General features: G+C 40.4%; 2 protein-coding genes, 1 non-coding gene and 2 pseudogenes across 3 annotated transcripts; 1 reads left to right on the top strand and 4 right to left on the bottom strand.

Moving 5' to 3' along the window:
• Positions 1-6150: 6150 nt before the first annotated feature.
• LOC139009858 (olfactory receptor 7A10-like) lies at positions 6151-7074 on the bottom strand. The gene has a single exon (XM_070413973.1). The coding sequence runs from the start codon at positions 7072-7074 to the stop codon at positions 6151-6153; it is 924 nt and encodes a 307-aa protein (XP_070270074.1).
• Positions 7075-9853: 2779 nt separating this feature from the next.
• On the bottom strand, positions 9854-9960 carry LOC139011851 (U6 spliceosomal RNA). Its single transcript, XR_011471678.1, has one exon. It is a non-coding gene; the product is annotated as a U6 spliceosomal RNA (small nuclear RNA).
• An 11815-nt stretch (positions 9961-21775) lies between these two features.
• On the bottom strand, positions 21776-22698 carry LOC139011475 (olfactory receptor 7A5-like; annotated as a pseudogene).
• A 14396-nt stretch (positions 22699-37094) lies between these two features.
• Positions 37095-38726, bottom strand: LOC139009857 (olfactory receptor 7A5-like). The gene is made up of 2 exons (XM_070413972.1): positions 38671-38726; positions 37095-38046 (listed from the first exon to the last, which is right to left on the bottom strand). The coding sequence occupies exon 2, from the start codon at positions 38031-38033 to the stop codon at positions 37095-37097; it is 939 nt and encodes a 312-aa protein (XP_070270073.1). The 5' UTR covers positions 38034-38046; positions 38671-38726.
• A 12634-nt stretch (positions 38727-51360) lies between these two features.
• On the top strand, positions 51361-63787 carry LOC139011474 (olfactory receptor 7A10-like; annotated as a pseudogene).
• The last annotated feature ends 6251 nt before the right edge of the window (positions 63788-70038 follow it).

The raw sequence follows: 70038 nt of genomic DNA, 5'->3' as shown, positions 1-70038 counted from the left end.
GAAAAAGGTAGATATTCCATTTAAAGCACTAGAAGGAGGCACATTTGTAGGGATCACAAATTGAAAATTTTCAAACAGAAACAGGAAAATAACTCAGAAAAAAACAAACATAAAACAATTCACACTATTCGTCACTCAAATAAATAAGGATCCTTACACATGAACCTCATATTTTATACTTTAGTTTTTAATTGATGTTTTAAAGAGAAAGAAATGAAGAAAGAGAAAGAGAGAATGGGAAAGAGAGAGAGAGAAAAAAACATCAACGTGAACGAAAAACATTGATTGATTGCCTCCAGTATGCACCATGCCTGGGGATGTAACCTGCAACCTAGATATATGCCCTACAGCATTTTTGGTGCATGGTTAGACACCCCAACCAAGGAAGCCACTGGGTAAAGACCATATTGCACAGTTTAGAATTGATGTCTAGCATTTTTGTATAGTAATAAATTATATGGCTATTTTTGTTTCCTTATATTTAAAGTCATCTCTAACTCTAACCATATAAGACCAGTCTATTTATTAAAATATATATTTCCATGTAGATTCTTCTTGGACAAATGTATTCGATAGTCAGTTTTTTACAGTGGATATGGTAGGCATGTGGTCACATAGCTAAACAAAAGAATGAAGAATATAAAACCAGGAGACCAGCTGTAAAACATACTATCATGTTGAAGTCTATATCATCAAGAAGAGCAGTAAAGGTATTGCTATAGAAACTAATGATGAGCATGTAAGTGAAAACTGTGGTCTCAGATTTTCCCCTACAATAAAATTATGCAAATGACCTAAGTAGCCAAGAGTAGTTTTTCCATAGGGGTAATATAATTCATGACCATATTTTCAGGGAAACAATAGAAAAATTACTATGAATCCTATCTAATAAAAGAGAAACATGGTAATTAGCCATAACTTCGCTACCCTTCCCATTGGCTAATCAGGGCTATATGCAAATTAACTGCCAACCAAGATGATGGTTAACTGCCAACAAAGATGGCGGTTAATTTGCATACATAGGCTCAATCGTGGGAGGCTAAAGGGATCGGAAACCCAGGCTGCAGGCAAGAGGTGGGGGGTGGGCAAAGGCGGCTGGTGATCAGTAATTGCATTGTGGATTGGAGGGAGAGAGAGCCCGGGCACAGGCCAGCTGGCACCCCCAGACCCTCGGGGCCGGGGGTGCCGGCTGGCCTGCTTCCCCAGTATTGCCATGGCACCCCCAGTACCTCAGCACCTGAGATGCAAAAGTTGGGGATGAAATGACTTTTCCCAACCACATCTGCAAATATCCTGGGGAAGGCATCACGAAGAGTTCACAACAACTGTCTTACTTGGCAAGGAAGAAAACAGTTGGCAACGGAAACAATCCCTTACATCAAAGTTAAGGTCCCTCTGAGTGAAAAAGAATATTTCCAAAGTAAAGGAGGGAGCAGGCAAAAATAATAGGTTCTCATGACTTCCACTGAAGTTTGAGCATATGACAGAGTCAAAACGAACATACAAATGAAAACAGACAGTGGACATTCAAATGACCCGAATCAACTGTCACTGTTGGTTCCAATAGCAGCAATGCTTATGTGATAATATAGTTTAACAAACATACAAAACAAGTCACATGATAAGAGAGGTTCGGCTTCTAGAGTAAATTGAATATGTTCTTTAAAAATTCTCATGTCCTCCCCTCTGACTATAATTCTTAATTTTCCAATCAGAAAATTACCCCAGGTGATCCAGTAACATGTAGAACTTCAGTAACCTAACTTATTTAAAAAAAACAAACATCCCAACCATTTTTAAAATATTTAAATTGATATTTTAGGTTTTAAATTATAGAAGATATTTAGATATAAATATATTTTCTGAATAGAAAATATTTGTTTTTGATTTAAAAAAAATAAACATAAAAAATATATAAGTGACACATTTTCCCAAGGAACTCTGAATTAGTACCTTTCCCTCTAACTTTCTTCAAATTAAGAGAATCTATGGAGTTCCCTATACTGCACAAGTTTTAATGAAAGAAAATAAGACTTTCTAAGAGCATCAAATACATGTTTTGTTTACAAACATATAAACTCCTCTCTCTCTTTCTCTCTCTTCCTCTCTCTCTCTCTCTCTCTCCCTAAAATATATTCTTACTGATTCAGAGGGGAAGGGAGAGAGAGAGATAGAACATCAATGATGACCCCTGGCCGGTTTGGCTCAGTGGATGGAGCGTTGGCCTGTGGACTGAAGGGTCCCAGGTTCGATTCTGGTCAAGGGCATGTACCTGGGTTGCCGGCACATCCCCAGTAGGAGGCGTGCAGGAGGCAGCTGATCAATGTTTCTCTCTCATCGATGTTTCTAACTCTCTATCCCTCTCCCTTCCTCTCTGTAAAAAAACAATAAAATATATTTTAAAAAAAAAGAAAGAAACATCAATGATGAGAGAGAATCATTGATCAGCTGCCTCCTACACGCCCCATACTGGGGATCAAGCCCACAATCCAGGCATGTGGCCTGACCTGGAATCAAACTGTGACTTCCTGGTTCATAGGTCAATGCTAAACCACTCAGTCACACTGGCCGGGCTCAATTCTAATTTATAAATTCATTCCAAGGACATATACAGCTTGAAAAGCTTTGGAAGTAGTTTCAAAAAAAACCTAGCTTTTAAGTAACAAGAAAAAAGTTATAGAAGAAAGTTTAAATTAAAGAAACAATTGTTTTGATTTATTCAGGAGTGGAAACATCCTCTATGAAAATGTGTACCTTGACTGTGGATGGCTGGGAGGCCTTCTCACACCTTAGGAATTCAAATCCTTTTTACAATGAAAAGAAAGAGTTTCATCTCATTTCTCTACCAGGGTAGATGTCTGTCAATAGAAGGTGGACATCAATAAAGGAGGGGCTTGCACAAGCAATCCAGAATGTCAGCAATCTATGAATAATCCAGAACCGAGTATTTATCTCCTCTGCCACACACCCTCCCTCCCAGCCAGTGAGCAAGATAATTACTCTCAAGTCAAGCTAAGTGCCCCCCAGTCACAGTGGCTCAATGCTGACATACAAAGCATACAAATAATTCTCACTCTGGCATAAAAGTGACAACTTTCTTGGAAGAAAAGCAGATACTGTAAATTTCTCAAAGTCTTCCTGAAACATTTTTTAAAGTAATTTTTACTTCTTTAGAAAAAATGCCATGGGAAACCATCTGTAATAAAATGCCCATTCTATAAAATAATTCATCTATACTAATAAAAGGGTAATATGCTAATTAGACTGGGAGACCTTCCAGATGTTTTTCTGGACAAAGCCATGGTGGCGGGGCCGAGGTAGAGGCAGTTAGATGCCAAGAGGGGAGGGCAGTTGTGGGTGATCAGGCTGGTGGGGAGCAGGGCTGTTGGGGGTAAGCAGGCCAGCAGGGGGCCAGTTTAGGGTGATCAGGCTGGCGGGGGGGCATTTGGGGGCAAGCAGACCAGCAGCGGGGGTGGAGGGCAGTTGGGAGCAAGCAGACCTGCAGGCAGACCCTGTAAACTGGCAGTAGGACATCCTTCGAGGGGGCCCAAATTGAAAAGGATGCAGGCCAGGCTGAGGAACATACCCTCCCCCATGCACGAATTTCGTGCACCGGGCCACTAGTCCTATATAATAAGAGAGGAATATGCTAATTAGCTGGGACGCCCTCACGGGTAATGTCAGGCAGGAGCGGGTGGGCGTGGCTGCCAGCCCCACGAGGCTGGGCATGTGAGGCTTCGTCAAATAAAATAAAATGCATTCACATGTCTGAAGATGACTGTGTTCAAGGAGGAAGGGCTCCAGTTTTGTTTTCTCACACCCAGTTAGGAGGACTCCCTGGGCGGTTCTCCCCTCCGAGCCCTGAGCAGGATGGGCGCTCTGCTCTGCCCGGGAGCCCGGAAGGGAGGTGGAGTGAAGTACTTTCCCTCTGGGACCCCGCTCTCCCTGGGAACCCGGAAATCCACCTCCCGGGGTGACTGTGCAGCAGCCAGGCCTGGCGAGCCACAGACACGGCAATCTACCCAGAGGACACATGGCTGCCATAGTTGAAGTCGTCCTCGGTGAAGGAGCGGGGTTAGTGGGGATTGGAGTGGCCATGTCAGCAATGGAAACCCAGCTCCCCACCAAATGACTAGAGCTCACGGACCTCAATCGTCCTTGGTCACTTCCTGAGCAGCAGTCAGCCCCCACCGGGGATCAAACCCGAAACCTAAGTAGGCGCCCTGACAGAATGGAACCCAAACCTTTGCTGTGGCAGAGGAGCTCCAACCCACGGCAGGGGCCAGGGCAAGCCAGAGGGGTTTTATTGAGGGACCCTGACAGGCAGCGCGCAGTACAGTGGGTTAGAACCTCCTCCTGATACAGCAAGGTTGCGGGTTGGATCCCTGGTCAGGGAACAGACAAGAAGCAACAAAAGAGAGCATAATAAGTGGAACAGCACACAGATGTTTCTCTCGCTCCCTTCCTCTCTCTAAAATAATCAATCAATAAAAATTAAAATAAAAAATAAAACCTCTGGCCCTAACCAGTTTGGCTCAGTGGATAGAGCGTTGGCCTGTGGACTGAGGGGTCCCGGATTAGATTTGGGTCAAGGGCATGTACTTTGGTTGCGGGCACATCCCCAGTGGGGGATGTGCAGGAGTTTGCTGATAGATGTTTCTAACTCTCTATTCCTTTCCCTTTCTTTCTGTAAAAAAAACAATAAAATATATTTTAAAAAAATAAAAATAAAACTTCTGGCTTGCAAAGTTGCTAAAACAGTTAGAAAGCAAAGTCCCATCCCTTCCCGTTCATTCAACAAATACTTCATATGCTCCTTCAATAATCACACTGGGGATGGGTGTTTGTTTGTTTTGGTTAATCCTCACGTGAGGACATTTTTGCTTTTTTTTTTTTTTTTTACAGAGAGTAGAAGGGAAGGAGAAAGACAGAAACTAATGTGAGAGATATCAATTGGTTGCCTCCTGCTGACTTCCCAACCAGGGCCCTGGATTAAGCCTGCAACCCAGGTACTTGCCCTTGATCAGAATCCAACCCTGTACCCTTCAGTCTGCCTGCAGAAGCACTATCTACTGAACCAAACCAGCATTTTTTTTTTCTTTTTAAGTCCTCCTCTGAGGATATGTTCTTTTCATTGATTCTAGAGAGAGAGGAAGGGAGAGGGAAAGAGCAAGAGAAACATTGATCAGTTGCCCAAGCAATCCGACAAGGATGGAACCCATAACATGTGTATGTGCCTTCACCTGGAATCGAACCCATGACCCTTTGGTGTGTGGGAGAACACTCTAACTACTGATCCACACCAACCAGGGCCTGGAGGTATATTAAATTTTTTTTTTTTTAGATCTGCCCTGGCCAGGTGGCTCAATGGTTGGAGTCACAACCTGTACATCAAAGGATTTCCTGTTGGATTCTAAGTTAGGGCACATACTTAGGTTTAGGTTAGATCCCACTGGGTCAGCAGGTGCAGAGACAGCCTACTGGTATTTCTCTGTCACATGGATGTTTCTCTCTCTAAATATCAATTTTAAAAACATTCTCAGGTGAGAATTAAAAAAATATATATATTAAAAATTTTCAGATCTAAAATTTTATTTGGTTATTTTTTAAATTTTATTTTTCATTTATAGTTCACATTCAATATCCTATCCTATAGAATAAAACCCTAATATGCAAATAGACCAAACAGTGGAATGACTGGTCACTATGAACTGACCACCAGGGGGCAGATGCTCAACGTAGGAGCTGCTCACTGGTGGTCAGTGTACTCCCACAGGGGGAGCACTGCTCAGCCAAAAGCGGGGCTCATGGCTGGCGAAGACGGTGGAGGTGGCGGGAACCTCTGTGGCAGCACTAAGGAGCAGTGAGCTGAGCGGTAAGGAGTGAGGGGTCCTGGACTGTGAGAGGGCACAGGCCAGGCTGAGGAACCCCTCCCCCCACCATCTGAATTTTATGCACCGGGTCTCTAGTATGTCATAAGAGAATAAATTATGCTAAAGTAATTCATGTTAACCCATGAGATAAATGAGAATTTCAAATTAAATATGGTCCAAAGATTGGATTAATTTTTTTCAGACTTCAGGCTCTGAGGCTTTGAACCCTGCATTCCTGGGCAATTCTTCAGCTCAGTACAGTTGGCACTTGAAAAGTTTACCTGTCAAGGAACCTTTGCAGGGCCCTCTTTATGTCCTTGTTTCTCAGACTGTAGATGAAGGGGTTCAGCATGGGTGTGACCACAGTGTACATCACTGAGGCTGTTGCACTTGACTGTGCATTGTGGGTAGCACCTGAGCTGAGGTAAACTCCAAGGCTAGTACCATAAAACAAGGAGACAACTGAGAGGTGAGACACACAAGTAGAAAATGCTTTATACTTCCCCTGAGCTGATGGGATTCCACATATGGAGGAAAGTATCTTAGAGTAAGAGTAAAGGATCCCAGCAAGAGGACCACCACCTAGCAGTCCCGCTGAAAAATACATTATCATGTTGTTAAGAAAGGTGTCAGAACAGGCAAGTTGGATCACCTGATTGAGTTCACAGAAAAACTGTGGGATTTCCAAGTCTGAGCAGAAGGGCAGACCCAGCACCATTAAGCTTTCTAACAAGGAATTCAGGACACTCATGATCCAGGACACCAGAACCAGCAGTCCACAGAGCCGGGGGTTCATGATGACCGTGTAGCGCAAAGGTTGGCAGATGGCCACATACCTGTCATAGGCCATCACAGTCAGGATGAAGTCATCCAACCCAGCAAAAAGTATAAAAAAATACATCTGTGTGATGCAGCCTTGATAGGTGATGACTTTGCTCTGTGTCTGGATGTTCCACAGTGTCTTGGGGACAGTGGTAGAGGTGAAACAGATATCTACCAAAGACAGGTTGGAGAGGAAGAAGTACATGGGTGTGTGGAGATGGGAGTCTGAGCTGACAGCCAAAATGATGAGCAGGTTTCCCAACACAGTGACCAGGTACATGGAGAGGAAAAGCCCAAATATGAGGGACTGTAGTTCCAGTGCTTGTGAAAGTCCCAGAAGAAGAAATTCTGAAATTTGTGTACCATTGCTTGGTTCCATGTGTCAGAGGTGACTACTAAAGAAAAAAAAAGAGAAATAAAGAAAAAATGAATAACCAATTTTCACATTAACAAGCATTAGTAGGTGAGAATAAATGACACATTCATGTTTTATAATCAGGAAACAATTATCATATTTGGTGTGTGATCCGGTTCCCATTATGGTATCTCTGTTAGAATTTCCTTTTCTACCATCAACCTGCTCTTCAAGCATAATATATATGACTGTGTTATTGAGGATATCTTTCATGCATTTGAGGAATATATATTGACTATAGATCATGTTCCAGGCACTGCTTCAGTATGGATCCTTAAAAACAAATGTCTACAAACTAATGATGGAGCAATAATAAAATCAAATGAAAAAATAATATAACATATCCAATGGTGCAGCTGATATAAAGAAAAGCAAATCACATTAAATGGAAAGAGTAGATAGAGAGTGTTATTTTTTTACTAGAGGCCCGGTGCATGAGATTACTGCACTTGGTTGGGGGGACTCTCAGCCTGGCCTGAGCCCTCTCATAGTCCAGGACTCCTCTGGGTATGTCCAGCTGCTGGCTTAGGCCCGATCCCAGAAAGAATTGGGCCTAAGGTGGCAGTCAGACATCCCTCTCACAGTCCAGGGCTCTCATAGTCCAGGACCCCTCCCTCCTTATCACCTGCCTGCAGTGGAGGCCATAGAGGTTCCCACCACCACTGCTGTGCTCACCAGCCATGAGCCCAGCTTCTGGCTGAGCAGTGCTCCCCTTGTGGGAGTGCACTGACCACCAGGGGGCAGGTACTGTGTTGAGCGTCTGCTCCCTGTTGGTCAGTGCATGTCATAGCAGCCCGTTGTTCCTTTCGGTTGATTTGTATATTAGGCTTTTATTATATAGGATGGTGTTTAGCCAAGACTTGCCACAGGTGAGTCTTTAACAGACACTTCAAAGAAGACTAAACTGGAAACTGAGGGGGAAGTGTTTGCTAGGCAGAAGGATCAGCCTGTGTAAGGGCCCTGAGAAATATGATTGCTTCAGAAAACCAATACTCAACATGAATCAGTGTGTCAAGGGGAATGAGCAAGTCAGAGCAGGATGAGAGATGGTGTCAGAGAATATTAAGAAACAAAGTAGCCGTGTGTTGCTGTTGAAACTTCAAATCACGGAGAGTGCCTTTTGCACACTATGTAAATCTTGCACTAAGTAATCTGGTTGCAAAAGCATCCTGTGAATTGCAAAGGATCTCCTCCTTTTTTTTTCTCTTAAATATATTTTATTGATTTTTTACAGAGAGGAAGGGAGAGGGATAGAGAGCCAGAAACATCGATCAGCTGCCTCTTGCACACCCCCCACTGGGGATGAGCCCGCAACCAAGGTACATGTCCTTGACCGGAATCAAACCCGGGACCCTTGAGTCTGCAGGCCGACACTCTATCCACTGAGCCAAACCAGTTCTGGCGATCTCCTCCTTCTTGATATTGTAAGTTACCTTGGAATATATCAGTCCAGGCACCCCTGTTCTGAGGGCTGCTCATGTGTGTTATTTCCATGTCCTTTTCACTCCCTCCCACAATATGTAGGCAATGAGTAAATATAAGTCAAACTGTCCATATCAAGGATCCTTTTCAAAAAGAGCTTAGAAAAGTACCCAGATATACCTAATCATAAGCCTCCCATGGACACATAAGCTTGGGGTTTCATATTGCTATGTCCATTTTTCTGCCCTGTATTTAAAGAAACATAAAAAGTAGTTTAAATAAACATTATAAGTGAGAGAACAATAAAATGTACAAGAGGAAGAAAATAGATCCAATTAGCTCAGTTGGTCCCTGAGAGACAATGAGGAAGAAAAATCTTCTTTGGATTCTGGCTGCTTTCCAAGTATACCCCCTTGAGGCTAAGCAAAATGAACAGAGAAGAAGAAATAAAATTGTCCACGAAACGAAGGCAGTTGTAAATATATGATGTGAAACACCTTACAGATTGACTATCCCAAGTGAAAACTGACTAAAAAATAAACCAATAACTCACAAAAGGAAATATACAAAAACAACACAGGTTGAGTATTTTTAACATCAAGCAGTAGAAGACCATTCTTTTCCTGTGCCTCTTCCATATATTTTTGACCAGTTGGTTTTTATATGGTTGATGAAAGATGAGACAAGCCCCTTTTCTCACTTTTCTTATGTAGCATCTTTGTTTTTCTTTGACTTTAAGTTTTGATCTCCTTTTGACAAATCAATTGGCTCAGTCTAATTCTGGTTCTGGTCTTCATCTGATGTGCAAAGGCCTCCAGGACATGATCAATAAATGCTGAACACAACAGCCCATCCTTCTACACTGAGTGACTTTTGTCATATGATTTAAGCCTGAGAACATTGTCATGCAAACATTTATTTCATTGTACTCTGTCTTCACCATCACAGTGCCAGATCCAGACAAGCAGGGCTTCACCTGTTTTGTTTACCTTTGTACTTTCAAAAAAATGAATATATGTGCACTTATATAGGAACAGATTTATGTAAATGTGAAGTTATGAAATGAAAGGAATGACAGGGAGAATAAAACTTGGTCAAACAGAAGTGATTTCCAAACAAATGAATTCAATAAAAAACGAATAGAAGGCCACCTCTGCAGGACTGACTGCGGAGGCTGCAGTTGGGGTGGAGGTTGGGGAGGCAGCAGGCCAAACTAGATGCTCCAATTCACTTCCTTGCAGCTGTCTTCATAGGAAAAATCACTAGCACTATGCTCTTGCCACAAAGCCAAACACTGATTTTTAAAAACTAGTTTATTTTAAAAACTATGGAGTGCTTTGCAAGTTTGCATGTCCTCCTCGCATGGGGGCCATGCCAATCCTCCCTGTGTCCTTCCAACTGTAGTATATGTGCCACCAAAGTGAGCACTCTTGATTTTTTTTAATCTTGAAATTTCTTCGTTTCCTTTCCTTAGGTTCTTAAGTCATTGCCTGAATCAGAACCTGGCTTTTATTTATTTTTAATATTAAATATGCAGACATGCTTTAAGTACCTTTCTGGCTGAATAGCTCTATAGTGGGAGAAAAATGGAAATCTTTCCATTGAGGTTAAGTCCCTATTTTAAAAATATTGCATTCTCTGTTCGGTTTTTTGTTTAATATCCTCATTTCCTCCTTTCTGCCTTTGTCTTCTATAATGAGTATAGAAAACTTTTGGAATGAAGCAGAAAAGTATCTCAAAACACACTTTCTTCCTGGTTTTTGAATCTAATTTCTAAAGAATGCTATTTTAAATATTTATATACATTCTTTGAACACCAGGTAGCCAAACCAATAAGGAAAGTTAATTCTCTGTTTATGGCTTTTGCATCTTTAGTGTTACTCCCACCGTCTCCTCTGATTCCAAGGATCAACACCTTTATGTAGACATGTCATTATCCCATGGCCAACCCTATGAATTTAAACATGTAAATTACAGCTTATTTATTGGCCATGCCTTATCTTGTTCTAAATAAATTTACAGGATAGGGCAGCAGTTCTGAACTCTAGACTTGAGACCACTGAAGCAACCATTTGATGAAGTGTACTATGATCAAACACCGGAAAATTCAGGGAGTCGTCTTTGGTTTCTTATTCAAGTGAATATAGTCATAAGAAAGTATCTGCTACATAAGAAGACCAGTGTTAAGCAAATACTCACCACCACTCTTAATTAAAGGGGGGGGGGGGGGAGGATTTTTAAAAAAATCAGCATTGCCATACAGTACAATCCTTAATGAAATGTATTGTGAAACAACCTGGAAACTTCAAGTGTTTTTCCCTATATAAGAATACCTTTCCTGACTTGGGGGTTGTGGTCTTCAGGAAAATAATTGCCTAGAACATTATGACTCCTCATCAGTGTCATATAATACACTGAATAATGAAATGCATTAAGAATATTCACAATGTTAATGCTTCTGAATATAAGAACTACAGGCTTAAGCCTTAAACATATACATACATCAGGTTTAACATGCTTGAGATTCAGACTCAGTTGAAAATTTGATCGGGATCCTTTGCTAAAATAAAAGTTGCAGTTCCCGGTGTGTTCTCTCCCACATATAATACAACACCCCATGACTCTTTAAGACTTACCCCTAAATGCTCCCTGCTTATAGACAAAGAACTATGGAGGAGTTTGAGTTCTCAGCCATTATCTGCACTTAAATAAGTCTTTTAAAGAAAACAGTGGCATCTTAGCATTATACAGATATCAAATTGAGGCTGTTTCTCATTACTTAATTTATTGTCTTCGAAGGTTTGTATCCTTGCTAGAGTTAACATTTACTTGAGGAAAATTCCCAAAGACTCTCTTGAGTTGATACTGCTCCCCTCCCCCCATTTTTATATTCTTTTCTCATAGTTTTATCATTCAAATATAAACTCTTTCTTAGACTTAATGAAAGGCTGCTTGCAGCTTTCTCAAATCAAGTCAGGTAAGTTCATACCGAGTTAGATTTTTTTCATTTGAATGAAATATATAAGATGAACAGTTTAACAGCATGTGGCTTCATTGCCACATTTATTTGTGATTTGGTTCTTATTTTTAGCAAGCAGGGAGGGTGCCACATAAAACCTGGTGTCGTTCAGAGAAACCTTTGCACATCAGTTACATATACTTTTCCAGTCAGTCTACCATTTACATGAACTGTTCTGTATTAATGACTGAGCATGGGCATTACCACAGCTGTACCATCTTTTTTAAACTACATTTATAGGACCACATTTTCATTGCAGTGAGATGCTCCCTATAATTTGATGGTCCTTAGTGTACTAACTGAAGGCAAAATACTCTGAAGAGATGCTCGAGAAGTTTGAATTTTCTACTTCTTTAATATTTTTCAGGTTTGATATTGGCTGAGTGGGTATGTATATTTTGTTTAATTTTGCTTTCATTGGAAGTTTTAAATTTTTGAGAAGATCAGGCAGAAATAGAAATCCATTGCAGATATATATATCTCCCATCTTGTAGATTTTGGTTAGTGAAACACAGATGGGAGTGGGGTTTTATTGTAAGAAGAGGAAGAATGAAAGGAAACTAAAGTTAGAGAACCCTTTCTGTTTGAGCTACTGTTTAGAAGAGTCAGCTTTTATTACATTGCTGATCCACATGATGAACATTTTGATGCTGTTCCTGACTAAATGGGGAGTATTTAATGAAAAAGGGTTTATGTGACATTTAAGAATTTATCAGCTATGGACCATGAAAAAATAAACTCACTTGGAACTCTTTAAAAAAACTAATAGAAATAAGGCACAAAATAGCAATAATTTAGTGATACCAACATGGATTAGTAATTAAATTGGCAAAGGCATAAACAGAAGATAGTCCTTAATGTTCCTAGAAATTGTGGCAAACAGCAGATGCTCAGTTATTATTTGTTGAATGAATCAGGAGTTAGGTATGTACTTATTACTATATCAGTACATTGAACACATGAGAAGGTTGCATTTCAATATATTTGGAAACATTGAATTGATGAATAAAAGCTGGAAAAATAAATATAGACTTGGAAGAAAATGAAGATGCTCTACTACCTTAGTCACCATACAAAAAAATCAGAGAAATTGACTACTCACTGTAAGTATAACCAATCCTTTGTAGGTGAACATATAGAAAACTACATATTAATATTTATGGATAGGCCAAATCATCATAATTATGCCAGGAGACTCAGAAGTAATAAAACAGACATATTTAACTAAATAAAATGTAAAATATTTTTATGGCTAAACCATCACCCAAAGTCAATTGAGAAATAATAACTTATATTAATTTTTATGTTATTTTAAAAATTTTGTTGAATTTATTGGGGTGACATTGATTAACAAAATTAAATAAGTTTCAGGTGCACAATTCTATAATATAGCTTATGTATATTGTATTCTGTGTTCAGCACCCCAAGTCAAGTCTCTTTCTATCACCATTTATGCCCCTTTACCCTCTTTTACCTCCTCTATCATAATAATGTTTAAAAATCATTAAAAAGGCTGATAATGAAAGAATAATAGGCATAGAAAAATTAAATTCTAAGTAGCAAGACTGTCAAATATATTAATATTTGATCAAACTCAGAACAAGTTCAGAAAACAACAAAAAAACTCTTTCACATCTGTCAGCCTGGGAAAAGCTTAAAAAGGTGTCACATTGACCAGGGTTGGAACTTATAAACAGGTAGCTAAGGGGTACTCTATTTTCATTTCTGGCAGAACTGCAAAGTGTTACAACAATGGACAACCAATCTGAAGACAGCTATAAACATTACAAGTACATATATTCTTTCAGTCATCTTTCTCAATCTCTGCACTATTGACATTCTGGGCCAGATCATTGACTATGGTGTGGTCTCTTCTGTGCATTGCAGGATGTATAGGGCATCTCTGGGCTCTACCTACACCTCCCATGTGACAGGGAAAAATGTCTCTGGACATTGCTCAATGTGCCCTGGGGTAACAATACTGCCTCTAGTGGAGAATCAGAATTTTAATGTAGCAATCTCAAAACATTTTTGTATAATTGTTATAATAGCAACATATTAAGAAAGTATATGGAAAGCTTTCAATGTGTGAATAGCACAACCACATCCTAAAATATTATGTGCACGTGGTAATAAATACTTGGCATCACACTAGTTGTTTGGGGGGGGGGGGGAAACCATGAGGTATTTTTGAGTAATAAGGAAGAGTGGACACAGAAAAAAAAGACTGTACAACACATGAAGAGAATTTCTGATGAGCACAGGTTGGTATTTATACATTTGTACAAAAGCATATGAGTGTATATGTGTGTATAACATGGGAAGAGAAGTATTTTAATAAACTAAGAACTTATGGAATAAAGATTCTCAGTAGGAATGGAATTAAGTTAAGTATAGTGGTTACAAAACAATTGTAGGAAATACTAATAACTTAATAATATCAACATGGGCCACAAATTCCAGATTAAGTTTCCAAAAACTTGGAAATAAAATAATATTAAAGAAGAGCTTTTAATATCAGGGAGAAAGCAGAATCTAAGTTATAATTTCTACTTATATAAAGGTATATGGATTCAATTTGCTAATGTAATTAAAGGTAATTTTTAATCAAATATAAAATAGATTGTTTTCCACAGGACAGTAGGTGATGCAAATTTTGGAAATAGAGCTAACTACAAAAGGCTGAAAAGAACAATAAGGAATAATGAAGATGTGAAACAAGTTGGCAATATGTGTGTAGGGTGATTTATTAGTACTATGTACACAGAAGAAAATTCACTTTCATTTTTGTTTTATAAGAAGGATTCACAAGTGAAGAATATAAAAGTAACAGCTGAATGTTTTTTTCATTAAGAAGAGTGAAAAATAAAAAAGCAATAGAGAAAATACAATATGTCTGAGTGATACACTTGAGCCCACACTATTAATAAATACTCACAATTCCCCACATATACATACATGAAGGTACTCAATGACAACAAAGTTGGTGGGAAAAACTCCAATTCCTTGTTTAGAAGAATGCAATCAAAAACAGGAATAAAAACATTCAGACCCCCTTTACAAATGTCAAGACTTGTACAGACAATTTACAAGAGTGAAAACTAATGAATAATGTACAAATATATTTAGTTCACAAGTAATGAAGTAATTGCAAAGTTAAACTATTTATCATAGCAATTTTTACTTATGAAATAAAATCTGTTACATGTGAATTGAATGACCAGAGTGAAAGAAGATCATGTGAAATGTATGTCTTCATGAACTACTGTTGTAAGGTAATATTTGTAAGAAATATATTGGACCTGGATCTTTCTCATCAATATGGACATGTAGTTGAATAGACCCTATGATAAAAATAAAGAAGAACTTCCCTCACTTTACTGGCATTCTCCATACCTACTACTCTATGTTCCTACTTCCTTTAGTTGCAAAATCATTGTACATGTTCTACTTTTACTTGAAATACTTTATGTCTCCCATTGCCACCTTTAATTGAGCTTCTATCAGTTAATTTTCAACAATTACCAATGTGTTGCTGAGTTCAATGTTCATTTGTCCTTTTAGCATCATAAATTAATCATTAATTAGTTAATCAGGCAATCAAACAACTATAGGCTGATGGCTGTCAAGACACCTCAGGTAAATGTGCTTGGCTTTGACTCTCTCTGACACTTTTCCTGTAGTACCTACTGGACCTCTGGACTCACCTGATTGGGAACTCTGAGGAGAAGGTATCTGTGTAAAAGTCCAACCTCCTGGATGGTTGATGATGGAAACTGAAGCTCTCTGCCCAGACAAGATAGCAGGAAGGATGCAAACATTGGTCTCATAGACAAACTTAGGATTCCAAAAGCAACAACCAGGTCCCATCCAGCCCAAGGTCACACACACTGCAGACTGTAGATGAGGAGATATTTACAGCTCCCTATGTCTGCTCATTAGATACTACTCCAGCCTCTAATAATCTGATTTCCCTGTGGGTCTGGACAGAAGAGAATGTTTCCTTGGAGATTCTGTGTTCCCAAAAGACCAGCTTAGAACTCAAGTGAGTCCAGTTTTTACTGGTTCTTGCTCATAAGATTTGTTGGCTTTCAGAGGACTAACCTCCTAGTACCTAACCCAAGTCTTATTTAAATTTTTTTCTAAATTTAAGACTGAGGCTTTAGCCTGGATTAAAAAACTTGAATCTCCAAATACAGACTTGTGATAAGGACATAGCCCCAGGATCTCCAGAAAGTTACTATTTTTCTTTTCATCAACTAAGTTCCTTCTATATAAATGTTGAGTGTTACACACTGGGCTTCATGACACATTAGCTAAAATAATTGGGCATTTCAACCTTGCATCACAAGTTAAGAGCTGTCATTTAGTCCCTTACTATGAAATATTCATTAATTATAAAAAATATAATTAAAATATTTGCACTCTAATCTAAGCTTGGAATAGGAAAGTAATAGATTCTTCCCTGTAGCCTCCTGAAGAAATTGAGCCCTGTAAATATCTTGTGTTTAGCTCACTGAGACCCCATTTCCTGTTTCTGACCTTAGGAATTGTAAGAGTTTAAATGTGTTTGTTTTAAATCACTTTGATGGTAATTGACATTAGCACTAAATAGTGAATACAGACATTTATCCAATGAAATTTTGTTCAGGAATCTGAGATTAAGTGTAGCAATTCATTCAGTTAGCCTTTGGGTGAAAGCATTTTGCATTTTAATCCCTCCTAAAGTAGAAGAAATTTGTAATCTTTGGGGTGGCGGTAGAGGTGAAACAGATGTCTGCCAAGGACAGGTTGGAGAGGAATGGACCCTTCCCTCATCAAGTCCTCAGCTGACACTGCGGCCCATTAGAAACCCTGGAGCAGGGGTCCTCAAACTTTTTCAACAGGGGGCCAGTTCACTGTCCCTCAGACCGTTGGAGGGCCAGACTACAGTTAAAAAAAAACTATGAACAAATTCCTATGCACACTGCACATATCTTATTTTGAAGTAAAAAAACAAAATGGGAACAAATACATATTTGTATTTGCATGTGGCCCGCGGGCCATAGTTTGAGGACCCCTGCCCTGGAGCAAAGAACTCAGAGAGTCCATACCTCATTCCTGACCCACAAAAACTGTGAGATCATAACTATTTGCTGTTATTTTAGGCCCTTAAGTTTAGGGCAATTTGTTGCAAAGGTAAATCACTAACACAACAGATTTGGTCAGAGATTAGGAGGTGAATCAGGAGTTATAGTGTTTGGCTGGTTGAAATGAAATTGTAATTGACATCTGCCCTGGGCTGGCCTCCCCTGAATGCAGAGTCTGAGACAAGGATTGAGTATAGGTAATTCATTAGAAAGGAATCTTAAAAGCATGCGTAAAAAAGAAAGGATGTGAAATAGCAAAAAAAAAGAAAAAAAAAAAAGAAAAAAAAGAAAGAAAAAAGAAAGGAGGTATAGATATCAAATACTGAGAGTTTATATGAGCACATTTCTAAGGTGGGTACATGGGGTTCAGTCTCTTTGGGGACCTCTGAGAGTGTAGGACATACAGTTGAGTAGTGAGGGAGCTGGGGTACTGATCCACCAAAAGTGATGGACAGTTATTCCCAGTGATCCCATCTAAATTTAACATTTTGCTATTTTAATCACTATAAATGTCTTGCATTAATTTTGATTTTTAAAATCACTGCATTCAAATAATAGCCATCTTGACTCTTGAATTCTTTGGTGCCCTCTTAAATTTTGTCCCTGAGGCAAGTGCCTCGCTTCTCATCCTGGTACCAGCCCTGGGGTTCATTGATGAGGACATCAGCACACACTGGAGTAGACTCAAGTGTCACCTTCCACATCTGAGTCATGGTGGTCTCAGTTATGCTCTAGTAACAAGCAAACCCCAAATATTAGGGCTTTAAAGCATCAAATATTTTTCTCATTAGCTGGCTATTGTCAGGACAAAAAGGAAAAGAAAACAGTGTGTAGATCCTCCTGTCATCTTGCCTTAGATTATTTTTTCTAATGTGGTAAAATACACATAACGTAAAAGTCACCATGTTAGCCACTTTTTAAATTGACAGTTTAGTGACATTAAGTACATTCATATTCAACCATCACCACCATTCATCTCCAGATCTTTCTCATCTTCACAAACTGGAAGTTGGTCCCCATTAAACATTCATTCCTCATTCTTCTCCCCAGCCCATGGCACCCACAATTCTACTTTTGGTCTCTATGAGTTTGACTCCTCTGAGGACCTCATAAAAGTGAAGTCACATGGTTTTTTTCTTTTTATGACTGGTTAATTTCACTCAGCATAATGTCCTTAAGGCTCATCTGTGTTGTAGCATGTGTGAGAATTTCCTTCCTTTTATTAACACTTGGAGTTGCGGAAACGAGTTAAGTCGGCTCGCGTGAATTGCGCGTACTCCGCGGGAGCCGTCTTAACTCGGTTCATATAGATTTGCGGTGGAGTGCGGGAAACGTGTAAACTCGGGCCGATTGTAACTGCGTATTACCAAATATTTGTTTGTTTGCCGTTCACAAAGATACCTACCTGCGTATGCGAACCGTTTCATACCCTTTGGGGTAATAGGTATCATAAAAATCCCTGATTTTGCGCGGGAAACCTAAATAATTGCCCGCGCCATCTTATATTTTGGCGGGAAATTCACCCGACACCGTAGTGTTAAAAACTAGAGGCCTGGTGCACGAAATTAATGCGGGGAAGGAGGGTGTCCCTCAGCCAGGCCTGCACCCTTTCCAATCCAGGACCCCTCGGGGGATGGCCAACTGCCTCTTGCAATCTGGGACTGCTGGCTCTTAACCGCTTGCCTGCCTGCCTGCCTTATCGCTCCTAACCCCTCTGCCTACATGCCTGATTGCCCCAAACCCCTCTGCCTGCCTGATCTACCCTTACCACCTCTGCCTGCCTGCTTGATTGCCCCTAACTGCTCCCCTACCAGCCTGATCATCCCTAACTGCTCCCCTGCTGGCCTGATTGTCCCTAACCACCTCTTCCTCGTCCCGCACCCAAGACCCAGATTCCCTCTTCTGGCCGGTCACAGGCACCCAGTGCCCAGGACCCGGGCCAGCTTTGTGCAGGCTGGCCGCAGGTGCATGGGACCGTGGGCGGGCAGCTTGTCTCTCTCCCAGACTGCAGCCTGCCTGGTCCCCATTCCTTTCTCCCCAGTGTTGAGTGTCTGAACCATTACAGCATTATGGTGTGAGGGCATGGTGACTATTTGCATATTAGCTCTTTTATTATATAGGATTTGAAGTGGTAAAACACACATAACAAAATTTAACATTGTAACCATTTTTAAGTATGCAGTTCCGTAGTGTTAATTACATGCACATTGTTGTGCGATCAACCTCCAAAACTTTTTTATTTTCTTGCAAAACTGAAACTCTCCACCCACTAAACTCTAACTCCACAGTCCCCCTTCTCCCAGGTCTGGAATAAACCATTCTGTTTTCTGTTTCTATGAACTTGACTACTTTAGATATGTCATGTAAGTGAAACCATGTAGTATTTGTCTTTTTGTGACTGGCTTCTCTCACTGAGCATAACGTTAGCAACTCTCTCTCCTCTTTAAAATAACAATTTCTCTGTTGTCTGTGCATTTCAAATGCTACCTTCTTCCATCAGGACCTGCACCCCCAACAAATACAAGTATCAGATGGGAAATTATTATGAATATGTTAAGAGCAGGTCAATAAAAAGAAAAGCAATGTCCACATGAGGGTGCCAAAAATATAATTATCAAGAAAGCAATAGGTTTCTAGCTCTGTTAATCAATGAGTTAAGTCCCTGGACTCCAGATATCTGGAAGGAAATAATTTTATTTTTCTTCAGCCTAGAAATGGTAAGCAGGAGGCAAGTGGCAGAGGGGGCATGTTTATATTTGGAAGGCTTGACCTTCTAGTGTAGAATTTCCACATATGCTCATTAAACATATATTTATTATCACTCTCCAAGATCATTCAGCCATTCAGGGCGGTGGCAGAAATAAAATTTTTCTGAAGTAAAATATACGCAAGTGATAGACACTTTCCAGAGATGGCCCCAGTTTTTTGTTTGCTTTCATGTCTTTGGCAATGTGACCGTGAGTTCCAGAAGAGTAGTCTTTTTCTCCATGTTTGAATCTGGGCTGGACTTAAGCTTTTTTATTTGTTTTGGCCAATAGAATATGGTGGAAGTGATAGTGTGCTTTACCAGGCTTTATTTCTGCTGCTCTCTTTCAAAACCCTGCCTCAAGCATGCGAACAAATCCAGGTGGGCCTTTCAGAGAAGGAGAAGACTTACGGACAGAGCTCATTTATTCCAGCCAAGCCCTCCCTAAATCAGTCACAGTAGTAGCTAAGCCCCTAATACATTAGAAAGCCCAGCCAAGGTCTGCAGAGACACCCGAGCTGACCCATAGCTGACTACCGATTCATGAGGAGACCAGCAGAGATCAGAACATCTCTCCACTACACAAATCCATTGGAAAATAAAGGAATTGTATTAAACATTTACCTTTAGGATGGCTTGTTATATAGCAACTAGAGGCCCAGTGCATGAATTCATGCACGGGTGGGGGGGTGCCTCGACCTGCCTAGTGATTGAGGTCTATCAGGGGGCCAGTTGGCTAGATGGGGAGGGACCCTGGGAGGTTGGCTGGCTGGCTCTGCCCCCATCAGGGTGGGGGGACCTGATCAAGGGTGGGACCAGCTGGGGGAAGGGCCATAGGAGGTTGGGGGAGGGCCAATTGGGGCCCAGATCTGACGGTTGGCCACCGCAGTGCACGTCATAGCAACTGGTCATTCCGCCATTTCGGGTTGCTGGGCTTACATATATATATAGATAGATAGATAGTGAATTGAAACTATAGTCAAAGCAAACAAAACTGAGGGAAATTTTAATAATCTGCTACTTGTTACTTTTGGCATTTCTACTGATATTTGAGGACAGCATTCACAATCATTCTGTTATTCCAATATTATTTTAGATAACTGTATAAAAGTGACCCCTTCCAGGTAGTCAGGACAGGGTGGAAGGTCATGCATGTTTGTGCAGAAATTTTGAATCTTATTCACATGAGTAGGCAGAATTTTATCTCCTGTGTGATTCATCCTTTGATCATAAAGATTGAAGATATTTCTGAGTGTAAAGGAGATATATATTGTATAATATTGAGATTGTCCACTCACTTTCTCTTTAGTGGATTTGAAAAAATTTAGAAAAGGGGAGATATTAAAGGAGTCACATTAGTAGGGAGTACATTTAAAGTTTTTAAGGAACCCCGGCGGGTATGGCTCAGTTGGTTGACCATTGTCCAATGCACCGAAATGTTGTTGGTTGTATTCCCAGTCAGGGGACATGTCCAGGTGGTGGGTTTGAGCCCTGGTTTGAATGCTTTGGGAGACAACTGATCAATGTATCTCTCTCATATAGATGCATTTTTTTTCTCTCTCTCTCTCTCTCACTTTAAAAAAATCAATGAAAAAGAAAGTATTTAAGCAGAAACAATGAAATAGTTCAGAAAAATTCATGATACTCCATGTAATCTTTCACTCCAGTGAATAAGGAGCCTTACAAATGGGAAGCATATTTCACACTTTATCGAGTAGATATGGGCCAAGAAAAACATTTTTGTACAGTAAAAAATTGTATGCTTATTATTGCTTAATCACGTTTAAGGTCATCTCTGACGCTAACCATATTAGATCAATCTATTCATTAAAATGTATAGTTCCTTGTAGACTCTTCCTGAAAAAAATGTGTTTGATAGTCAATTTTTGCCAGTGGCTATGATAGACATGTGGACACAGAGCTGAATAATAGAATGAAGAATATAAAACCAGGAGACCAGCTATAGAACATGCTAGCATGTTAAAGTCTACATTATCAAGAAGAGCACCTATAGAAAATAATGATGAAGTAGAAGTGAAAATTGTGGTCTCAGAGTTACCTCTAAAATGAAATTATGCAAATGACCTTAGTATAATTTTGTCCATAGGGGTAGTATAATTCCTAACTACTCTTTTAGGAAAACAATAGAAAAATTACTTATAATAAAATATGTCATAAGAGAATAAATTACGCTAAACTAATTCATGTTAACCCATGAGATAAATGAGAATTTTCAAATCCATATGGTCAAAATATTGGTTTTATTTCTGTCAGACTTCTAGCTTTGAGGATTTGCATCCTGCATTCCTGGGCAATTTCTCAGCCTAGTAAAATTGGCCCTTGAAAAGCTTACCAGCCAAGAAATCTTTCCAGGGCCCTCTTTATGTGCTTGTTCCTCAGACTGTAGCTGAAGGGATTCAGCATGGGTGTGACCACAGTGTACATCACTGAGGCTGTTGCACTTGACTGTGCATTTTGGGAAGCAGCAGAGCTGAAGTATACTCCTAGGAGCGTACCATAAAATAAGGAGACAACTGAGAGGTGAGAAGCACAGGTAGAAAATGCTTTATACCTCCCCTGTGCTGAAGGAATTCCACATATGGAGGAAAGTATCTTAGAGTAAGAGTAAAGGATCCCAGGAGGGGCCCAACACCTAGCAGTCCATCTGAAAAATACATTATGATGTTGTTAAGAAAGGTGTCAGAGCAGGCAAGTTGGAGCACCTGATTGAGTTCACAGAAAAAGTGGGGGATTTCCAACTCTGAGAAGAAAGACAGTCACAACACCATTAAGCTTTCTAACACGGAATGCAGTGAACACATGATCCAGGACACCAGAACTAGTAGCCTACAGAACCAGAGGTTCATGATGACCATGTAGTGCAGAGGGTGGCAGATGGCCACAAACCTGTCATAGGCCATCGCGGTGAGGATAGAGTTGTCCAACACTGCAAAGAGGATATAAAAATAGATTTGTGTGATGCAGCCTTCATAGGTGATGACTTTGGTCTGTGTCTGGATGTTCGCCAGCATCTTTGGGATGGTGGTGGTGGTGAAACAGATGTCCACCAAGGACAGGTTGGAGAGGAAGAAGTACATGGGTGTGTGTAGGTGGGAGTCTAAGCTGACAGCCAGAATGATGAGCAGGTTGCCAAACACAGTGATCAGGTACATGGAGAGGAAAAGCCCAAACATGAGGGACTGTAGTTCCAGTGCCTGTGAAATTCCCAGAAGAAGAAATTCTGAAATTTGTGTAGCATTGCCTGGTTCCATGTTTCACAGTTGACTACCAGAAAATAGAAAAAAATGAATAACTAATTATCACATTAACCAGCATTAGTAATTGAGAATAAATGACATATATATTTTAGAATCAGGAAAATAATTTCCAATGTTGGTGTGGTCTTGTCCCCAATATGGTATCTCTATTGGTATTTGTCATTAGAATTTCCTTTTCTACCATCAACCTGTTCTTCCAAGATAATGTATATTGCTGTTTTATTGAGAATCTCTTTCATGTATTTGAGGGATATAGAGTGATTATGGACCATTCTTTAGGCACTGTTCAGAGAATGGGCTGCTGACAGACAATCTCTACACACTAAAGGTTGAGAAAATTATCAAATATATATTAACAAAACATATTCAATGGTGCAGCTCCTATATAAAAGTAAATCACATCAACGGAAAGAGTATAGAAGGTACTCTTTTTTTATAGAGTTTAGCCAAGTCTTGCCAACAAATGACACTTAAACAAATATCTCAAAGACTGCTAACTAAGAGACGGAGGGAGATCTGTTTGCCAAGCAGAGGGACAGCCAGTGAGTGCAAAGGCCCTGAGGAAGAAGATTGTTTAGAAAATCAGGGATCATAATGAGTCAGTGTCTCAAATGAAATTAGCACAGCAGAGCAGGATAAGAGTTGATATCAGAGAAATTGAGAAATAAGGAAGCCTGTGTGTTGGTGTTGAAACTTCAAGTCGCAGAGAGTGCCTTGTGCACAAAGTATAAATTTTGCACTTTATTAATCTGGTTATAAACACATACTATGAATTTAAAAGGATCTCCTTGTTACCTTCCCTTGATATTTTAGTCACATTGGAATATATCAGTCCAGGCACCTCTGCTCTGAGGACTGTTCTCAGTTTACAGGGCATGTGCGTGCCCCGGCACACACACACACACACACACACACCACACCATGGCCTCTTCATCTGTGTTATTTCCATGTCCTTCTCACTCCCACACTATGTAGGCTATGAGAAGATAAAAGTCAAAGTGCCCAGATTAAGTGTCTTTTCCAAAAAGAATTTAGAAATATTACGTAGATATTCTTATATTAGGTCTCCCATGAGCAAATAAGCCTGGGGTTTCATACTGCTATGCCCTTTTTCTGTCCTATACTTAAGTATGTTAAATAAACACACAGGGAGAGAGAGCAATCGAATGAACATGAGGAAGAAAAGAGATCTAATTAGCTCAGGTGGTTCCTGAAGGACAATGAGGAAGAAAAATCTCCTTTGGGTTCTGGCTGCTTTCCAAACTTAATTACACCCTTTTGAGGTTAAACAATAATAACAAAGTAGAAAAAATAAATTTGCTCAATTTGTAGTTATAGATATGTGGTATGACTACCCCAAGTGAAATCTGACCAAAAATAAAACAATAAATCACAAAGGAAATATACAAAAACAACACAGGTTGAAAATTTTCACATCAAGCAGAGATGACTGGTTTGCCTCTTCTATATTTATTTTATGATTCAGTTTTTGTATGTTTGATGGCAGATGAGAGAAGCCTCTTTCTCACTTATCTTATGTGGCATCTCTGTTTTTCTTGGACTTTGGGTTTTGATCTCATTTTTGACAAATCAATGAGCACAGTCTAATTCTGGTTCTGGTCTTCATGCAACATGCAAAGGCCTCCCAGGACATGATCAATAAATCCTGCACAGGCCATGAGGAGCCACCCTTCTACACTGAGTATCTTTTTTCATATGATTTATGCCTGCGCACATTGTCATGCAAACATTTATTTCATTGTACTCTGTCTTCACCATCACAGTGCCAGATCTACACAAGCAGGGCTTCACCTGTTTTGTTCACCTTTGTATTTTCACAAATGTTTGTGAATATATGTGAACTTATATAGGCACACCTTTAAGTAAATGTGAAGTTGTGAAATGAAAGGAATGACAGGGAGAATGAAACCTGGTTCAACATAGTGAATTCCAAGCAACTGTATTAAAGAAAATTGAGTGGAACATCAAAAACTAACCAAAACAAGATGTAATAAACAGCAATAATTTAAGTTACGAATATAGATTAGTAATTAAAATTGGCAATGGCATAAATATAGAACATAATCTATAATGTTTCTAGAAATTGTGGCAAACAGCAGATGCTCCATTGTTATCTGTTGAATGAATCAGGAATTAGGTGTCAGTATATAAGTGCACTGAACCCATGGTAAGGTTCCATTTCAATATATTTGGAATGACAGAATTGTTGATTAAAAGCTGGAAAAATAATGACCTGGAAAAAGTGAAGTTGTTCCCCTACCTCAGTCACTTTACAAAAATTCAGAGAAATTACCTATTCACTGTTAAGTATAACCAATTCAGGTGAAATGATAGAAAACTGCATATTAACATGTATCAGTGGGCCAAACCAATTTAATTAAGTCAGGAGACTCAGCAGTAATAAGACAGACATGTTTAACTAAATAAAACATAAAACATTATTATGGCCAAACACATCCCCCAAAGTCCATGGAGAAATAATAATTTATACTTATGATAATTCCAAATTTTATTTTAAATTTCATATAATTTACTAGATTGACATTGGTTAATAAAATTATATAGGTTTCAGTTGTACAATTCTATAATATATCATGTGTATATTGTATTGTGTGTTTGTCATGCCAAGTCAAATCTCTTTCCATTACGATTTATCTCCCTATTACCTTCTTCTAACTCTCCCAACATCATAATGTTTAGAAATCATTTAAAAGACTGATAGGATAATAGGCGTAAAAATAATATTTAAATTAACAAGACCATTAAATATATGAATCTTTAAACAAACTCGGAAAAAGCTCAGAAAACAATAAAAAATTATTTCACATCTGTCAGCTTGGGGAAAAACTTAAGAAGGTATCACATTGACCAGGGTTAGAACTTGCAAACAGGTAGCTAAGGGGTACTCTATTTTCTTTTCTGGCAGAACTATAAAGTGTTACAACATGAGGAAACCAATCTGAAGACGCTATAAATATTACAAGTACGTATATTCTTTAAGTCATGGTTTCTCAATCTCTGCACTATTGACATTCTGAGCCAGATCATTGTCTGTGGTGTGGTCTCTCCTGTGCATCCCTAGACTCTACCTACACTTTCCATGTGACAGACCAAAATGTCTCTGCATATTGCTCAATGTCCTCTGGGGAAAAACACTGCCTAGCTGTTAGAGAACCAGAATTTTAATGTAACAATTCCAAAATATTTTTGTATAACTGTTATAATAGCAATTCATTGAGAATGTATATGGAAAGCTTTCAAGTGTAAATAGCACAGCCACATCATAAAATATTATGTAAACATGGTAATAATGAATTGGCATCACACTAGTTGATTAGAGGGAAGACCATAAGGTATTGTTGAGTAATAAGGAAGAGTGGGCACATGGAAAAAAAGACTGTACAACATAGAAATAAATTTTCTAATGGGCACAGGATGCTATTTCTGCATTTGTACAAATGTACATGAGTGTGTATGTATTCAAAGCAGAAATGACAAGTTTTTTTAAAGCTAGGAATTCATGGAATACAGATTATCAGTAGGAATGAAATTAGGTTAAGTATAGTGGTTACAAAACCACTGTGTGAAACAAAATTAAGTGAGAGTCAAATTAATTTATATAAAGACAGAAAACAATAAGTTAATAATATCAACATGGACCACCAATTCTGTATTAAATTTCCAATAACTTGGAATTAAAAGAGTAGCATAGAAGGGCTTTTAAATTTGGTAGGAAAGCAGCATCTAAGTTATAATTTCTTGTTATATAAAGGCTAGAGGCTCGGTGCATAAAAATTTGTGCACTCAGGGGTAGGGGGTCCCTCAGCCAGGCCTATGCCCTCTCACAGTCTGGGGGTGACCACTTGCTGACTTAGGCCTGCTTCCCTGGGGATTGGGCCTAAGCTGGCAGTCAGACATCCCTCTGGCAGCCCTGCAGCCCTCGGGGGATGTCCACTTGCCAGCGGGGAGCAGACCTAAGCTGCAGTCGGACATCCTTAGTGCTGCTGAGGAGGCGGGAGAGGCTCCCATCACCACTGCTGTACTGGCAGCCATCAGCCTGGCTTGTGGCTGAGCAGAGCTCCCCACTGTGAGAGCCCACTGACCACCAGAGGGCAGCTCCTGCATTAAGCGTCTTCCCCCTGATGGTCAGTGTGTGTCATAGTGACCAGTAATTACTAGTCTTTCTGCTGTTAGGGTCAGTTTGCATATTATCCTTTTACTACATAGGATAGAGGCCTGGTGCACGGGTTGGGGCTGGCTGGTTTGCCCTGAAGGGTGTCCTGGATCAGGGTGGGGGTCCCACTTGGGTGCCTGGCCAGCCTGGATGACGGGCTGATGGCTGTTTGCAGCTGGTTACACCCCCTTCAGGGTGGGGGTCCCCACTGGGGTGCCTGGCCAGTCTGGGTGAGGGGCTGAGGACCGTTTACAGGCTGGCGGGCAACTGAAGCTCCCAGCCTCTTTTTTTAAATTTTTTTTTATTCTGGGATTTATTTACCTTCTATAGCTATCACTGGAGCTGAGAGCCCGCTCCAGCTCTGAGAGCCGGCTCCAGCTCTGAGGCCTCTGCTGCTGAAAGCAGGTATCTGGTTTGTTTAGCTTCTATAATTGAAACGCTGTTGCCATCACTGGTCTCTCTAAGCTCTGAGCCCTGGGATTTGTTTAGCTCAGCCATGGGAAAATTATGGCCCACAGGCCGGATCCAGCCCGTTTGAAATGAATGAAACTAAAAAAAAAAAAAGACCGTACCCTTTTATGTAATGATGTTTACTTTGAATTTATATTAGTTCACACAAACACTTCATCCATGCTTTTGTTCCGGCCCTCGGTTCAGTTTAAGAACCCATTGTGGCCCTCGAGTCAAAAAGTTTGCCCACCCCTGGTTTAGCTTCTATAATTGCAACATTGTTACATCTGGAGCTCAGAGCTGGGCGGCGGCAGGCAGGGAACCTTGGCTTCCTTCATCACTGGAGCAAGCAAGCCTCCTATTCGCTTCAGCTGCCTGGCTGCCGGCCGCCATCTTGGTTGGCAGTTAATTTGCATATTCTGCTGATTAGTCAATGGGAAGCGTAGCGGTTAATGGTTAATTACCATGTTTGTCTATTATTAGATAGAATATTGGATTCACATATGCTAATGGAAGGTAAAGATACTCTTTAGTAAATACAAAAGAAAATGCCTTACAGAGGATGGAAGAAGATAATGCAAATTTAGGCAATAGAGCTAACCACAAAGGCCAAAAAGAACAATAGGTATAAATGGAGATGTGAAACAAGTTGGTAGTATGTGTATAGGATGATTTACCAACACTAAGTACATAGAGTAACATTAACGTTCATTTTCATTGACAGCAAAGATTCACATGTGAATAATATAAAGGTAACAGCTGAACTTATTTTTCAGTAGGCAAAGCAAAAAATAAAAAAGCAATGGAGAGAATACAATATGACTGAGTGGCAAATTTGAGCCCACAATATCAATAACCACTCACAGTTCCTCACATATACATATATGAAAGTACTCAATGACAAACAATAAAGTGGGTGAAAGAAATGTCCAATTCCTTGTTTAGAAGAATGCAATCAAAAATAGGAATAGAAACATGCTGGCCCCACTATACAAATGTCAAGACTAGTACAGACAATTTATAATAGACAAAACAAATGATAACTAACCCACAAATATATATGTCACAGATAATGAAGAAATTGCAAAGTTAAGCTATTTAGCATACCTCCTTTCACATATCAAATAAATTATTTTTCATGTGAATGAATGCCAGAGTGAAAGAAAATAGTGTGAATGTATGTCTCATGAACTACTGTTGCAAGATAATATTTGTAAGAAATATATTGGAGAAGATCTTTCTCATCATATGGAAATGTAGTGGAATAGAGCCCATGATAAAAATAAAGAAGAACTGCCCTCACTATACTGGACATCCTCTATACCTAGCACTCTACTTTCCTATTTCCTTTAATTGCAAAACTGATTGTATACTTTCTACTTTTATTTGAAATACTTTATGCCTCCCATTGCCACCTCTAATTGGGCTTCCATCAGTTAATTGTCAACAATTACCAATGTGTTGTTGAATTCAATGTTCATTTCTCCTTTTAGCATCATTAATTAATCATTAATTAGTTAATCATGCAAATCAGCAACCATAGGCTGATGGCTGTCAAGAGACCTCAGATAAATGTGCTTGGCTTTGACCCTTTCTGACACTTTCCTGTTGTATCAATTTGACCTCTGGACTCACCTTATTGGAAACTCTGAGGGGACAGTCTGATGGGAAAGTCCAACCTCCTGGATGGTTGATGATGGAGACTGAAGCTCTCTGCCCAGACAAGACAGCAGGAAGGAGGCAAACACAGGTCTCCTAGACAAACGTAGGATTCGAAAAGCAACAACCAGGTCCCATGCAGCTCAAAGTTACACATGATGAAAGACTGGAATTGAGGCATTATTTACAGCTCCTTATAGCTGCTCATTAGGTACATTTCTCCCTTGTTACTCCAACTCCAAATCATATGATTTCCCTGTGAATCTGGACAGGATGGAAAGTTTTTCTGAAGATTCTGTGTTCCCAAAAGACCAGCTTAGAAGGCAAGTGAATCCATGTCTACTAGCTCGTCCTCACAAAATCTGTTGGCTTTCAGAGGACTAACCTGCCAGAACATTATCCCAAACCTGATTTAAGATATTTCTTGTGTGGATTGGAAAACTCTAATCTCCAAATATTGACTTGTGGTAAGGACAGAGATCCACGATATCTACATAAAATTGCTACTTTTCTTTTCAACAAGGGGGAGAACTAAATTCCTTTAATATGAACTTCGAGCATTACACACTTCGCTTCATTACACATTAGCCAAAATAATTTGGCATTTCCACCTTATATCACAAGTTAAAGCTGTCATTTAGTCCTACTCACTGTGAAATATTAAACTGTAGGAAATATATTTAGATTTTTTGCACTATAATCTAAATATAGAATAAGAAAATAAGTACATTCTTCTCGGTAGCCTCCAGAAGAAACTTAGCCTTGCAAACATCTTCATTTTAGCCCAATGAGACCCATTTCCTGTTTCTGACCTCATGAATTGTAACAGCATACATGTGTTTGTTTTAAATCACTAAGTGGAAATTTTACATTGATATTGAAAAGTAAATATAGACATCTATCCAACGAAATCTTGTTCAGAAAACTGAGATTACATGTCTGAATTCATTCATTTAGTATCCTCTAGGTAAAGGAACCTTGTGTTATAATCCCCCTTAAGTAGAAGTAACTTATAATCAGTTGGAGATATTCTGCCTCTTTATATGGTAGAGAATTTCTTATTGCGTAAATGTAAATGTGCTTCAGACTTTAATGTATTTGAAGCATTAACATAGGAAAAGTAATTCATCATTTAAGTTCATGTCTATCATTTACTTGAAATCTTCATGTCTAAATTTCTATATCTTTTCATTTTATATGAATTCAAGCATTCTTTCTTTTCATTTTTATACACTTCAGCTCCCTCTTAAGTTTCTTTTCAGCATAAAACATGAGATTACAAATGAATCTGTGTTTGTGTTCATGTCAGTGTGTACGTTTCTTTGAAATAATTATATATATGAATAAACACACATACATATACAGACTTTATCTTTGAACATTTTATTTGTGCTCATCAAAATATATCCACATATCTCATTCATCTGAAGTCATGTTTACTAACCCACATTAACTTCAGAAATAAGGAAATTGAGGCTCAGACAGATTAAATGCTTAACAATTATTTTAAGAAGCCATTAAAGTTTATTGCGCATTTTGTTGACTTATATACAAATGGAAACCTGAGGTATGGAATGTAATTTTTATATGGTTTTTTACACCAAATTGTACATTTTAATCATTTTTAGTTTATATTATGTAATTATACTTCAATGAACTACTTAGAAGAAAAAAAGCCAGGATACATAGCTCACATAGCTGATTCACACTGAGAAATTATAGGAGGAATCTCTTCTATATGGGAAGAGAGCAAAGTGTCATGGATATATGAAGAATAGAAATAAAATAAAGCAATTCACATTTGGTACAAAAAATATAAAATAGAAGATAAACATAGATATAACATTAGGGTAAAGTGATCATATATTGTTTCAAGGGAGAAAAACACCATGGCTACACACAGCATCATGAATAAGCCTTAGAAAAACATGTAGAGACTCACAGCTGACTATAGACATAAGGTTGTGGGCAGAGCTCAGAACAATTCCCAACCACACAACCTCACTTGATAATAATGGAATTATATAAAATCATTTTTTTTGTAGGATGGTTTATCAGGCAACTAGTCATAGCTACTGATACAATAATCAAAGTGAATAGGTGTGAGGACAGTATTAACATGCTGCTGATTCTAGCTGGCATATGTTATCATTTTTTAAAATGTCATTCATGGTTACTGTCGTTTTTAGTTTATGTCAGACAATTGTATTTAAAAACCCACATTAGTATTCATTTTCCTGTAACTAGGAGAGGTGGAAAGAACATTTATTTTGTGTCGGAACACTAGTGACCCTGATTTACATGACTAAACAAGAATGTGAAAAAAAGTTTTATATTTTGACTCTATTCATGTCAATATCCTAGTTGTGGACACTACCATACATACGCCGAGGACCAAACTTGGATTATAACTAAAATACAGAAAAACCACCCTGAATAATCAACTGAAGACTAGCTGGAGAGAACCCTGATAACCAAGAACAGAAAGTAGAAACCACTTAGAGAATGATTCAAGTGTGGAGGTGCAAAAGGGCTGGTCTGCTCCCACAGACAGTAGCTGAAGGTCCAGAGGAATATCTCAACTCTGGGGAGTTTCTACTGAGAACTCTGGGCTCTAAACCCAGTCCAGAGCACCAGAACTGAGAAAAGTGCCTACCTAACATCTGGCTATGAAAAGCAGCAGGGTTGCTATTTTCCATTGGGAGATGGCTGTAAATGCAGGCACCCTCTTAAAGGGCCAACACACAAACTTTTGTGTGCTGCCACTCATCTTGGGCTATGGCAGAGGGAGGGCAGAGCTATCTGGACCTGTGCAAGCAGAAGCCAGGTTTGGGAACTCTGGAGTTAGACCTCCAAAAGCAGATACCCCTGTTTCCTATGCTTAGTCATTCCCTCACACTGAAGAGGACATCTTTCTCAGGCAGACCTTTGCTATCCAGGCAGTTTTTCCTGGGGGAGGCAATTTCCCCACCCTATTGAAAAACACCTTGCTCCACCCTATGGCATTTCTGAGGCCCAATAAGAGACTGAGAATAATAATCAGCCTGAAGGCAGAAGCAATTGCTCCACCATGTGGGAAAACCTCTCACCTACCCCCCCTTTGGTGATAGCTTGAGGCTAATCAAGACACTACAATCAGACTGCAGAGGTGGGTCTCTGGAGGCTTTGAATCTTTGTCTTAATTTGGGGCCCAGGGCTAGGAAAAGTAGACTTTGGTGCACTTCTTTCCAAAGGCACCAAACCACAGCAGAAGGAACCACAAGTGGTGGATTGCTGATAGCTCCAAACAGGGTATGCAGGGCCAGTCAGAAAGTGTCTCACACTGTCCTGCACTAGAGATTGGGAGACATAGCAGATCTACCTAATATAGTCACAAACCAAAACAGGCAGCCAAAATGAAGATACAAGATAAAATAAACCCCAATGAAAGAATAAGAGAATTTTCCCGAAGAGCTACATGTAATGAAGATAAGAAATTTATCAGACATAGAGTTCAGAGTAATGATGGCAAAGATGCTCAACAGCTTGAGAGAAGATGTAGTAACTATGAATAATGACACAACAATAATGAAGAACACAGTGGAAGAAATACCAAGCAGATTAGAGGAAGCTGAGGATGAGCTCAGTGAATTAGAAGATAGGGTAGAATAAATCACTCAATCAGAGAACCAAAAAGAAAAAAAAACAAAAACAGCAGGACAGCTTAAGGGAGCTGTGGGACAAGATAAAATGTAACAATATTCATATACTAGGAGTGCCAGAAGAGGGAGAAAGTGAGCAAGGAATAAAGAACATGTTTGAAGAAATAATGGCAGAAAGCTTCCCTAAATTGGTGAAGGAAAAAGGCACATTTGTTAAGGATGCACAGAGAGTCCCAAGCAAGAAGAACCTAAAAGGTGAACATCCAGATGCATCATAATGAAAATGTCAAAAATTAAAGAGAAAGAAAGAATCTCAAAGGCTGCAAGAGTAAAGCAATTTGATACCTACAAAGGAGCTCTCATAAGGCTGTCAGCTGATTTTTCATCAGAAACTCTACAGACCAGAAGGGAATGGCATGAAGTATTTAAGCTAATGAAAAGCAAGTATGTAAAACCAAGATTACTATATCCAGCAAACCTACCATTTGAAATAGACAGTGAAATAAAAGCTTTTAAGACAAAAAAAGCTAAAGGAGATTGTCACCACCAAATCAGCACTACAAGAAATGCTAAAATGACTGTTGTAATGAGAAGAAGAAATAGAGAGAAAAACATAGGCATAAAGAATTTAAATGGCAATAAAAAAGTACCTATCAATAATAACGTTAAATGTAAATGGATTAAATGCTCCAACCAAAAGACTTGAGGTAGCTTAATAGATACAAAACCATGACCCAAATATATGCTGTCTATAAGAGATGAACATTAGAACCAAAGACTCACACAGATTGAGAGTGAAGGAATGGGAAAAAAAATTTCTCTTTGTTGTTTTTCTACTTTCCCAAATTTATTTCCATTATGGATCAGGTATTTTGGAAAATTATATTTATCTAATGAGACAATATGGATATTTTTAGAATAATTTTTCTCAAATGGCATATCTACACTAATAAAAGAGAAACATGGTAATTGGCGTACGACTGCTACCCTTCCCATTGGCTAATCAACATATCCTTATGCAAATTAACTGTCAGCCAAGATGGCGGCCGGCAGCCAGGCAGCTGGAAGCGAACATGAGGCTTGCTTGCTCCAGTGACTGCAGACTGCAACGTTCCCAGCCTGACTTGCTGGCCTCTGAGCTACAACTCTAAGAAACTATGTTGCAAATACAGAAGCTAAACAAAACCCCAGAAAAAAGCTTTCAGCCAGCCGGGATCTCAGAGCTGAAGTTATACATTGTTTCGATTATAGCAGTGGAAGCCTCAGAGCTAGAGCCAGAGCTAAAGCTGGCCCAGAATAAAAAAAAAAGAAAAAAAAAGGAGTGGTTGGGAGCTTCAGTCAATTGCCAGCCTGAAAGCAGCCTTCAGCTCCTCACCCAGACTGGCCAGGCACCCCAGTGGGGACCCCCACCCTGATCCAGGACACCCTTCAGGGCAAACCAGCCGGCCCCCAGGCCTCTATCCTATATAGTAAAAGGGTAATATGCCTCCCAGCACCGGGATCAGCGGAGCCTCGAGGCCTCCTGGCACTGGATCAGTGTGACAGGGGTAGCACCCAAACCCCCTGATCGCCCTGCAGCTCTGTGTGTGACAGGGTGCAGCGCCCCAACCCTCCCCCCCACAGGCCCTGCTCTGTGTGTGAGAGGGTAGAGCCATAACCTCCCCATCGGCCCTGCCCTGAGTGTGAGAGTGGTGGCGCCCCAACCCCCTGATCCACCCTGCTGTGTGTGTGACAGGGGGCAGTGCCCTAACGTCCCTATCGGCCCTACTCTGTGAGTGACAGGGGGGAGCTCCCCAACCCCCTGATGGGCCCTGCTCTGTGCATGACAGGGGACAGCGCCCCAACCCCCTGATTGGCCCTGCAGGGTATGGAGCCCCAACCCCCCTGATGGGCCCTGCTCTGTGCAGGGGGCAGTGCCCCAACCCCCTGGTTGGCCCTGCTCTGTGTGTCACAGGGGTGGCGCCGCAACCTCCTCATCGACCCTGCCTTGAGTGTGATAGGGGGCGGTGCCCCAACCCCCAATAGGCCCTACCCTGAGTGTGACTGAGGGTGGCATTGCAACCTCCCGATCCGCCCTGCTCTGTGCATGACAGGGGGCGGTGCCCCAACTCCCCAATCGGCCCTGCTCTGAGCCCGACCAGTGGCTGCACCTAGGGATTGGGCCTGCCCTCTGCCACCCAGGAGCAGGCCTAAGCCAGCAGGTCATTATCTCCCAAGGGGTCCCAGACTGCGAGAGGGCACAGGCTGGGCTGAGGGACCCCCTCTTCTCCCTGAGTGCACCAATTTTTGTGCACCGGGCCTCTAGTTTAAAAATAAAACTTAATAAAATTATTATTTCTCAATTGACTTTGGGGGATGTTTTGGCCATAAAAATGTTTCACATTTGTTTAGTTAAATAAGTCTGTCTCATTACTACTAAGTCTCCTGACTTAATTATGATAGTTTGGCCCACTCATACATATTAATGTGCATTTTTCTATCATTTCACATGAAAAAGATTGGTTACACTTAACAGTGAGCAGGCAATCCCTCTGATTTTTTGTAATGTGACTGAGGGAGGAGAACAACTGCATTTCCATCCAGGTTGATATATTTCTAGCTTTTATTAAACAATTCAATGTTTCCAAATAAATCAACAAATGACAAGTGCTGGTGAGGATGTGGAGAAAAGGGACCCCTAGTACACAGCTGTTGGGAATGCACACTGGTGTAGCCATTTATGGAAAAAAGTATGGAATTTACTCAAAAAATGAAATATGGAACTGTCATTTGACCCAGTGATCTCACTTCTAGAAATATATCCTAAGATACCAGAAACACAAATAAGAAAGAATGTATGCATGCCTTTGTTCATAGCAGTGCAATTTATAATAGCTAAGGTCTGGAAAAAGTCCAAGTACCCACAGTCGGTCAGTGAATAAAAAGCTGTGATGCATTTGCACCATAGAATACTATGCAGCAGTGAAAAAGAAGGATCTCTTACCCTTTGCTACAGCATTGGAGGGACTTGAAGAGTATTATGCTATGCAAAATAAGCCAGTCAGAGAAAGACAAGTATCACATGATCTCACTCATATGTGGAATCTAATGAACAAAATAAACTGATGAGCAAAATAGATCCAGAGATGTAGAAGAATGGAACAGACTGTCGAATCTCAGAAGGAAGGTAGGTGAGTGGTAAGAGATCAACTAAGGGACTTGTATGCATATATGCATAACCCATGGACACAGACAATAGGTGCTAAAGGCCTGGGGAGGAAGGGGGGGCAGCGAAGAGGGCTATAAGGCTTCATCCAGCGGAAAAAAAGGGTCATATGTAATACTTTCAACAATAAAGATTTATAAAAAATAAAAAAATCCCATGACAATGTGATTTTTCTCTTCAGTCATTCTTTAATCATTAAACATGAATAAAATCTAGTGCACAATAGAGAGAATTAATGGATGCAGCTGATAATGATCATTCGCCATCCCCTTCATGCTTACGGAACCTTTAGAAGGGGAGAATCTGTATTATTTAATCAAAAGAGTCACATTATAGACAGCTCTGAAAGTTTTCAAGCAGAAACATAAAGATAATTCAAGAAAACATAGAAAAACACCAACCAATTTTCCATTATATGTATAAACCCCCTTACAAATAGGCATCATTCCTCCATACTCCAATGAATAGATGTACAGCATGAAGAATAAATATTTTCATAGTAATACAGTGTGTGATTTAAAAATTTGGTTCCTCATATTGAAATTCATCTGTGATTTTAAGAAGGTAATAAGTCAACCTATTTATTAAAATTTGTCTTTCAGTGAAGAGTCCCTCTTGGAGACATGGACTCGATAATCATTTTGCAAGTGGGGAAGGTAGGGATTGTGAGCACTAAACAAAAAACCCAGAATCTTAACAAGGAGAATAAAACCCAGTGATCTGCTATTAAACACACATTTATGTTAGCGTCTACATTATCAGGAAGAGTAGTTAAAATAGTGATATACCAAAGAATGTAGTCATCAGAGTGAAAAACACAAGTCTCAGATTTTCCTCTCTTTTCAACTTATATAAAATGCCATGGTCATTAAGAGTATATTTTTCCATAGGAGTAGTGTAATTCAGGATGATTATTTTAGTAAAAAATATATTTGCTAAGATATATGTCATTTGAGAAATATCCATGTTGTCTCATTAGGTAAATGAAATTTTCCAAATATATCTGGTCCATGATGGAAATAAATTTGAGGAAGTAGAAAAACAACAAAGAGAATAGTTGTTGAATATCTGAGAGAGCAGATAACTTAATTGAGTTACATAAATTGAATAGAGAAGATGAGGTCAAAGAAATAGAAATTCCAGGAAATAAAAGGAAAGAGCAAGTTCTACTTTGGTAGTCTGACCATCATCACACTGTCTGACTCTGCAAACATGGGCACATCTGCAGTCTTAGGACAACTTACCAGTTTGTAGTTTTCTTCACAAGGAATGTTTTCAGAGCCTGTTTGATGTCTTTGTTCCTGAGACTGTAGATGAAGGGGTTCAGCATGGGTGTGACCACGGTGTACATCACCGAGGCTGTTCCAACTGAGTGTGAGCTCTGGGTAGCAGCAGAGCTGAGGTACACACCTAGGAGCGTACCATAAAATAATAAGACAATCGAGAGGTGAGACGCACAGGTAGAAAATGCTTTGTACTTCCCCTGAGCTGATGACATTCCATGTATGCAGGACACTATCTTAGAATATGAGTAAAGGATCCCAACGAAAGGAAAACCAACAACCACGACAGCTCCAAAATACATTGCCATGTTATTAGGAAAGGTGTCAGAACAGGCAAGTTTGATCAACTGATTGAGTTCACAGAAAAAGTGAGGGATTTCCACGTCCATGCAGTAGGACAGTCGTAATGCCATTAAGGAATGTAGGAAGCCATGCAGGACACTTATGATCCAGCATATCAGCACCAGCAGTCCACAGAGCCGAGGGTTCATGATGACCATGTAGTGCAGGGGGTGGCAGATGGCCACAAACCGGTCATAGGCCATCACGGTCAAGAGTAAAACATCCAACCCAGCAAAAAGTATGAAAAAATATGTCTGGGTGATGCAGCCTGCATAGGTGATGGCTTTGTTCTGTGTCTGGATGTTCACCAGCATCTTTGGGATGGTGGTGGAGGTGACACAGATGTCTAGGAAGGACAGATTGAAGAGGAAGAAGTACATGGGTGTGTGGAGGTGGGAGTCTGAGCTGACGGCCAGGATGATGAGCAGGTTTCCCAACACAGTGATCAGGTACATGGAGAGAAAAACCCCAAATGTGAGAGGTTGTAGTTCTGGTTTCTCTGAAAATCCCAGAAGAAAAAAATTTGAAATTTGTGTAAGATTCACTGGTTCCATGTGTTGGAGGTGACTACAAAGAAAGATTAAAATAACATGAATAAATTTCACACAGTTTTGCATTGCTCATGTACTTGAAATGCTACAATTCATATTTTATAGACCAGACATTAATTTTAATAATTTGTTTATGGATATGGTCCCCTGTAGGGAATATCCAGTGCCACCCCTGATATGGAGTGTTTGTCCTAATCACCTGCGCCTCTGAGCGGATCATGTATTCTACAGTTTTATTGTGAATTTCTTCATGTTTCTCAGGAATGTAAATTGAGTACTGACCATGTTTAGGACTGTCCAGGTTGTGAGAATAGGGTGCTGAAGAACAAGTTTCTATAATCCAATGAGGGAGAAAGAATGTAGAAGCAAATAGTAAAACGATAAGTTACTTTAGGTGGTGGCAGTGGTATGAACAAAAGGAAAGCACATCTAAAGGAGAGCGTGAGTAGGGACTTCTGTTTTTCATGGGTGTGTAAGTAGATCTGCAAACAAGGTGACTTTTGAACAGAGACCTCCAAAGTGAGCAGGAGAAAATCTGAGACGTCCTAAATTAAATAGCAGTTGGGCCAGAGAGTGAGAGAAATAGACAACAGTCATCAACTAGGTAAAAGCTGTGGCCCACTTACAAAAGGCTGCTCACATTCCTGAATGTATGTTGGAATTTGAATCAACTTCTGTAGTGACCACTAGATGCCCCTGAATCCTGCACATGCATGAGCTTTCAGACTGTTGCCTGTAACCAATTAAAAGTAGTAAATATTTCTTCCTTGGTACCTGTCCTAGAACTGCCGCACTTTACCTTCTCTTGACGCCCCCACCGCTATCAGTAGCCAATGAAAATTCTTTCGAAAAAGTACCTTTTTCTTCCCCAAAATATAAAGAATAAAGAGCCGTCAACTCCAGGTCAGAGGACATGACATTTCTACTCCACTCTGCTGCTGGTGGTTTAGACTTCATGCCCAATCACCGGGTCCTTTTCTGGCTGGAATTTGGCTCAATAAACCTTTGTTTTAAAGGAAGATTTGGCCCTCAAAATTTTTTAACTCAAGAGAGGAAGAGATATATAAGAAGATGTGGGAAAGTGTGAGCCCTGCAGAGGGACTAGCCTGTGAAAAGGCCCTGAGGAAGGAGGTGCTTCTTTCAAATGTTCAAGTCAGAAAAATGAAGCCAGTTTAGAAGATGCATGAACAGGAGGGAGCGTGATGAGAAGTGGTGGCTGACACACTGAGGAGTGAGGTGGCCTCTCTGCCACTGCTGAAACCTCAGGCACAGGGACTTTCACACCCCCACAGCCTCTTATGCTCTATTATTCTTATTGCAAAGGTGTCCTGTGAATGGAAACACATCCCCTCCTTAGTACCTGCTCCTGATTGTGTTTGAGCCTCATATTGTAAGAACCACCCTGGAGTGTATGAGTGCATCTACCAGTGGTCTGAGGACTGCTCACATCCACAAATCACACACACACCACCACCACCACCACCACCACCACCATGTCTGTCTCAGCCCCAGCCATACTGATGATGCTAGGAATGGATAGAACACAAGCTGACCCAATCAGTGATCTTTCACTTGTCAGATGTAGAAATGTTTCTGGAAATTCCAATTCTTAAGCCTTCCATGGACAAATGAATTTGAGGTTCTGTATTTGATGTTCATTTTCTGCCCTGTATTTAAAAAACATAAAGAAATCTGTTCAATGAATAGATAGGAGAGATTGGGGGAGGGGGATGAGCAGGAATAGAGATTTAATGAGCTCAGGTGATCCCCAAGATACTGTGAGGAAGAAAATCATCTTGGCAGATAAATGCAGTAAAAGATTGTTTTGTCTACTTTTTCCATAGTCATTTGACCAATTTGTTTTTATGTGGCCCAATAGTGGGTGAGGTTAGCCCCTTTCTCCCTTTCCTTATGTGGCACCAATTCTATCTTATTTGGGGGCTTTGGGTTTTCAGCTCTTTTTTGACACACCCCGGGTGCACCACTCTCTTCCTGGTTCAGGTCTTCATCCAACATGCAAAAACCTCCCCCGACCATGCTTCACAAATCCTGCCCACACCACGACAGTTCTACCTATGTACACAGAATAGCTTTCTTCATATGTTTCTTCCTGAGGACATTATTTTTAACACATTTATTTCATTGTTTTATGTCTTCGTTGTTTTATGGAATGACCCAAAAAAGCAGAAATTACACCTGCTTTGTTCACATAAATTTTTCACAAAGGTAAGTGATTAGATGTGCACTTACATAGAAAGAAATTAAAAAATGTGAAGTGATAAAATGAAAAAGTGATGAAGAGATAATGTTCCCGGTTTAAAAGAGTAGCTTCAAAACAACAATAGTAAGTAAAATGGAATGGATAATTAAATACTAACTGAAACATGATATGAAATGGCAATAATTTAATAACATCACTATAGGCTAACAATTAAATTGTAAAGACTTAGAGCTAAAAGAGCATAATGCTCTGAGAAGGTGCTGAGTTAACTGTTCTTTCCATTAATCTGGAATTAAGTCTCCATGTATATGAACATTTACCATATAGGAAGGTTACAATTCAAGTTTGTTGAAAAAGATTGAATTGTGACATGAAAGCTGGCATAAATGGCTATCGATCTGAAAGAATATGAAATTGATCCTCACCCTCAGACATCTGATAGTATCAGAGAATTCAAACTCAGAGTAAGAGTAACCAATACATTTGTTATCAACATCAGAAACTACATATAAAATTTACAGGTGGGTAAAGCCATCTCAAATAAATAAAATAAACTCAGTAGTGAGAAAATAGATCTATTGAAATAAAATTTAAAAAAATTGTGGTAAAAAATATCCTACAGAAGTCAATTGAGTATCAATGGTCTATAGAAACTATTTGAAATGCTATACAAAAATGGGAAAGTAACACATGGGCATAGATAAACAATAGGTAAATCAAAATGGTGATCTAAGAAATGAAGTTTGCTGAAACTGTGTAATAGTTTGAAAGAACAAGGAGAAACGACTTTTGCACACATTAGATGAGGAAAAACTGGAAGAGCAGTCATGTTGATTGAGGTTGGGACTTTCGAACTGGTAGTAAAAGGGGCTCCTCTAATTTTATTGGTAGAAAATAAAGTGTTACAATTTTAGAGAAAACCTGACGTCAGCTATAAATATTACAAATAATGATGTTATTTAATTCAGAGTTTCCCAGCCTCAGCACTGTTGGTACTCTGGGACAGATCCTTCTCTATGGTGAGGTCTGTCCTGTGAATTAAAGGTTGTTTAGAGCACCCCTCCATCCACCCACTCCTCCCCAGTGTGACATTCACAAATCACCCTGGACATATCTCAGTGTCTCATAGGGGACAAAGTCACCCCTGATCAGAAAAACATTTTGAAATTAATAATTTAAACATGTTATAGCATTGATATGACAGCAATTTAATGATGAAGAGTGTGAAAGACCATTAAAAGTGTGGGTAGCGTTATCCTACGAACTCTTCTGTAGCCATTGAAATAAATCTAATGATCAAGCAAGCAAACAAACACAGCAATCTCTTCCCTCCGGACTAAGTAGAATGGCCTCTCAGATGACAACAGGTAAATGTTCCTGCCTTCCATTCCCTATGACCCTCTCCTGCAGTGTCATGTGGGTTATTGGAATCACCTGGATTAGATCTCTGAGAGGAAGGTCATTGTGGGGATGTCTGAATTCCTCCCCAAATGGTTGATGATAGAGATTAAAGTTCTGTTCACAGGCAAGAAGGCAGGAAGGTGTGAAGCATCAGTCTCAAGCCAGAATTAGGCCTCCAAACAAAGAACAATGACAAATAAACATGACCATGCTCCTCCCAGCCTAAGTTTATACAAGCTGAGAGACTGGAGTGGAGAAGTTATTTATAAATCCCTGTACCTCTAAGCACACAATTCTTCTGGAAAATAATGTTCTGGACAGAAAGAAACATTTTTCCAGATTCACTGTTTCCAACAGACCAGGTTACAAGTCATGTGAATTCAGTTTTTTTCCCCCCTTTACTCCTTCTCCATGAACTCTCCCCTCATCCAGATCTCTAATCTCCTAGCATCCCATCTCTACTCTGAGTGTGTCCTCCAAATCTGAGATTGAGGAACCTGTCTACATTAGGTCTCTTTGTCTTCAGCACTGACTTGTGTCGGGAACACAGTCCTGATAGGTCTGGAAAATTCCTGTTCTCATTTTCAACAAGGGGAGAGCTGACTCTTGAGACAATAAACCTTGGGCACTACACTTGTTGGCTTTCTGACATTTTTGCTATAACAATAAGGAGTTTTGTACTTCCATCACAAGTTAAGACTGTCCTTTGGTCCCTCATTATAAAAATGATTGTTAATTCTAAAAAAATTATTCAGATATTTTTATGCACTGTAAACGGAGGCTAACACCCTATAAGGATTGTCTGACTTAATTTTTATAGGCAACTTACCATGAGAAAGCACATTTATGAGCTCCATTCTCCTTTGCAGAAATGGGACTTGGAGAAGTTTAGTGATCTGCCCAAAGTTAATATCCAAGTAAGTGATGGGCCTTCATTTTAATTATGTCAGATGCTTCCAGGGCAGTGTCCATCAACCAGAAAGGATTTCTCCCTGGGCTGTTAGGCAATATCTGAATGGAGGACAATAAATACCTGTGATCCACAGGAAAGCACCCATACATGGAATTATTATTCTGCCCAAAATATTAGCAGTGACACCTGTTCTAGGCCAGCACCTCTCCACTTCAGAGTGCATACAAGTCACCAAAGTTCATAGTGCAAATGCAGATTCTGATTTGTCTCAACTGAATCCAGGGACTGCATTTCTGACAAGCTCCCAGGTGGTGTTGATGCTGCAGGTCCTCTTGGTCTGTGGACCACAGTGTGAGTAGCTAGGCTGTGGCTCTGTGTCAGAGTCAGGTGGAAATGATTCTAGGTTCCATGAAACAAAAATCATCTTTGCATAGAACTTTGAAGGAATAGTGTATTCACTTATTCTAGAGGTTGTGGTAAATATAAGGACCCTTCAGTGATACAAAACAATGCATTTCTGAAAAGGAATCTGTAGCAGGCAGAGTAAGGACCTCCTAAATATGAACACATCATACCCCTGTAACTTCGATATGATATTTTTATGATAAGGGGAGGATTGGGGTAGCAGATGGAACAGGCTTGTTAACAGACTGACTTTAAGATAGAGGATGAGCCAGTCTCATCCAGGTGGGACTAAGGTAAGCATAGTGGTTCTGTTAATGTTGAAGAGAAAGACAAAAGATTTGGTCTCAGAAAGATTTTGAAAATGCTACCCAGCTGGCTTGAAGATGGAGGAAGGAACATGAGCCAAGCAATGCAGGCAGCCAGCCACACGGACAATCATTAGAAAGAAACAGATCCTCCCCTGAGCCTGAAGGAGCCCAGCCCTGCATGGATCTTGATATTAGACACTGAGACTCACTTCAAGCTTCTGACATCCAGCCTGTAAGAGCATAGGTTTGTTTGTTTTAAGCAATTGCTGTGGGAATACTTTACAGCAGCTATAGGATTCAATGTAGACATTTATTCTATAAAACTTGTTTGACAGAAACTTCCCTTGGGTCAGGGCATTTCATGTTAAACACAGGCATGAAGTAGAAAAGGAATTTTAAGTAGATTTGGAGATATTCCCCTCCCCCTTATGCTGGTACAGTGAGGTCCTCGCTGCATAAACTGACTGTGCTGCCTCTGTGGCATTAAGAGTTAAGGTAGAACGGGTGACCTCTATTTCTCCATCTATATAACTACAGTGACTTTTTTTTCCTCAGCACTCTATATCTTTGCCTAGGAAGTTGGTCTGTCCTCAACTTACATTCCCCGAATGCATGCCAGAATTTCTCATTACAAGTAGAGACCACTGAGGGAAGAGGCTGAGTGTGGGGTAGGATTTTCTGTCAATTGTTCCAACAGAGAAAGTGAATGGGTAAAAAATCCAAGAATATATGCAGCCCTGCCAATAATAAAGTAATTAATTCAAACTGAAACTATTTAGTATCCTCTTCAGACTTATTAAATACTTTTTTCATGTGAATACCCAGCATGAAAGAAGATGCTACAATGAATGTCTCACAAATTGCTATTGAAATGGGCCAACTCCTTGTATTTTCAATAAATACAAAACATGCTCAAATGCACACCATTTCTGAAATTTCATACAAACACTCTCACTCCACTGCACTGTTCTTCCAACATAATTTTCTATTACCTTCTTCCCAAAAAACAAATCTCAGATATGTTTTCATTTTACTGCAATCATTTTATGCATCTCACTGCACAGTGTTATCCTACTGGACTCCCATTCCCAGCATTTAATTGTTAACTATGGTCCTTGTAGTGCAGATTCAAACACCCACAGCTTTCTTATTCTATTAACTAAATTAATTTCCAATTGATCACTAACCAAGAATACAGACACAAAGATATCTTGTCTCTGAAACAGGCTGCTTGGACTCCTATGTGACTCCAGTAAAAGTTCTGATGTTCCATCCTCTCTGACCCTCTCTTGATGTATCTGCTGGGCTCCCAGACTCACCTGGATGGGGTCTCTGAGAGGAAGGTCTCCGTGTGAATTGCTCCCTGGATGGTTGATGACAAGACTGAAGCTTTGCCGCACAGGAGACAGCAGGAAAGAGTGAAGCATCAGTTCCTGAACCAGCTTAGGAATCAAAAGCAACAGCCATGTGCTGTCCTCCAGCGTTGTACAAACTGAGGGCTGTACAGGAGAGATATTTACAGCTCTCTCTATACCTGACCATCAGGCACATTTCCCTTGTGTTATTCCAACCTCTAAGCACATGATCTCCCTCTGGGCCTCTGGAATAAGCAAAAAGGAAATTTTTCCTAATGGTTCACTCATCCCAAGAGACCAGGCTGGAAATCAAGTGAGGTGTTTTTATGACTCCTTCTCTTGAGCTCACCTGCTTTCCAGAGGTCTAACCTTACCCATTCCTGACTTCATGTTTTCTTCAAAGTCTGATTTGGGGTAGGACACTGATCTTATATCTCTGGAAAATTGCTATTCTCCTCCTCAACCAGGCAGAACTGCCTTCCTTTGATATGCAATACTGTGTCCCTCCCTGTTTGGCTTCCTGACACATTTGTCAAAATAACTGGGGATTTTGTACTTACATCACAGGTTAAGAGCTAACATTTAGTGCTTCATAAAATATTTATGAACTAGAGGCCCGGTACATGAAAATCTGGGCACTTGGGGCGGGGGTACCTCAACCTGATCTGCACCCTCTCACAGTCTGTGATCCCTCAGGGGATGTCCACCTGATGGCATAGGCCTAATCCCTCTGGTTGAGAAGCACTGCCCCACAGTGAAAGCTTTTGGAATTCCAATTTGACAGAATTCTACTTTGTTAGAATGTCTCTGTGCATATGAGTCACCCAGGAGTCTAGTTTAAATGCAGAATCTGAATTATCAGGTCCTGATGGGCTTGAGATTCTGAGAATCAATGTGCTATGTGATGCTGATGCTTCAAGTTCTGGTCTGTGAACCACTCTGAACAGCAATGCTGTGGCTCTGTGTTAGAGTCATAGTTGCATGTAATTTTGAACAAGTAGGGTTTCCACTCACTCTGGAGGCTATTATAAATTTATTGTTCACTTATCCTATGTAATAAGAGACTAATATGCAACTTGTCCCCTTAGGCAGGAGTTCAACTTAGTGGGAGTTCAACTGACTGGGAGCTTGACTGCTTGCTATCACATGCGCTGACCACCAGAGGACAGTGTGGGCCAAAGGAGGCCCTGGCCAGTGGCTGGGGAAGGGAGGCCCTGGCTGGCAGCCAGCTGCTGCTAGATACCCTACCCATGCTTGAATTTGTGCACTGGTCCTCTGGATTCATATAAAGATTCATAAATGACATTATATAATAAATTTCTAAAGAATGCCTTCTTCAATTATTTTATACTACAGGCCTGGTGCATGAAATTGTGAATGGTACAGTCCTTAGGACTGGCAGGCAATCGAAGCCAAGCATCTGGCATGGAAGGGCAAGTCCCAGCTGACCTCCTGGCGCTTGGCAGCACCTGGGCCCCCATGCCCCTATGTGTCCCCTCTGCCTGAGTACCAGCCCCTGAGTCCCCATGAGGAGATGCGGTGAGCATGGCCAGACGCGGTGGGTCAGGGCACAATGTGGGCCTCTGGGCTGCCCAGTGGTGCTGCACAGAAGCCGGGTGGGCAGCGCGCTCTCTCCCAGCTGTCCTCGCAGACTGGCTCCTGTGCAAACGCACAGGGAGCCCTACTGGTCCCTGTGGTCCCAGTGGCGGTGGCCCAGCTCACCCATGAGAGGCTGCGTGGGTGCCGGGTGGGCTCCTTGTGGATGCTCAGCACCTGAGCGTGGGGACTTCCCCTGCAGGTGAGTTCTGGCATCCTGGGGGAGGTTAGTAGGGGGCGGTGAGAGCAAGCTCAGCGGACACCCCACATTCTCACTGCACCTCCATTCCTGTCACCCCTGCCCCCAGGTAGCCAGCGAGAGGTTACAGTGCGTCACTGATGCCTGACATGTTCCACACCACTCCCTGGTGGTCAGTGCACATCATAGCCAGTGGTCAAACTCCCAGTCTCCTGGTCAAACTCCTAGTCAAACGACTGCCAGAGGGGACAATTTGCATATTAGCCTTTTATTATATAGGATAAGTGTCATTGAGAAGCCAAATAATATATTACTGAAAAAGATTTTATAATATGCAGAGTGTTCATCTCCAAAAGATGCTAACATCTTAGCCCCAGAAAATTGTAATATGTCATTTTTCATAGCAAAGGAAGATTAAGGTAGTAGATGGGATGTGTTTGCTAACCAGCTGACTGTAACAAATAATTGCCCAGGCATCAAAAGCAAAATAACCAAATGGGAGTACATCAAACCAAAACGTTTGCAGAGCACATCACGATGAAAGGCAATCTACTGAATGGGAGAGGATGTTTGCCGATGATATATCTGGTAAGGGGTTAATATCCAAAATACATGGGTAACTCCTGCAACTCAACATAAACAACAAACAATTCAATTAAAAATGGGCAGAAGACCCAAGTAGACATTACTCCAAAGCAGACATACAGATTAAAAGAGATTCATCATCACTGATTATCAGGAAAATGCGAACAAAACCACAATGAGCTATCATCTCTCACCTGTCAGAATGTCTATTAGCAAAAGTCAACAAACAACCAGTGTTGATGAGGATGTGGAGAACAGGAAAGCCTCATGTATTGTTGGTGGGATTGCAAACTGGTGCAGTCAGTATGAAAAATAGTATGTAGATCCTTTAAAAAGTTAAAAATGGAAGTTATATATGACCCAGCAATTCCACTTCTGGGTATTTATCTGAATAAAATAAAAATAATTATTTGAAGAGATATATGCACCCCTATGGTCATGCAGCATTGTTTACAATAGCCAAGATATGGAAGCAAGCTAGGTGCCCACTGGTAAATGAATGGATAAAGAAGATGTGGTACATATATAAATGCAATATTACTCATTCATAAAAATAATGAAATCTTGTCATTTGCAATAACATGGATGAACATAGAGAGTATTATGTTAAGTGAAATAAGTCAAACAGAGAAAAAAATTCTATATGATTTCATGTATATGTTGAATTAAAAAAATAGAAATAAAATGAAACAAAGAAATTTATACATACAGAAAAAAAACTGATGGTTGTTAGGGAGGAAGGAGTATGAAGCTGGGGACAAGGATAATGGTATTATGAAGTATAAACATCCAGTTATAAAATAAATCATGAACTACAATGTACAGTATAGGGAATAGACTCAATAATACTGTAATAATTATGTATGGTGACAGATGGTAACTATGATTATGTAGCGATCACTTTCTTAAGAATATCAATGTTGAATCAGTATGTTATACACCTGAAACTAATATAATATAATATAATATAATTAATATAATATTGAATGTCAACTATAATGAAGATACATTTGTCAATAATTATGTATATCAGGCTAATGTAATCTCCATGGTCCTATGAATGTGGAAGAGAGAAGAATATATAGTTGGTATCAGAGGAAGATTTTTTTTTTTTTTTTTTTCTTGGCCCTAGCTGGTTTGGTTCAGTGGATAGAGCATCTGCCTGCGGACTGAAGGGACCAGGGTTCAATTCCGGTCAAGGGCACATGCCCAGGTTGTGGGCTCGATCCCCAGTAGCGGGTGTGCAGGAGGCAGCCAATCAATGATTCTAATCACTGATGTTTCTATCTCTCTCTCCCTCTCCCTTCCACTCTGAAATCAATAAAAAATATTTTTTAAAAAATGCATTCTTGTAGTACACCATTAACAACAATGGAGGACAGCTCCTGTAGCAGAAATTAATGCCCATTTCAATCATTCAATAAATATTACATAGAAAATATACCACATAAGAAACTATTGTTTAAAATAATCTGTCTTCAAATTCTTTAATAAATGATAGAGAAAACAATTTCAGAAATGCCAGAATTTAAACTGGAGCTCATTCTAAAATTTCTTATATTACTTAACCCAGTTTTAAGTCAGGCATGCTTCATTCCCATCTAAAATGCCAACGACTAACACTTGGCCTGGTGCATGTAAGTGGCTCTGGCTTCTCCATATCCTCCTGCACTATTTAGTGCCACACAATTGATACTTTAGTATATAGTATTACAGTCTCTTTACTCCAGACCAGTAGAAACAGTTGCTAGAAAGCAAAGGCACAGTATCGGATACAGTCACTGATATGGCGCCTGGGCCCAGGAGGTGGGAGGTTCCAGACAGTACAGAGGCAACCTAAAGAGAGTCATAAATATTCTCCCCTGGAATCGAGGCGAGTATCATGGCAAGGCAGCTGGAGAGGGACGTGACATTCCACCTCACTCATTTCCAAGTTTTTTCTCCGTCCTTAGTAAAGGAGCTTCTGGCAACAAAATGCACTGTTAGGACAAATCCTTTGTTTAGAGACATTTCATTACACTTTTCTCTAACTGGTCTTGATTTCTAAATGCTATATGCCTCCCCTACTAAAAGCCACACTTTTAAAAGTCACCAGCAATATTGTAATGAAAACCAACAGCCTTTTCCAATCTTTAATCTGATTAGAATCTGATAACTTTTTCACCCCACCCCCCTTATTGATGTACCCTGTTTCATTTTTGTGTATGTGCTCCGAAGTTCTTTGTAATACCATAAAAGTCTTAAGGGCAGACGCCATCTTCAAGCCAAGAAACACTTGAGAGAGCCTCTATGCGGCAGGTAATACCAATAAAAAGATCAATGACATACGGTTCCAGTGACTTATTCTTTTTGTATGTCCACCAGACTTTCCCACTCTAGATGGTCAATAAATCTCTTAATGTAAAATTGATTTAACCAGTTAACTGCCACCATATTGTGAATTTAATTTAAAAAGGTCCGTTGCTTGTGTCTATAGATGCTTATGGCGTGCAAATGGTTAAGCAGCTTATAATATTCTATTAACCAGAAAAGTCCATGCAAAGTAAAAACAGCTATGGCTCAAGCACAGGAAAAGGGAGATATGTGAAATATTTACACATCAAGTACTTCCAGAGAAAAAGAGATTTAAACTCCTCATTCCCTATTTTGGGCGAATAAATGCATTTTGAGTTTTGCTGTTTTAGCTCCCACTTTTCCCTGCTATTCCTTTCGTTTTTATGAACTGACCCCATAGCATTAAAAAAAAAAAAATCTGCCTTGGGTCCTGGCCGGGTAGCTCAGTAGGATAGAGCCATCGTCTGGATACACTAAGGTCGTGGGTTTGATCCCCCGTCAGGGGGTCAGGGCACATACAAGAATCAACCAACGAATGCATAAATAAGTGGGACAACAAATCGATGTTTCTTTCTTTCTTTCTTCCTCTCTCTCTCTCTCTATCCTCCCTTCCTCCCTCAAGCTTTCCCTCCCTCTCTCCGCCCTCACCCCTTCCTCTTTCTCTAAAAAATAAATAAATAAAAATCTTAATATGCCTTGGAAAGAAAAACAGCCAATGACATTCAGATGGCTGAAACTGGGGTGGTGGTTATTTATTCTGGAGAAGCTGGAAATCCTTTGTTCCGTGAAAGGAAAGGAGAAAAAGGAAGATTGGGTTTGCAGGCAAGCGTACTCGACCACCGGACACTCATTCTCTGTTAAAGCAGGAGGGAGAGGTCATCCTCTAGGGGTGAGGGAGGCCGGGTGGGTAAGAGGTTTGAGGACCCTAAAGATTTCAATGATCCTTTTAGGGGAGCGAAGGCAAAGTTCAAGGCAAATAAAGGAAATTAAAGACCCATACCCTTACCAAATGGATTAGGAATAAAAGAAAGTTAGAAACACAACGGCTCCTATTGCCATTAACCGATCGACGTCCAATATGACCCATCAGTTAAAATACAGAACTAGAAAGGAGCCTTTTCAGGGGAATGGGATAGAACTACACCAGTAAAATGTTTCTGCATATAAAACTACAGGAAATATTTCTTGGAAACAAGCAAATAAGCCTACACTTTCACGTTTTGTTGCTGTTTCTAGCGTTCCTAATGAAGCAAGGCTGAAAAAAAAACACAAAAAACAGGGCAGTGAAGAATGATGTGTAGATCAGATGCGGGGGAGGAGGGGCGGGCATGAAACACTATCCGCCTAAGTGAAGACGATGCTCATCTGGTGTTTGTCCAAACAGTAATGACTTCAAGGCACATGTACCAGGTCCCCAGGATGATCGTCCCGGTGCGGACATGGCAACAGCCGCAGCACCGGGTGCTGTAGAACCGGTCGCTGCGGCTCCGCTTGAAAGTCATGGACACCATTGGGAATCTCGCGGGCCTCGTTCTCGGCCGGGACCCCGACAAAAGCTTTCCGCTCGACGGATGAACCCAGCTAGCTCTGTCCCTGCGTCCAAAAGCCAACGACGCGTCTTCAAGCCCGCCCCCGGTCCGGGCCCCAGCCAGCGCCTGCGCGCCTGCGCACTGAGGGCCGAGCCCAGAGCAAGATTTTTTAAATGATACACTGCTGGCTTTAAAGATGGAGAAAGGGCCCTAGCCAGTTTGGCTCAGTGGATAAAGTGTCTGCCTGTGGACTGAAGGGTCACAGGTACAATTCCAGTCAAGGCCACATACCTCAGTTGCAGGTTTTGTCCCAGGCTAAGGTCAGGGCCTGTGTGGAAAGCAACAACTTGATGTGCTGCATCTCTCTCACATTGATGTTTCTCTTTCTTCCTCTCCCCTTCCCTTCCACTCTCTCTAAAATCAATGGGGAAATATTCTTGGTTGAGGATTTTTTTTTTTTTTTTTTTGTAATGGAGAAAGGGCCATGAGTCCAAAGAAGGAAATCTTGCCAATTATGACAACATGGCTAGACCTTGGGGGCATTATGCTGAGTGAAATAAGTCACACAACGAAAGACGAGTACTATATGATCTCACTTATATATGGACTGTAAGTCAGATGGTGGTTAGGGGCTGGGGCTGTGGAAAAGGGGAGATGTTGGTCAAAGAATACAAACTTCCAGTTATAAGATGAATAAGTTCTAGGGATATAATGGACAGTATGGTGCCTATAGTTATACTACTGTACCATATACTCCAAAGTTGCTATGAAGATAAATCTTCAATGTTCCAACCAGAAAAATTATTAATTATGTATGCTGATGAAGGTGTTAGCTAATGCTTTGATGGTAATCATATTGCAGTTTTTAAATGTATCCAATGAACACTCAGTACACCTTCAACTTACATAATGTTATAGGTCAATTATATATCAATAAAGCTGGAAAAAATACAGAAAAGAAAACATGATTAGTACAGCATTCATATCTGTTCTCCAGGGTCTATAGAAAGAAAACTAAAGTAATCATTAGTTGATACTCTGTATTGCAGTAGTCCTGTTCTGCACCAGAACATTTTAGGAACATTATATGTTATATTCTTTTAGATATAATTCTTTATGATTTGTTAACCCATAGTGATATTATTAAATTATTGCTACTTGATGTCATGTTTCAGTTAATGCTTAATTCTCAATTCACTTTTTCTTGATTAGTTGTTTTGAAACTACTTATTTTAACCTGATTTCAATTCATTTTTTCATTTTATCATTTTTCACATTTTTAGTTTTGTTTCTAGATGAGTTCACATCTATTCACATACCTTTGTGAAAAAATAAAAACGTGAACAAAGCAGGTGAGGTCTCTGCTGTGTTGGGTCATGCAGTATGATGGCAAGGCCAGAGAACAATGAAATAAATGTGTGTTTAAAATACTGTCCTCAGGAAGAATTACATGAAGAAAGCCATCCTATATAATAAAAGGTTAATTTGCAAATCGATTAAATGATGGAATGACCGGTCGCTATGACATGCACTGACCACCAGAGGACAGATGCTCAACGCAGGAGCTGCCCCCTGGTGGTCAGTGCACTCCCACAGGGGGAATGCCACTGAGCCAGAAGCTTTGAGCCAGGCTCACAGCTGTCGAGCACAGCAGGGGTGGCAGGAGCCTCTTCTGCCTCCACAGCAGTGCTGAGATTGTTCTACTGGTGGCTTAGGCCTGCTCCCCACATCCCTGGAGGGCACCTGGACTGTGAGAGGGCACAGGCCAGGCTGGGGGACCCCCACTCGAGTTCACGAATTTCATGCACCAGGCCTCTAGTTCAATATAAAGAGATAAGATTGCCATGGTGTGGGCAGGATTTGTAAAGCATGGTCTGGGGAGGTTTTGCATGTTGGATGAAGACCTGAACCAGGACCAGAGTGTTTCTGCTGGGTGTGTCAAAAAAGAGATGAAAACCCAAAGCCCAAGAAATCATTCAAAAGGTGCCACATAAGAAAAGGGAGAAGGGGATTAAAATCATCCCAAATTGGACCCCATAAAAACGAATTGGTCAAATGACTCTGGAATAGGTACAGAAAACAAATATTTTACTTCAAGTGTTCAACTTTTGTTACAATCATGTGTTTGAGGAGATGATTTAGCCCTTCACTCATTATGAAGAAGTACAATAAGGAAGGCATGTCTGTCTTTTGGACAAGCTTATGTTTGCTGGCATCAATGGAATGTGTGAAGGGTTTAAATGCTGCCAGATCCAAGAAGAGTTTTCTTCCTCAGTCTCTCACCTGAGCTTGTTAAATCTCTATTTTCCTCCTCCATTTCAGTTTTTGCCCCCAATCCTTTCTCCTCTACATTTATTGAACAGATTTTTTAAAAATGTGTGATTAAGTACAGTGAAGAAAATGTCCACCCCGGTATGGAGCCCCAAGTTTATTTTTCTATGAAAGGCTTAATGTTTGCAATTTCTGGAAACTTTTCTATATTTGACCGGTGGAAGATCACAGATCTGGCCAACTTGTGTTGAACCCATTCCTGGCATAATCAATGTGACTGGGGTGAGAGAGACATGGGAATAACTGGGCCATGGTGTGGTGGTGGTGGTGGTGTGTGTGTGATTTGTGGATGTGAGAGATCCTCAGAGCAGGGATAGCTGCATTCATACATTTGAAGGTGGCTCTAACACTATGGGGCCAGAACTCAGTCAAGAGAAGGTACTAAGGCCTTGGTTTGGCTCAGTGGTTAGAAGATCGGCCTGCGGGCTCCAAACCCATTAGGGGGTGTGCAAGAGGCAGATGATCAATGATTCTCTCTCATCATTAATATTTCTATCTCTCTCTCCCTCTCCATTCCTCTCGGAAATCAACAAAAATATATTTTAAAAACAGAAAGAGAAGGCACTAAGGAGGGGATCTGTTTCCATTCACAGGATACCTTTGCCACAAGAATAATATGAGCATAAGTGGTAGTATGTATGAGGAGCTGGGACTGCACTGGGCGGAGACACCTGGAAGCTCATTCCTGGTATCCCCTTGTCCTTTGCTGATTTTCATCTGTATTCTTCCTTGTAATAAATTGTGACCAGTATTATGGAAGCTTTTCTAGGTTATGAGTCTGAGTGAATCATTCACTCACATCCCAAGCCCTCATTCCTCCAGCCACCTTCTTTTGCGATCTTCATTGAGCTTGTCATTGATTTTTAGGTTCTTGCTCATTTGCTATTTCCTGTCTCTCTCCTCTGGACAGAATGGAAAAGGAACCTTGTCTATGGCTCTCATGAGAGCAGAATACCAGAATACGAGAATGGTCAGAAGTCAAGCCCTAACCCTGCCAGACATGGGAATAACTGGGCCATGACGTGTGTGTGTGTGTGTGTGTGTGTGTGTGTGTGTGTGTGTGTGTGATTTGTGGATGTGAGCAGTTTCCAGACAAGGGGTAGCTGCACTCATACATTCCAAGGTGAGGCCAGGACAATATGAGGCCAGAACTTACAATATGAGGCCAGAACTCAATTAAGAGAAGGTACTAAGGAGGGGATCTGTTTCCATTCACAGGGCACCTTTGCAACAAGAGTAATAGAGTTTAAGTGGTAGTATGTACGAGGAAGTCCCTGTGCCTGAGTTGTCAGCAGTAGCAGACAGGCCACCTCAGTCCTCAATGTGTCTGCCACCACTTCTCCTCACTCTCCCTCATGCTCATCCACCTTGCAAACGGGCTTCACTTTTGTTGGACATTTGAATAAAGAAACTTCCTCAGGACCTTTGCACTGGCCAGTCCCTCTCCAGGGCACACATGTTCCCACAGAGCTTGTATCTCCCTTCCTCTCTTGTGTTAAATAAAAAGTTTCCCCACCCCTGGTTTCTCTCCCACTCCCCCGCCCAGCTTGTTTCCCTTCCACCTCCTGCCTCTGCCGCCTTGGCCCCGTTCCTGTCTCTGCCACCTCTACTTTGCTTCCTTCTGTAGTGCTTTGCTTCCATGTTGTCTTCAGTCTTTGCTCCCAGCCAGTATATGCAAATTAACCGCCATCTTGGTTGGGTTAATTTGCATATAGTTGCTCTAACTGGCTGGTGGGGGTAGCGAAGTTATGGTCAATTGCCATCTTTGTCTTGTATTAGTGTAGATATAGATATTTTATGTTGAAAGAAACCTTAAGAGAAGTTTGAAGAGGATAGCAATGAAAATAATGAGTTTTTGAATTAACATAAACTTAAAAGCTGTAGAAATTTAGACATGAAAATTTAAAGTATATGGTAGACATGAACTTAAATGATGAAGTACTTTTCCTATGTTAATGCCTCAGAGGCATCAAAATTGGGAGGACATTTACATTTATGAAATAAGAAATTCTCTACCGGCTAAAGTGGCTATCTCCAAACTCATTATAATTTTTTTTTTTTTTTTACTTAAGGATCAATTACAACTCATAATGCCTTTACCCAGGGGAGGCTAAATGAATGAATTGAGACACTTGATCTCAGTTTCCTGAAGAAAATTTCATTGGATAAATGTGTATGCACTTTTTAATGCTAGTGTAAAATTACCATCTGAGAGATTTAAAACAAACACATTCATGCTCTTACAATTCCTGAGGTCAGAAACAGGAAATGGGTCTCAGCAGGCTAATACCAAGATGTTTGCAGGGCTACATTTCTCCTGGAGGCTACAGGGAAGAGTCTATTTACTTTCCTATTGCAAGCTTAGATGAGAGTGTAAAATAATCTAAATAAGTTTCTTATAACTAACAAATATTTCACAGGGAGGGACTAAATGACAGATCTTAACTTGTGATATAAGATGAAATGCCCAATTCTTTTGGCTAATGTGTCATGAAGCCCGTTGTGTAACATTCAAAGATTACATCAAAGAAATTTATTTCTCCCCCTTGTTGAAAAGAAAAATAGCAATTTTCTGAATCCCTACCACAAGTCAATATTTGGAGATTCAAGTTTTCTAATCCATACTACATCCTCAGTCTTAAGTTTGGAAAATTTTTAAATCAGGGTTGTGATAAAGTGCTGGGATGTTAGTCCTCTGAAATGCAACAAATGTTATAAGGTTGAACTAATAAAAACTGGACTCACTTGAATCCTAAGCTGGTCTTTTGGGAACACAGAATCTCCAGGAAAACATTCCCTTCTGTCCAGACCCACAGGGAAATCAGGTGATTAGAAGTTGGAGTAACAAGACAGAAATGTACCTAATGAGCAGACATAGAGAGCTGTAAATATCTCTTCATCTCCAGTCTCTCAGCATGTGTGTGACCTTGGGCTGGATGGAACCTGTTTTGCTTTTGGAATCCTAAGTTTGTCTAGGCGACCTGTGCTTGCCTCCTTTCTGCTGTCTTGTTTGGGCAGAGAGCTTCAGTCTCCATCAGCAACCATCCAGGAGATTGGACTTTTTTAAGGAGGCCTTCCCCTTAGAATTGCCAATCAGCTGAGTCCAGAGGTCAGGTCGGTACTACAGGAAAGGGTTACAGAGCGTCAAAGCACATGTATCTGAGGTCTCTTGACAGGCACCAGCCTATGGTTGTTTGTTTTCCTGATTAACTAATTAATGACTGATTTATGATGCTAAAAGGAGAAGTGAACATTAAACTAATTGCTGATAATGAACTGATGGAAGACCAATTAGAGATGGTAATCTGAGGCATGAAGTGATTCAAGTAGAAGTAGAATGTGTACCCTGAGTTTTGCAACTAAAGGGAGTAGGAAAAGGGAGTAGTGGATATAGACGTATGTCCAGTCAAATGAGGGCAGTTCTTTATTTTTATCATGGTGTCTATTCAACTACGTTTCCATTGATTAGAAAGATCTAGGTCCAATATATTTCTTGAAATATTACCTTACAACAGTAGTTCATGAGACATACATTTCACAGGATCTTCTTTCACTCTGGTATTTACTTCACATGAAAAAGAATCTAATCTAATAAAAGACAAACATGGTACACTTCCCATTGGCTAATCAGGGCGATATGCAAATTAACTGCCAACCAAGATGGCGGCCAGCAGCCAGGCAGCTGAAGTGACCAGGAGGCTTGGTTGCCCTGGCGATGGAGGAAGCCAAGGTTCCCCGCCTGCCACTGCCGGGCTCTGAGCTGCACTCTAAGAAACAATGTTGCAATTATAGAAGCTAAACAACCCCCAGATACCTGCTTTCAGAAGCTGAGACCTCAGCGCTGTAGCTGCAACAGTGTTTCAATTATAGAAGCCAAACAAATCCCAGATACCTGCTTTCAGCAGCCGAGGCCTCAAGCTGGAGCCGGCCTCGGAGCTAAAGCCGGCTCTCAGCTCCAGTGACAGCCATAGACGGTAAATAAATTCCAGAATAAAAAAAAAGAGAAAAAGGAGAGGTTGGCAGCTTCAGTCGCCCACTAGCCTGAAACGGCCCTCAGCCCCTCACCCAGACTGGCCAGGCACCCCAGTGGGGACCCCCACCCTGAAGGGGGTGTGACCAGCTGCAAACAGCCATCATCCCCTCATCCAGGCTGGCCAGGAACCCAAGCGGGACCCCCACCCTGATCTGGGACACCCTTCAGGGCAAACCAGCTGGCCCCCACCCATGTACTAGGCCTCTATCCTATATAGTAAAAGGGTAATACGCAAACTGACCGTAACAGCAGAAAGACTGGGAATGACTGGTCACTATGACACACACTGACCACCAGGGGGCAGACGCTCAATGTAGGAGCTGCCCCCTGGTGGTCCATGCACTCTCACATGGGAGGAGCTCTGCTCAGCCACAGGCCAGGCTGATGGCTGCCAGTACAGCGGTGGTGGTGGGAGCCTCTCCTGCCTCCTCAGCAGCACTAAGGATGTCCGACTGCAGTTTAGGCCTGCTCCCCGCTGGCAAGTGTACATCCCCCGAGGCCTGCCGGGCTTCCAGAGGGAAGTCTGATTGCCATCTTAGGCCCAATCCCCTGGGGAGCAGGCCTAAGCCAGCAAGTGGTCATCCCCTGCGGGGTCCCAGACTATGAGAGGGCACAGGCCTGGGTGAGGTAACCCCCCCTGCCCCACCACAAATTTTTGTGCTCCGAGCCTCTAGTAAATAATAAATAACAAGCGGTATGATAAATAGCTTAACTTTGCAATTACTTCATTTTCTGTGACCTGAATATATTTGTGGGTTAGTTATTCATTTGTTTAGTTTCTTTTAAGTCATCTGTAAAGTCTTGACATTTATGTAGTTGGGTCAGAGTATTTTATTCCTTTTTGATGCATTCTTCCAAACAATGAATTGGAGGTTTCTTTCACCCACTTTGTTGTTGTTATTGAGTACCTTCATGTGTGTATATGTGGGCAAGTGTGAGTGTTTATTAATAGTGTGGGCTCAAGTCTGTCACTCAGTCATATTGCATTCTCTCCATTGTTTTTCTAAATTTTATTTTATTTTTTAAAAATAATTCTTTATTGTTGAATGTATTTCATGTGTCCCCTATCATCCCCCATTGACCCCTTCCATCCTGCCCTGCCCGGACACCCCGCTCCAGGCCTTCTCCCAGCCCCCCCTCATTGTCTGTGTCCATGGGTTATGCATATATGCATACAAGGTCTTTGGTTGATTACCTCCTACTCCCCCACCCCCGCAAGTCTTCTCTCTGAGATTCCACACCCTGTTCCATGTTTCCATGTCTCTGGATCCATTCCCTTCATCTGTTTATTTTGTTACTTAGATTCCACATATGAGTGAGATAATCTCCATTGCTTTTGAATTTCTACTTTTCTTACCGAAAAAAATCCAGCTGTTACTTTTATATTCTTCACTTGTGAATCCTTGCTATCACAAAAATCAAAGTGAATGTTCTTCTATGTATGCAGTGCTAATAAATCACCCTACACACATACTGCCAACTTGTTTCACATCTCCATTGTTCCTTATTATTCCTTTTGGCCTTCTGTTGTTAGTTCTATTTATAAAACAGGCATCAGCTTCTATGATCCTCTGGAAGGCATCCTCTTTTCCTTACTAAAGATTACCTTTACCTTTCATTAGCAAATTTGAACCCAATATCTTTATAGAAGAAGAAACTATAGCTTAGATACTGCTTTCCTCCAAATTTAAAATCCATTCCACCTGGCCGGCATGGCTCAGTGGTTGAGTGTTGACTTATGAATCAGGACGTCGCTGTTAGATTTCTTGTCGGTCTGGGTTGCAGGCTTGGTCCTTGGTAGAGAGTATGCAGAGGAAAGTCAATCACTGATTCTCTCTCATCATTGGTGTTTCTATCTCTCTCTCCCTCTTCATTCCTCTCTGAATAAATAAAAATGTATTTTTTAAAAAGTCATTCTATAATATTCTGTTACTTCCAAGTTATTGGAAATTTAAGCTGGAATTAGTGGCCCATGTTGATATTAAGTTATTATTATTATCTGTTTTTATATAGATTAATTTGATTCTCACTTAAATTTGTTTCATACAGATTTTTTGTAACCACTAACTTAATCTACTTCATTATTTTGATAATCTATACTCCATAAATTTTTAAAAAAACTTATATGTTGTGCTTTGAATACATATACACTCATATGCAATTGTACAAATGCATAAATAGCATCCTGTGCCCAGCAGAAATTATCTTTATGTGTTGTACAGTCTTTTTTTCTGTGTCCACTCTTCCTTATTACTGAACAATACATTAGGATCTTCCCTCCAATCAACTAAAGTGATGCCAATTTATTATTACCATGTATACAAAATATTTTATGATGTGGCTGTGCTATTCACACTTTGAAAGTGTGAATAATAATTATATAAAATTATACAAAAATATTGTGGAGTTGTTACATTAAAATTCTGGTTCCCCACCAGAGGCAATATTGTTCCCCCAGAGAATATTGAGCAAAATGCAGAGACGTTTTTGTCAGTCATATGGAAGGTGCAGGTAGGTAGAGTCCAGGGTTGCACAGGAGAGACCACACCACAAACAATGATCTGGCCCACAATATCAATAGTGCAGAGATTGACTGAAAGAATATATGTACTTGTAATATTTATATCTGTCTTCAGATTGGTTTACCAATGTTTTGACACTTATAGTTCTGCCAGAAAAGAAAATAGAGTACCCCTTAGCTACCTGTTTGCAAGTTCCAACCTTGGCCAATGTGATACCTTTTTAAGTTTTCCCCAGGCTGAGACATGTGGAAGAATTTTTTTTGTTGTTTACTGAACTTTTTCTAACTTTTATCAAAGATTCATATATTTGATGGTCTTGTTAATTTGAATATTATTTGTATATGCCTATTTTTCTTTCATTTTTAGCCTTTTGAGTGATTTCTAAACATGATTATGGTGGGGGAGATGGAAGAGTGTAAAGGTGATAGAAGGAGATAAAAGGTGATAGAAGGAGACTTGACTTGGATTGCTAAACACACAATACAATATACATCTGATGTATGACAGAATTGTATACCTGAAACCTATGTACTTTTGTTAACCAATATTACCCCAATAAATTCTATGAAATTTAAAAATAAAACTCAATATAATTATTATTTCTCAATTGACTTTGGGGGATGTTTTGGCCATAAAAATGTTTCACATTTGTTTAGTTAAATAAGTCTGTCTCATTACTACTAAGTCTCCTGACTTAATTATGATGGTTTGGCCCACTCATACATATTAATGTGCAGTTTTCTATCATTTCACATGAAAAAGATTGGTTACACTTAACAGTGAGTAGGCAATCCCTCTAATTTTTTGTAATGTGACTGAGGGAGGGGAACAACTGTATTTCCTTCCAGGTTGATATATTTCCAGCTTTTATTAAACAATTCAATGTTTCCAAATATATTGAAATGCAGACTTACCATGAGTACAGTGCACTTATATATTGAGACCTAATTCCTGATCCATTCAAGAAATAACAATGGAGCATCTACTATGTGCCACAATTTCTAGAAATATTATAGATTATCTTCTACGTCTATGCCATTGCCAATTTGATTACTAATTCAAGTTAGTAACCCTAAATTATTGCTATTTAGTATACATTTTATGGTTAGTTTTTTAGGCTCCACTCAATTTTCTTTAATACAGTTACTTGCAATTTGCTCTGTTTAACCAGGTTTCATTCTCCCTGCCATTCTTTTCATTTCATAACCTCTTATTTACTTAAAGTTTGCCTATGTAAGTGCACATATAATCACAAACATTTGTTAAAATACAAAGGTGAAAAAAACAGGTGAAACCCTGCATGTTTGGATCTGACACTGTGATTGTGAATTCAGAGTACAATGAAAAAATGTTTTTATGACCAGGTGCTCAGGGTTAAATCATATGAGGAAAGTTACTCAAGTATAGAAGGATGAATTGTCATGGCATGTGCAGGATTTCTTGATCACGTCTTGAGAGGCCTGTGCAAGTTGGATGAAGATGAAATGAGATCAAAACCCAAAGACTAAAATAAAAAATGATGCCTCATAAGAAAAGTGAGAAACGTCTCGTCTCATTTATCATCAATCATATAAAAACCCAATCATATCAAAAAATATAGAAGAGGCATAGGAAAAAAACAGTCTTCTACTGCTTGATGTTTAAAATATTCACCCTGTGCTGTTTTTACATATTTCCTTTTGTAAATTATTGGTTTATTTTTTGGTCAGATTCCACATGGGGTAGTTACATCATATAATCAAATACCTTTGTATTTTTGACAAATTTCTTTTTTCTCCTCTATTAATTTTGCTTGGCTTTAAGGGGGATATAATTAGGGTTGGGAAGCAGCCAGAATCCAAAGAAGATTTTTCTTCCTCATTGTCTATCAGAGACCACCTGAGCTAACTAAATCTCTCTTGTTCCTCGTTTTCATTTTATAGCTCTCTCTCCCTCTATGTTTATTCAATCTATTGTTTATGTTTCTTTAACTACAGGACAAAAAATTTTCCATAGCAATATAAATCCCAAAGCTTATTTTTCCATGGAAGGTGTACTATAAGAATATCAAAATACTATTTCTAAATATTTTGGAAAAGAAGTTGATCTGCACACCTAGACTTGTATCTTCTCAAAGTTTAAATACTATGGGAGTGAGAAGGAAACAGAAATAACAGAGGTGAAAAGGCCATGGTGTGCTGTTGTGTTTTTTTTTGTTTTGTTTTGTTTTTGTGTGTGTGTGTGTGTGTGTGTGTGTCTTGTAAACTGAGAGCAGTGCCTGGACTGATATATTCCAATGTGACTCCAATACCAAGAGGAGATACTAAGGAGGAGATCCTTTTCAGTTCACAAGATGCTTCTGCAGCCAGATTAATAAAGTGCAAGATTTACTTAGTGTGCACAAGACACTCCCCATGACCTGAAGTTACAACAGCAACACACAAACTACCATTTTTCTTAATATTCTCTGAAACCATCTCTGATCCTGCTTTCCTGTGCTCATTCCTCTTGACACTCTGGCTCATTTTGAGCCCTGATTTTCTAAACAATCATCTTCCTCAGGGTCTTTGCACTGGCTGTTCCTTTTGTCTGACAAACACTTATGCTTCAGTCTCCCAGATAGTGATGTTTGAGGTATCTGTTTAAGTGTCATCTTTTGGCAAGTCTTGGCTAAACTCTATCAAAAAGAACACCCTCTATCCACTCTCTCCATTTACTTTTCTTTATAGCAGCTGCACCATTGGATATATTTTATTATTTTTATCTGATTATATTCTTTCTCTATGATTAGTTTGTAGAGACTATGTTTTCCAGCATCCCATACTCTGAAAAATGCCTGGAACATGGTCTGTAGTCAATATGTATTCCCCGAATGCATGAGAGATATTCTCAATAAAACAGCAGTATACGTTATTTTTGAAGAACATATTGATGGTAGAAAAGGAAATTCTAATGACAAATGCTAATAGATATACCATAATGGGGACCAAGTCAAACACCAAAATGAAAATTACTTTCTTGATTCTAAAACATAAATATGTCTTTTATTCTCAGTTACAAATGCTTGCTAATGTGAAATTTTGTTTTTCATTTTTTCTATTTCCTGGTAGTCACCTACAACACAAGGAATCCTACAATGGTACACACATTTCAGAATTTCTTCTTCTGGGACTTTCACAGGCACTGGAACTACAGCCCCTCATATTTGGGCTTTTCCTGTCCATGTACCTGATCACTGTGTTGGGAAACCTGCTCATTGTTCTGGCCTTCAGCTCAGACTCACACCTCCACACACCCATGTACTTCTTCCTCTCCAACCTGTCCTTGGTAGACATCTGTTTCACCTCCACCACCATCCCAAAGATGCTGTGCAACATCCAGACACAGAGCAAAGTCATCACCTATGAAGGCTGCATCACACAGATGTATTTTTATACACTCTTTGTAGTGTTGGACAACTTTATCCTGACTGTAATGGCCTATGACTGGTTTGTGGCCATCTCCACCCCCTGCACTACATGGTTATCATGAACCCCCGGCTCTGTGGACTGCTGGTTCTGGTGTCCTGGATCATGAGTATCCTGAATTCCTTGCTAGAAAGCTTAATGGTGCTGTGTCTGTCCTTCTGCTCAGACTTGGAAATCCCCCACTTTTTCTGTGAACTCAATCAGGTGATCAAACTTGCCTGTTCTGACACCTTTCTTAACAACATTATGTTACATTTTTGACTTGTGCTACTAGGTGGTGGTCCCCTTGTAGGGATCCTTTACTCTTACTCTAAGATAATCTCCTGTATATGTGCAATTCCATCAGCTCAGGGAAAGTATATAGCATTTTCTACCTGTGCATCTCACCTCCCAGTTGTCTCCTTATTTTATGGTACGTGCCTAGGAGTGTACTTTAGCTCTGCTGCTACCCAAGATGCACACTCAAGTGCAACAGCCTCGGTGATGTACACCGTTGTCACACCCATGCTGAATCCCTTCATCTACAGTCTGAGGAACAATGACATAAAGAGGGCCCTGGTAATATTCTTTGGCAGGTAACCTTTTCAAGGGACAACTGTACTAGTTTGAAGAAGTGCCCATGAATGCAGGCTTCAAAGCCTCAGAGCCTGATGTTCTGAACAAATAAAGCCAATCTTTGGACCATATATGATTGGAAATTCTCATCTCATGGGTTAACATGAATTATTTTAGCATAATTTATTCTCTTGTGACATATATCATTCAAAGGAATATTTCTATTGTTTCCCTGAAAGAATAGTCATGAATTCCACTACCACTATGGACCAAATTACATTTGGGTACTAAGGATATTTACATAATTTTAATTTAGAGGAAAACCTAAGACCATAGTCTTCAAGGTGCGCATCTAATCTTTTTTAAAAAAAATTATTTTATTGATTTTTTACAGAGAGGAAGGGAGAGGGATAGAGAGTTAGAAACATTGATCAGCTGCCTCCTACACACCTCCTACTGGGGATGTGCCCGCAACCAAGGTATATGCCCTTGACCGGAATCAAACCTGGGACCTTTCAGTCTGCAGGCTGACGCTCTATCCACTGAGCCAAACCAGTTTGGGCTAATCTTTAAAGAGTTGATATGATGTCTATGTGTAAGGGTCCTTATTCATTGGGGTGAAAAAATTACCTGGAAAGTTTTATGTGCTTTTTCTTAACTATTTTCCTGTTTTGGCTGAAAATCTTTCAATACTCTCCCTATAAATGTGACTCCTTCTAGTGCTCCAAGTTAAATATCTCCCCTTTTCTAAAGTTTCCCAAATCTACCAAAGAGACAGTGAGTGAACAATCTCCATATCATACAATATATGTCTGAATGAAGCTTATCTCACACATATTTTCTCCATAAGTCACATCACAGCCTCTTGCACTTAGAGACACTAGACAGGTTTCAGCACTATACATGGGGGCCAATTTCAACAGTGAAATCACCAACAGAAAGAAGGTGAAACGTGCGGCACTACATAGACTATGAAAACTACACATCATGGTATCAGAGCTGAAACAAGAAGGTAGCGTCTTGCCTTGTTGGACCTCAGATTAGAAGTGGCCAGTAAGCAATTCTGATTGCTCTTTTCTCTGTGCATGTCTGAGAATGACCACTGACTTCTCACCAGTATTGATTTCAGGTTACAAATAAATGTTTGCAAGTAGGTCAGTTCTCAAATATGGAATATTTGAATAATGAATAATGACAAGAACAAATGCGCTCACACACACACACACACACACACATAGAATCTCAATTGCTGGTCTGCATGTCCACGACTCAACATAAGCAATAACGACAGGAACAGTAGGAAGCCAGTGGACGACTCAACATAAGGAACAATGACAGGAATAGTAGGAAGCCAGTTGGGCTGGAGGAAATAGTGAGGGGACAGTGGGAGGAGATAATGGCAGGGAGGCCAGGGCAGGACATGTAGGGACTTGTGGGTCACCAGGAGGATTTTGACTTTTGTTTTGAGTGTGGTGGAAGTCTCTAAGGGTTCTTGAGTAGTGTTGTCCTCTGGACACTGCTGGGGGAACAGCCTGTGTGTGAGGGCGAGTGGAGTGGAGTGGAGATGAAAGGTCAGGGCACAGGTGACTGAACTGTCCCCAGTACAAGATAATGGGGCTGGTCCAGGGTAAGGCCATGGAGGAGATGATAAGTGCGTGGATTCTGGATGGATTTTGAAAGTAGAACCCTTGGGGTTTGCTAATTCTGGGATTGGAGGGATAGATAGCAAAGAGATAGAGAGATACACAGATAACTCTAGTATTTTTACCTGGACACCTAGGCCACTAGGAAGAACACTGAGGCCCACAGGGGCAGAGGGAGGTGCCCAGGTTGCATATGGGTCCACAGTGGACTCATCCCTAGCCAAGGTATGATCCTGATTTGAGAGCTCTCCCTGTCCCTCTCCCTGTCCCTGTCCCTGTCCCTGTCCCTCTCCCTCTCCCTCTCCTTCTCCCTCTCCCTTGCTATGGTGAAACCAGCAGTCACATTGTGAGCTGCCCTGTGGAAAGACCCATGTGGTGAGGAGCTGAGAGCTGCCTACTGAAAAGCCAGTGAGAAACTTAATCCTGTCAACAACACCTGAGTGAACTTGGGAATGGACCCTTTCTCAGCTGACACTGTGACCCATTAGGAACCCTAGAACAAAGAACCCAGAGAAACCATACCTTATTCCTGACCCACAAAAACTATGAGATCATAACTATTTGCTTTTATTTTAGGCCCTTATGTTTGGGGCAATTTGTTGCACAGCAATAAATCACTAACACAACATATTTCTCCAGAGATTAAGAGGTGAATCAGGAATTATAGTGTTTGCCCAGTTGAAATAAAATTGTAATAGATGTCTGCCTTGGGCTGGTTTCCCTGAACTGCAGAGCTTGAGATAAGGATTGAGTAGGGGTACATCATTAGCAGTGGATCTTACAAAGCATGAGAAGAGAAGAAGGGACATGAGATAGGGAGGTTTAGGCAGCAAATCATGAGAGTTTGAATGAACAATTTCTGCAGTGGGCACTGGGGCTCAGTCCTTTCAGGAGCCTTTGAAAGAGTATAGAACACACCCTGGAGGAGTGACGGAGCTGGGTTATTGATCCACAAAAAGTGATGGAGGATCATTGCCAAGGATGCTAACTCCCTATCAATTCTGACTTAGCCCAACATGGGCCATAGAAAGCCCTAGGCAGAGCATCTTGGGTGTTCACCAGAGCAGGGACTACAGGGAGATGAATGAGGCACAAAGATTGATTGTTCCCTTGGCCTCTGTTCTACAAAATCTCAGCACATTGCTGTGACAGATCTTGTCTTAATTTAACATTTTGCTATTTCAAACATCATGCATGTTTTACATTAATTTTGATTTTTTTAAACACTCCTTAAAATAATAGTCATCTTTACTATTGAGTTCCTTGGTGTCCTTTAAATTTTGCTTCAATTCTTACTAAGGTCCCAGCCCTGGGGATCATGGATGAGGGAACCATCACCAACATCAGCACACATGGGAGAGGACTCAGCTGTCAGCTGCCATATATGAGCAGGGTGGGCTCAGTTCTGCTCTAGTAACAAGCAAAGCTCAAATCTCCATGGTTTAAAGCATCAGAGACTTTCCTTCTCACCTGGCTACTGTCTGCACACAGAGGAAAAGAAAAGTGTGTGGCCACTCTAAGCCTCCTGCAGATTTTTTTTCTCTTTTTTAAAAATATATTTTTATTGATTTCAGAGAGAAAGGGGGAGGGTAAAGACATAGAAACATCAATGATGAGAAAGAATCATTGATAGGCTGTGTCCTGCACGCCCCCGACTGGGGATCAAGCCTGCAACCTGGCCTTGTGCCCTTGACTGGAATCACATGCAGGACTCTTAATCCTCAGGCCCACACTCTTATCTGCTGAGCCAAACAAGCTAGGGCTGGATTTTTTTCTTAATTTGGTGAAATACACATAACATAAAAGTTACCATCTTAACCATTATTTAAATGGACAGTTCAGGGGCATTAAGTACATTCACATGCAACCATCACCACCATTCATCTCCAGACTGTCTTATCTTTATAAACTGGAACTTGGTTTCTATTAAACATTCATTCCTTCTCTCCCCTTTACCCCCAGCTCAAGGCACCCCAGCTCAAGGCACTCATTCGACTTCAGGTCTCTATGAGTGTGACTTCTCTCGGGAGCTCATAAAAGTGGAATCACACAGTATGTGTCTTTGTATGTCTCCTTTATTTCACTCAGCTTAATGTCCTTAGGGGTCATCCATGTTGTATCATGTGTCAAGATTTCCTTCCTTATAAAAAATATTTACAGTAGTTGTTGGGGTCCAGCCCCAACAGATCCAGAGATTCCCCAAGGTGTGGACAGAGTCAGCGAAGAAAGAATGACACGGAGGCAGCAGGCAGCGTTCAGGTGATCATCATAGCCAGGTTCCTTTTAGCCAGGTTCCTCCCTTTATTGTCCTCTTACATTTGTATTTATCCTATTTGATCTTAATCCTATCCATTCTATTCCAAAGGTCAGGGCGTTTCTTATCTCCATTCCAAGGTTACTCTATTGTTCTATTAAGCTACAAGGAAGTAACTGAAGGAGACCATCCCAAGTAAAGATTATGTAGTTTAAGCATGATTGTTCTCAGTTAAAGTGATTAACTACCCCTCTGGCACTTAGTTAAAGGGTTTTATTGATAAAAATCCTCACCTGGGGAAACAACCTTTCTCGGGGAGCGTTAAGAGGGGGAGCAAACATATTAAGAACAGTATGCCATATACGCCAGGTCCCTTAAAACATCCCTGCAGTGACTGAGTTAAGCAGCCAGGGTGGATCGGCTTCCAGCAAGTAGTAAAAAAGAAATAAAAGTTTTTATTGTAATCATTTTAAGTGTGCAGTTGAGTAGTGTTAGGTACAGTCACACTGTTGTGCAACCAACCCCTAAATATTTTTATGTTCTTGCAAAACTGATACTCTTCACCCACTAAACACTAACTAACTCCCCAGCCCCCCTCCTTCCATGCCCGACAACCACCATTGTATTTTCTTTTTCTATAAATTTCACTATTTCAGATATGCCATATAAGTGAAATCATGCAGAATTTGTCCTTTGTGACTGGCTTCTTTCATTCAGCACAATGTCAGTAACTCTATTCTTTCAAATATTTATTTCTCTGTTGTATGTGCATTTCAAAGGCCACCTCCTTCCACAAAGAACCCATCCCCAACAAATACAAGTATCAGATTGGAAATCATTTTGAATATGTTAAGGGCAGGTCAATAAAAAGAGAAGCAATGTCTACATGAGGATGTCAAGAAAGATAGTATCAGGAAAGCAACAGCTCTCTAGCCATGTTAACCAAGGAGTTAAGTCCCTGGACAAGAGATATCTGGACGAAAAAAGTTTTACTTTTTTAGCCTAGAAATTGAAAGGGCGAGGGCTACACCCTCCACCTTGCCCCAGGGTAAGGGCTACGTCCTCCATCTTACCTTGGCCACGTGCTTGGTAAGAAGGTTCTTCCCGGAAGTCTAAGACTCTGCTAGCCACACCCAGGAACAAGACATCGACTTGCGCCTGGCCAATCGGCAGAGCACAGTCCTTTCTCCTCCCCTTACTCCAACCCCCACTTTAAAAACCGTCTCTAGGCAGGGTTCTGTCTCTTGGCCACTTGGCTAGCTGATGTGTCGATGAGTCTGGTGGATGGAGAGCTCAAGCTAGCTTGAAATACAGATTCTTGGAGCACCAAAGCCCCATCGAAGCAAGTCTAGCCCCAGAGGGGTGTCTCCAGCACAGAAGTTCTCCCACCGCAGACACAGCTGATTCTCACAGCCAATTGACCTGGAGGTCAATTCCTCACAGTGATAACTACAACAATCAAGGCTTAACCACAACAAGACTGTGCACAAAGCCCACAAGGGGGTGCACCAAGAGTGTCTACCTTAGGTAATTGGGACACTTAGCACAGAAAGGCACTCTATCGACACAGCGAAGCATAAAAAAATGCCGAGACAAAGAAACAGGACACAAACGACAGAATTGGAGGAAAGCAAACTGTTGGATATAGAGTTCAAAACCACAATTTTAAGGTCTTTAAAGAACTGTTTAGAAGCCCTCGAAAAGACTGGTAAGACTGCCGATAAATGTAGTGAGATCCTCAAGAAATCTAATGAGACCCTCGATGTTGTGATAAAGGACCAACTAGAAATTAAGCATACACTGACTGAAATAAAGAATATTATACAGACTCCCAACAGCAGACCAGAGGGTCGCAAGGATCAAGTCAAAGATTTGAAATACGAAGAAGCAAAAAACACCCAACCGGAAAAGCAAAATGAAAAAAGAATCCGAAAATATGAAGATAGTGTAAGGAGCCTCTGGGACAGCTTCAAGCGTACCAACATCCGAATTATAGGGGTGCCAGAAGATGAGAGAGAGCAAGATATTGAAAACCTATTTGAAGAAATAATGACAGAAAACTTCCCCTACCTGGTGAAAGGAATAGACTTCCAAGTCCAGGAAGCGCAGAGAACCCCAAACAAAAGGAATCCAAAGAGGACCACACCAAGACACATCATAATTAAAATGCCAAGAGCAAAAGACAAAGAGAGAATCCTAAAAGCAGCAAGAGAAAGAAAATCAGTTACCTACAAGGGAGTACCCATACGACTGTCAGCTGATTTCTCAACAGAAACTTTACAGGCCAGAAGGGAATGGCAAGAAATATTCAAAGTGATGAACACCAAGAACCTACAACCAAGACTACTTTATCCAGCAAAGCTATCATTCAGAAGTGA

The sequence above is a fragment of the Myotis yumanensis genome, unplaced genomic scaffold, assembly GCF_028538775.1.
Source record: "Myotis yumanensis isolate MYYU_CA2020_CCGP unplaced genomic scaffold, mMyoYum1.0.hap1 SCAF_5, whole genome shotgun sequence".
NCBI lineage: Eukaryota > Metazoa > Chordata > Mammalia > Chiroptera > Vespertilionidae > Myotis > Myotis yumanensis.
The sequence above is the reverse complement of the archived record's forward strand: the minus strand, read 5'-3'. Positions and strand labels throughout refer to the sequence as shown.

Bases quoted from the DNA above. Each gene is read 5' to 3' on its own strand.
- LOC139009858 (XM_070413973.1), bottom strand. From the start codon at position 7,074: ATGGAACCAAGCAATGGTACACAAATTTCAGAATTTCTTCTTCTGGGA.
- LOC139009857 (XM_070413972.1), bottom strand. From the start codon at position 38,033: ATGGAACCAGTGAATCTTACACAAATTTCAAATTTTTTTCTTCTGGGA.